The following is a 72,089-nucleotide window of genomic DNA, read 5'->3' as shown; positions in this document are numbered from 1 at the left end:
TGAAGCATAATATCATACCCTTTTAACCGAATTACTGACTTTTGGCTCTTTGTTGCAGAAATCAACAGCACTTGATGTACCAGAAGCAAGTCTGAAGGTATAACATATTATTCTTTTGAAGTAAATTCATTTGAATTTATTAATTTAATATCTTTATATTTTATTTTGTAGGCTACACTTGATGTAAATGTTGTGGGGCCGATTTCTCTTACACGATTACTACTCCCTCACATGCTGAAGAAAGGAAAAGGACACTTTGTTGTGGTATGTTGAGAAAAATTATTTATATATTTCTTGTAATTCATCTTACATTTTCTTTTTTCCACTTTATATAATTTACAATTCCATTATATTTTTATGTAGATGAGTAGTGCTGCAGGTAAGGCTCCTGCACCAGGTCAAGCAGTATATTCTGCTTCAAAATTTGCTTTAAATGGCTACTTTCATTCCTTGCGATCTGAGGTACACCAACTTTATATTAACTTTTTTTTTAAATAAAAAATCAAAAAGTTTATAATTATGATAATCACACTTTTCTTGTTATTTCAGTTTTACCAAAAGGGAATCATGGTAACAGTTGTTTGCCCTGGCCCAATAGAGACATCAAATGCACCTGCTACAAGCACATCATCCAAGGAGGTTAGTTTCATATCTTGTAATAGTATCCAAATTTAGATATAATTGCAGGAAATAGCAACATACTTTACTCTTTAGACCAATATAGGCAATGTACTTTATAGGTAAAAATTAAAGTATATTGCTAAAGAAATGAAAAACATTGTTTAATGTTTAGTGTGTGTTTGTTAACAGAAACGAGTATCATCAGAGAGGTGTGCAGAGCTTGTATTAGTTGCTACAAGCCATGGTTTGAAAGAAGCTTGGATTTCATATCAGGTATATCGGTATTATTTTTAGTTTTTGTTTATTTGTTTATTAGGTAAAAATGCATGATTTCAGTTATTTTTTTATTGAATGATTATTTATGATTTTTGGTTTACTTTTGCTTTTGCAGCCTGTGCTTGCTGTTATGTACCTAGTGCAGTACATGCCGTCTGTTGGATTTTGGCTAATGGATAAGGTACTTTTTCATATTATTTTTGGTTGATTCCGTGGGATTTGGCTGGAATGGAATTCAATTCCATTCCGATCCTATGGTTAGTGCGGAATTGAATTCCATATTGTGAACAAAATCTTTTGACGGATGAATTTCAACATTCCATCATTAAAACTCATGGAATTCAATTCCCAGCACTTCCTCGTTGAAATTACTCAAATACCCTGTTAACCCCTAACGGAATCTTCATTGATGTGAAATGACTTCAGATTGGGGCAAAACGGGTGGAAACAGCTGCAAAAAAGGGCAATACATACTCAATGAACCTACTCTTTGGTCGAAAGAAGGAATAACTGATATTGGATTAGTAGTTTGGGCCTATGGTATTTGTATATTTTCATTTAAATAAAATCTTTTGAGGCTTTGTTATAAATGAAATGTGTTCTGATTATTTTTTTTAAACAGGCAAGATGAATAAAGCCTTAATACAAAAAAAGACAAACCGAATCCTCTAGTTGTTTAGAGTCCCGTTTATCGAAAAATTGGAATCTCAATTTTCTTTTTTTGTGATGTGTTTTGTTGCCCGATCAAATGAATTGAGTTGGAAAATTCATGTATGAGTGATATTATCATGTGGATGGTAAAAATTAAATCCATTTATCATTTAAAAACCATATTGTACTTAGAAACCCATTAAAACACAAACACATTCTTCCTTCCATCATTTATCATAGCAAAGTAATGTATTTGAGTTCAACTGGTTACATTTTTTTTTTGGATTCTAATTCCTTTCAATTAACTTTATTTTTGATATATTGTATTCTTTTGGGTGGAAGGAGTCCATTCCTCTAAACCCACTTGCCACGTCACTTGTTTTTTCTTTTTCTTACTTTAAACTTTTTCATTCCACCACAAAATTGCAAAATTGGTCCCTATGGTATGCATTTTTTTTGGGTTTTAGTCCAAACCCCGATTTTTTGGATTAGTGGTTATTTTAAGCTAGTTTTGTTGCGGATTTGGTCATTCGGTAAAATGAAATGACTTTAATGCCCCTCATGTATTTATTTTTGATTTTTCATTCATTTTTTAATTTAATATATATATTTATCTATTTTGATAATTAATAAATAAAGAGAGGTCTCTCTCTCTCTTGTTGAACCACCACCGGAGGTGGAAATCGGTTGCTGGAAAAGTGCAACAGCCCTCCACAACCCTCCTCCACCTCTTTCTCTTGTCAAGTGATAACCCCAACACCCTCTTCAACACAGATACTTTCTCCTTAGCTCCGAAAGCTGCCAAAGACGAAGAACAAGCCACGAAGGGCTCGTCGGAGACGCCAACTGCCACCCCTACCCCGTCTCTTCCTTTCATCGAGCAAGCACCTTCGACACCTCACTGGAATCGTCTGTCATTACAACCCTTCCCCCCCCCCCCCCCTATATGTTGCCGGCAACGAGGACTCGACTCCTCCTCCTTCTTGTCGATCGGAACAACCCAAGCACCACCTGAGAATCGCCGCTCCTTTTGCCATTTCCGTTCGTGATTTTCGCCGAATTAGAAAAACAGCCAAGGGAAGTCGCCGGAGCAGCCTCCCTCACCACCACAACAGACAATTGACGCCGCCTCCGCCTCTTTTTCTTCACGAATCGTTGCCGGAGATCGACGTTCGCCCCTCCTCATGATTTCATCAACCACTCTGATACCATCATTGTTGCTGATTCGTTTCCTCTTCCCCTATCAGATGAAGATACACCCCTATTGATTGTTCGTGTATGTGTCAGTATGTGTTAAAGTGAAAAGTGAAAACCTGTGAATTGATTTCCAAAAACAAAAAATAGATCCTACCCAAAATATGAACCTATGTGCATCATTTTCCAAATTTTATGTATGTATGTGTTGAAGAACTTGTGTATTTTCAAGAATAAGAAATATAATTATGTGTGTGTGTGTGTGTGTGTGTGAGAGAGAGAGAGAGAGAGAGAGAGAGAGAGAGAGAAAAGGGGTGTGAGCCCTATTTTATTATCAATAATACATTAATTAAATAGACAAAAAATATAAAAAATATATTAAGAGGGCAGTTTAGTCATTTCAATTTTCGGAGGGGCCATTTTCACATACAAACTAGTCCAAAAGGACCACGAAGCCAAAAAAGTCGTGGTTTGAACTAAAACCCCCAGAAAATGCATACCACAAGGACCATTTTTGCAATTTTGTCTCATTCTGAAAATCTATTTGTCTTATCTTTCTCAACCCAATTGATTTATTTATTTTATTTTATTTTCTAAATTAAACATTTAACGATTTGAAATTAAAAAAATAGAATTTAAAAATAAAATAACAGTTCATTAAATAAAACATTGAAATACTACAAACGTTAAATAAAAGGACAAAACAACATACAAATTCTTAAAAAATTAGACTGGTTATTTAAAATATCCCATATCGCCTCGTGTCAAAAATCTTTCATGTTATGACGTTCGGGATACTCAACTTTTGTTGCATTTAAAACATCAACACCAGAAATTCCGGAAATAAACGTATTTATCTTTTAGGTGAAAATCTAATTGAACTCAATAACTTTCATCAGCATATCCTTCCATTTGTAGCTAATTTGATGTGTTGACGACGATCTGTATAGTTTAGTTGTTTAAAACGATCAATAAATCTTCCTAAAAAGCAGACAATCTTTGTTGATTTCCCTGGTTATTATATTCCAAAGTGTCAATGTAAGCTTTTGCCAACACCACTGCTTCATGTTAATACCATTGTTTGCATTTCAGTATTGGCTAGGAGTAGAATCCATTTTAAAATGAAAATGGATTAGAATTGGAGAAAATGAGAATGGAATGGAGGAAATATGTGGTTTTTGAAGTGGTAGTGTAACGCCCCGATTCTCAGGTATTGCTTAAATAAGATTTATTGGGTTAAGCTCTACTCGACGAGTTGGTTAACCTACTCGTCGAGTACCAGCGGGATGGGATCGCATGTTGAGTGACCTACTCGACGAGTCCATATTGGGACTCGGCGAGTAGGAGCTGGCATAGGAAACCCTAAATCCCGGGGTTTGCACCCCTATTTAAAGGGACCTCAGCCTCCCTTGGGTCTCTTTACAGATATAGAGAGTCCTGAGAGTCCATATACGTGTGTGAGTGCCTTTGTGTGGTGTTTTGAAGCTTAGAAAGAGAATCTTGGAGGAAGAAAGCTAGGAGTGCAAAGGAATTGAAGCAAGGAAGGCATGGGAAGCAGGATTTACCTTAGCTAGCATCCTTTGGAGGTATTAAATTGCCATCCTTACTTCCCTTTTTCCCTTTTGATTGAGTTTCTAGGGTTTTTATGGATTTTCAAGTTGGTATGATGAGCTATGGGCTAGATCTGAAGTTGTAACTTCAGATCTGGACCCTCCTTGGATTCTAGAAGCATAAAGTTACAGTTTTGCTCGTGATTGAGGTCCCTCTTGGGCATGAAGCCCCATTAAGAGCTTAGATTTGGCATTTAGAGCCTTTAAAGCCATGCATGCTCATAAAGTTTGCAACTTTACGTGATAAGCATGCCCTAGAAGCTTGGATCTGTGATTTGGAGCCGCTGCATGGCTCAAAACAAGTCTGTATGGAAAGATGACTGAATGGACTCAGCGAGTCACAAGGTTGACTCAGCGAGTCACATGAAGATGGCTGTGAACTCAACGAGTTGGATGAACAACTCGGCGAGTCCGATGAAGATTACCATAAGACTCGACGAGTTGAAGAACAACTCGGCGAGTCGGATGAGTTTTCTCTAGAATATGTATGCGTGTGTATCCGTCGAGTTGCAAGGAAGGAACTCGACGGGTGGCCTTAAAGTTTGAATGAGAATCGAAGGAACTTGACGAGTCACCCTGATGACTCGGCGAGTTGGATTGTGCTTCAAGGAACTCGACGAGTAGCGAAGGGTACTCGGTGAGTAGGGGTCAACATGGACTGTTGATCTTGATTGAGGATTTTGACTTTGACCAGGGGTTGACTGGTGGGTTATGGAGTACCTTATAAGGCTAAGGACTTATGAGTATATTGTACTATGATCATAGGTGGTGGAGCCTGTGTAGGGTGATCCGAGCGTTGGAGTGTATCTTCCGAGTCGACATTTGCAAGGTGAGTTATCCTCACTATATCGATAGGGTCTACGAAACCAAGGTTGGCCCTTTAGTTGTTGATTTTATGATATGCTACATGTGGTTATGATCTGTTAGATCGGAATTAGGGTAGACAGTATGTTGTGCTCTATGATCCGCAAGGATTAGTATGTTAGTGACCTGCTAGGTCGGCACTCTAGTTACGAGAGAATTATATGATTGTTGATCAGTGTGATAGATATGTTTGATGTTTGTATATGCCAGTATATAATAGTTATGCGCACATGGTTATTTGCTTGTTGGTTGGGTTGAGGCGGTCCTGCTTTGTGCTGAAGGCCAACATACCCTATGAGCGGTCCGGGGAGACTGCAGGCCCACGAGGCGGACCAGTCATGTTGTGAGTCCCTAATTTGCCTGTGTATCAATCAGATCCGTTTGATGGTGCAGAATCCCAATCAAACGGGTGATGTCAGATAAAATAGAAGAGAAAGAGAAGAATAATAATATGAATCTCTGTATGAATTGATTATAATTAAAGTTCTAGATAACAAAAATTCACACACACAAAACTTCTCTCTGGCCGTAAACTCTTTTCTGTTCATCAATCTCTACTCCTCACCCTAACACCTGTATTTATACTTGGAGAATATGGGCTTGGTGAGCATGGGCCGTAAATGGGTTTACGACCGTAAGGTGTTTACGGTCGTAAACTCAACCGTAAACATGACCGTAAACTCCAAAAATATTACAGAAAAATATAATTGCCCACAAAAGCAAAGTATAAACCATATTTTGACCCAACAATCTACCCCTTGGTTTATAGCTTTCTTTTCTTAATTGATCCAACAAGCTCCCCTTAAAAAGTAGCTAGCCTTTCTTGTTAATCTTCAATGGGAGCTTTGGCTTCAGCTTTAATCTTTGATGACTTCACGACTTCAAGATGAACTTGATGAATCTTCAATAAATGACTTCATCTTGAGCAGTTGGGAATTTCTTCAGAATTTGACATTGAACGCACGTTGGATGAGGAGGCTTCTTGTACTGATTCTTGAAAGATGGCGCTTTCAGCTTGAGAATCTTCAGAGAGAACATCAGAGAGAACAAATCTTCCAGATCACTTCAGCAGGTTTAAGATAGCAACAGACTGATTGAGGAGGCTTCAATGCAATCCGACACATAATCTTCAATTTCAGCTTCACCTTGCTTCTGGGGTTGAAAGATTGAATGTCGAAAGAATAATCTTCATTTCTTGCTCCTTCGAATGTGAATTCTTCGATGCTCACGGACGAGGCTTTGACTCATAAATCTTCAACACAAACTCCATGAGTCTTATCTATACCTAAAATCACTTTTCAAGACAAAACAAAACTAAAAGAAAAATTTAGCACACAATATTTTTGGATTTTTCATATTTTCTGAAAAAGAAATAAAACAGAAATTACACTATTTTTGGATTTTTGTTTGTTTTTTTTTTTTTTTTAATTTTTAATTCTCCCCTAATATTTAAATTAGAAGAAACTATGAACAAATTTAACAAAAACTAAAATAATAGCTAACTTTAAGAGTGATTTGGGATCAAAGTTGTTTGACAGCCTTATTCCACTTGTCGGTACCCTTATCTTCACATATACGTCTGAACGATCGCTAGTATTGTGGTCCACTTAAACACGAAAAATTTGTGACAGTTTTGGACAGTTTACCAATGACATGACATATGCATATACCTAATTGTAATTTTATCATCATGATTGACCCTAATTCTTAAATAAATTTTTCTTAAGACCATTTAACTGACTACAACCAGGGATATTGTTATCCACCTAAATCAAGCAGAAAGATCTACAAACAATCTGTATGTGTTCAATTTATAGTGTACTAGAACGTGTTTCTCGCTTCCTGATATGCCCCAGCCATCAAGAACTTCCAGAGTACTCCTTACACCGGGTGAGCAGACAACCATTAAGAGAGAGGATAGATTCAGAATTCTACTACTTATTGTTTCAGAGGAGTTGAGAAGTAGAAGGTTGCATATGCTGTGTACCAGGTCGGATTAGAAGTCACGCAAAGGAGACAACATATGGCTAACAGATGAGAGGAATCTCATATATATAGCCTGCAGAGAAATAAAGTTGCATATGTTGTGTACCAGGTCGGATTGGAAGTCACGCAAAGGAGACAACATATGACTAACAGACGGAAAGAAAGAAAATGATATTCTATAGACCTAATTTATCGGAATTTACCAGTCGCCCCACCCAACTGGAATTAAGGACAGAATCCGCACATCAAGGAAAAGTGAATCCACAGTTCTAGATATGGGTTATTTAATGTGACCGGTAGATTCCCATGTATATCTCCCTGCTCAACCTATCCGAGCGTCGTGAAATCAGGTTAAACGGATCTAACTAGGTCAAAGTTTGTCAAGTCCTTAAATACATTAGGTTCAACTTTCCCTAATCAAGTCCATTTAAAATCTTTCGTGCCTACCAGTGCATCGAACACAGAGCATAGACGATTCAACTTAGGTACGTTACGCCGATTCAGATTGCCCGTTATCACTTGCTAATTTCATTTCCCAAAACATCTCTTACAAGCACATTTCATTTACACCATATTTTTTTGGATTTTCTGATTTTGTAATGTTTTTGGATTTTTTTTTTTTAAATTTTCTAATTTTTGTTTTGTTTTTATTTCTCCCCCTAAATTTGTGCATAGGAGAGAAACGAAAATAAATGCGCAAATTTAAACTATCCTAAAACAAAAATTAGTCTTTAAAGCAAATCGGTTTAAGAAAAACTCAGGAGTATAGAGAAGAAAACGCAAACCGTAATTCACCGATTGAATTTGCATTCAGAAGATCTGAGAAAAACAAGCATAATCTCAGAACAGATCCGAAAATTCTTCATATCATTAAGCACTAACCCCATTTGTGATCTCTTCCTTTCTTCCTTTCCCGCAAAAGGACACATACTCTCAACAAAGGTCTGAATGTTGTACAGTTGAGAGATGTCCCCAATCATATGCCAGGAACAGCCACCATCAACAAACCGAAGTCTGATGATATGCCTCCATAGCTGCTCCGACACATGGCGGGATCAGTTGGTCTTTGGAACCCAATCCATTTTGAAACTGGGTCGACCTTTGTCATCCTTGCACGGTACTTTCTCCCATGACATATCCTGCTTATTACAAACAGAAGACGATGAAATATTAGAGTTATTAGAAGATTTGGGAGTTTTCACCTTTGGTACCCATCTATATTTGGGTTTAACCCATTTCTTGTTCGATCCGATGGGTGCCTCGTCACTTGCTTTAGAACTTGAAGTCGGCTGCTGAGATGACTTTGACCTAACAGGTCTTGGCTTCACAGGAGCATCTCTTGAGCTAGACTTCTGGGCCAACATTCCCTTCTTGTTCTTGGGAGTTGGATGCTTGACCTTGGGAGTTGGATACTTGGCCTTGGGATTCAGATTTTTTGCCTTGTGGGCTTGATTCTTGGCCTTATGTGTGTTCCATTCACCATTATCTGAACATGACCTGGAAGGGTTTCTTTTGAAGTATCTCCCACTTGACGCGTTTTGCCATCCTTGTGCGTTGTAGGGAACATATGCGTGATTTGGACAATTTCGAGTAATATGACCAGGTGTTCCACAGTGAAAACAAGTCTTTTTCTTCACTGGGAAATTGTTTCTTCCTGCCCCTAGTGGCGTATCCTTGCCTTGTCTCTTGTTTTTCCCACATGCACAATTGCAACAGGCACTCTGTTGCGCTGGAATTGGAGGCCTGTATTTCTCAACGACAGGTTTGTTAGGAGTAACAGAATTCGAAGCAACAGATTCTGAGTTCAAGGAGTCATTGGTTTGTTCAATAGTGTTCTCCTTGTTCTCATCTTCTGCTACTTTACCTGCACATGTAACAGAAACATCAGTATTTTCAACCTGAATACCTCTTGACACAAATCCAGCTGGTTTTCCATATTTAAGATGTGCCTCCCTGTCAATTTCTTCCTGTGTTATAGGGATGGATGTGTAGTTATGATTGAAAGGTGGAGGAACACTATCATACCCTAAACCCTTGTTTTGATTATCTTTGAATTTTAATTGGGTTTCAAACAAGGACTCGACTGGCTGACTTGACGCAGTATAATTTTTAAAACTAAAATATGTTTTTCCACACTTAATTTTCAAAGTGTCAAGTTCTTCAGTTACAGCAGCAAGTTGTCTCTTAATATAGTCATAATTTTCACACTTATTGCTATACTCTTCCTGAAGCTTCCTAAAGTCCTTGGTTTTTGCTTCTAATTCAGCCTTCAGGGGTTTCTGTCATTTCCTGAGTTGATATCCTTCATATCTCAGGTCCTCAACTTCTCTTTTTAATAAATCAAATTGTTCCCGAAGAAATTTAATCGTAGCTTCACAAGCTGGAGTACATGTAAATTCAGTGATCAGAATGTTTTCAGAACTCATTGTTTCTCTACACTTCAAAGCATCAAGTTCTTGAATTACATCAGCAAGACTAAGATGATTGAGATCTTTTGTCTTCTTGATGATAGCCACGTTCATATCCCACGATTTTGGAAGTGAATTCAGTAGCTTTTTGTTTATCTCAAACTTAGACAAGAAGATCACAGCTATATTCATCTCAGTAGTAAGTGTAGTAAATCGCTGCAACTGAATTTCGAGGGTTTTTTCAGGGATATATTCGAAAATGTTGAAAATTTGTCTCAACATATCCTGACGACTCTCTTTCATGTTTTCAACTCCCTCGTAGACCTTAAAATCAATTAAAAAGCACAACTAAAACCCAAAATAATACTTAAAAGTAAAACCCTTTGATTATAAACCTCAAAAGTCAACCTTAAAAGTCAAATTTAAAAAGTTAAACTCAAAAGTCAAACTTAAAAGTCAAACTGAAAAACTAAATTTGAAAATTTAAAAGTTAAACGAAAAAGTCAAAGTTTAAAATCAAAGGTCAAACTTGGAAGTCAAAGTCAAAATTTAAGGTCAAAAGTTAAAAAAATAAAAGTAAAAAAATTAAAATATAATTTTATTTATTAATTTTAATTTAATTTAATAATTTTATTTATTTATTTATTATTTATTATTATTATTATTATTATTATTATTATTTATATACTTTTTTTGGATGAAAAAAGGAATTTAAAAATAAAAGAAATTGAGTTTATGGGTTAAAAGTGTCAAAATTCGAAAGTTGGAAGCGAGAAGGAGTCTATTTGAATTAAAATCAGAAGGAGTTTTTGGGTGGTGGCCTAGCTGAGTTGGTAAGGCGCAGAGGTAATGAACCGGAGGTCCCGAGTTCGAACCCCAGCTCCTCCAAATCCGTCTGCCCCTTTCCTTTTGTTAATAGATGCTGCGAAGACTGCTTCTTGCGAGGCTGCTGCTTGCGAGGCCGAGGTGCGAGCCCGTAAACCGAAGACCGCAAGCTCGGACCAGCCGTAAACTCTAAGGCCGCAAACTTCGGACCGTGAACTTCGGCCCGTGAACTCCGAAACCCTAGCTGCTGGCCGCCACCCCCTCGCAGTTTACGACCAAAAATAGTGATTTTTGCCCTTTTTTGCTCCAAAACTCGATCAAAAACCCTTTTTTATGAAAAACACGAAGAACAAACCCCCCTTATTTTTCAGAGATCTATCTAAAAACGCAAGAACATTTCGAAAATAAGATCAAATAATGCTCCAAATCTGACAAAATTGACTGATACAACCAAGCTCTGATACCAATTGTGAGTCCCTAATTTGCTTGTGTATCAATCAGATCCGTTTGATGGTGCGGAATCCCAATCAAACGGGTGATGTCAAATAAAATAGAAGAGAATGAGAAGAAGAATAATATGAATCTCTGTATGAATTGATTAGAATTAGAGTTCCAGATACAAAAGATTCACACACACAAAACTTTTCTCTGGTCTGTTCATCAATCTCTACTCCTCACCCTAACACCTATATTTATACTTGGAAAATATGGGCTTGGTGAACATGGGTCGTAAATGGGTTTACGGCCGTAAACTCAACCGTACACATGACCGTAAACTCCAAAAAGATTACAGAAAAATATAATTGCCCAGAAAAACAAAGTATAAACCATATTTTGACCCAACACATGCCGAAGGCTCGGGATAGATTCAGATAGACTGTAGGCCCAGTAGGGCGGTCCAGTCTGGCCGATGGCTAGTATGCATGTTGATTGATTGTTAGATTGTTACTGATATGGCTTTGTCAGTGTGGTATTGGTATTTTGGGGGTAGCTCACTAAGATCTCGGGCTTACAGTTTCAGTTTATTGTTTCAGGTACTTCAGGAGATCATGGCAAGGCGAAGGCGTGACCGTATCGCTCCTCATCCTTACGTTATGATTTTGGGACACTCTGATGGATAGTGATTTGAAAACACTTTGTAAGCAATACTATTTAATTTTTATTATGATCGAAAAAGTTTAAATTTGGTGTAAAAATTATGGATGTTACAGGAAGAATGTAACATTCCAAATCCCGAGGTACCAATCTATTTATTTTATTAATTCAAGTATTAAGGATTTTCGGCTTACGTAGGGCGTACTAGCCATGTACACAGGGCATAAACTTAGTGAGGACCAGGGTGGAGGCGACATGCGCTAAGCGTACGAGTAGGTATGTCGAGCTTACACGTACATGTGTTAAACCCTAATTTTGAGTTGTGACCCATATTTAAACACCTTATACCTCCTTTGGATAACCACCATTCCCTCTAAACCCTAAATATCGAACCCTAGCATTGTGAGTGTGATTTTGAAGCTTGTTGGTGACTCTTGAGCATTTTTGGTAGAGAAGGAAGCTCCTGAAGAAGAAGGTGGTGCATTCTAGTCTTTAGATCCAACTTCTACTTCACCTTGTGCATCTTTTGAAGGTATAAAGTTCATACCTTGCTGATGTTCTTTCTAGATCTCTTCAGATGGGTATTTATGATCTTTTTGTCCCATATCTTGGACCTTTGTGAGTATGGGGGTACTCTAGAGCATATTGTTTGTCCTTTTAGATGTTTTAGAGTGTCTAGATTCATAAAAATGTTTGCTTGATCGTTTTCTTTGGCCCATGCATGAGTGAAGTGGCTTTGAGTGTTGTGAAAGTTAGGGCTTTGAGGTTTGAGCTCTATTTAGCCATGCAAAGGCTTAAAGTCAATGACTTTACAAATTAAGACATCCTTAGGAGGTCAGATCTGTGTTTGGGTTTCATGTCTTAACGTTTAAGACGTTAGAGGGTGAGTTTTGGGATCAGTCAGAGTACGCTGAGCGTACTCCAGGCTACGTCCCGCATCCTGTTGACTTTTGCTGACTTTTGACTATTGGTCAAACTTGGTGAGTTTTAGGCCATGGAGGGGCGAAACAGTATTTTCTCCTCTTAGGGACTTAATTGAGGATTTTGGACTTGTGAGTCGGGTTGATGACCCTAATTATTAATCATGGTTAATTATTGTAATTATTAGGCGGAATCTAGTTTCGGTAGTTCGGGTGTGAGATTTATCAGTCATTAGTGCCAGATGAGTCTACTTATTCTTACCTGTATGGTAGAATAACTGTTTATATACACATGCGGTGAACAGATGGGTCTAAGTGTTATTACGGTGTATGTGTTGTTTATATGTGTTGAGACTTCAGGTAGTCTCTAGGGATGCTAATAACCCAGGGGGTTGCTGTTTGCCTATTGAGACTTCAGGTAGTGTCCAGGGTTGCTGATAACCCATAGTTGCTTTATGTGTTGTGTTGTATGTGATATCTTGGGGAACTCACTAAGCTTTGTGATTACAATTGTTGATTAAATGTGTTTCAGGTACTTCTAAGGATCGCGGGAAAGCAAAGGCTTGATTGTACACATTCTTTTGGAGATTTTATTATTGGATATTTTGGGTTACTCTAATATTTGTAGTGATGATTTGTACTTGATACTTGTGATTTTATGATGGTTTGGTTTATGAACAATATTTTGGGTAAATTAAACATGAAAAATTTGGTTTAAAATTCGTGGTCGTTACAATTTGGTATCAGAGCCTTGGTTTGAGGGATTTGGTTGAACTCTAGGGGAATTCCAAACTCAAAATAAGGATCTGAAGATTTTCATAAAAACTTTTCAAAGAAACAAAAATTTTTACAGGAGAAAAACCTAGTGAAACAGTGTGTACAATCAGCCAGAGCTTGAGCGGTAGTTCCCAAAATATATCAAATTATTTTATGAGTAATGTAGAGATGATATCTTATGAACTGATAAAATTGCATGCTAGTGATAAGCTAAGGATCTTACAAGAAAGGTGTGATAGGGCTGTCTGATTTGTGATGCCTTTAGCTTAAGAGTTTGCTCTTATACGATTGAATATGTCATTGTTATTTGCATGGTGTATGTTGCATAATTGTACACAGTTAGGATTTTATAGCCTTAGAATGTATGATTTAGCCTTAGAATGTTTGATTTAGCCTTTCCTCATGTTTCTTGTTTGATTGTGGATTTGAGGTAGAATCTTGTATTCAACTGTCTATCGAGTCTTGTATTGTGTACAATTGGCACGCGTAAAGCAAATGACGAGGATATTGGAGATTTATCTAAGATTCGAATTTTCTTAAGTCTTGCAGGGCATTATCGGAGATTTATACAGGATTTCCCCAAGATTACAGTGCCTTTGACCTATTTGACTAAGAAGAATGTGACTTTTCGGCAGGGCCTGATCAACAGTTGGCTTTTGAGACTCTGAGGCATAAACTGTGTGAGTCCCCGATTTTCGCGCTCCCTAAGGGTTTGGATGATTTTGTGGTTTATTGTGAAACCTCTATTTTGGGTCTAGGAGCGGTTCTTATGCAGAGGGGTCACATGATTGTTTACACTTCGAGGCAACTTAAGTCTCATGAGGCGAACTACCGTACACATGACTTGGAGTCGGGGGGTCGTGGTTTTTGCCTTCAAGATTTGGAGACACTATTTGTATGGGGTTTGGTGTACTATCTATACCAACCATAAGATTTTGAGGCATTTGATGGACCAGTCGAATATGAATATGCGGCAACAGAGGATGGTTGGATATGGTATAAGATTATAATTGTGAGATCCTGTACCATCCTTTGAAGGCCAATATGGTGGTCGATGCCTTGAGCCGCAAGGCCATGGGTTCTTCTCTCATGGGTATCTACTTGAGGATGATTGTCACCTCGCCTTTAATGGATTTGATTAAGAAGGCTCAATGGAGGGATTGAAAAAGGAAAATTGGAAGGTTGAGTTGATTAGGGGATAGGTTCCCTTATTTTTCAGAGACAGCCGGGGGCTGTTGACTCAGTGTGGCAGAGTTTGGGTTTCGGGGTCAGGTAGAGTGAGACAGACGTTTTTAGAAGAGGCGCATAAGTTAAAGTTTTCTATCCATCCAGGGGCCACAAAGATGTATAAGGATCTGAGGTTGAGTTATTGGTGGCCCTATATGAAGAGGGATATAGCTTGGTTTGTGGAGCGGTGCTTGACTTGTAGGAAAGTCAAGTCCAAGCATCTGAGACCCCACGACAAGATGCAACCCCTACCCATTCCTATGTGGAAGTGGGAAGAGATTACCATGGATTTCATCACAAAATTGCCAAGGACGGCATGCGGTGTTGACTCTATATGTGTCATTGTCGATAGATTAACCAAGAGTGCACATTTCATACCGATTGCCTATAGCATATTTTTCAGAGAAGTTAGCTGACATCTATGTCAGGGAGGTGGTAGTTCGGCACGGGGTGCCAGTTTCGGTGGTTTTGGAACAGTATGTTCGTTTCACGTATAGATTTTGGAGGAAGTTTCATGAAGATTTGGGTCCTCAGTTGCATTTTAGTACAACATACCACCCTCAGACCGATGGACAGAACGAGCAGATGATTTAAACGTTTGAGGATATGCTCTGGGTCTGTGTGTTGGACTTTGGAGGGAGTTGGGATATTTACCTTCCATTGGCCGAGTTCTTCTACAACAACAATTATCATGCTAGTATTGACCGACCACCATTTGAGATGTTGTATGGAAGAAGGTGCAGGACCCTAATTTGCTGGGGGGAGGTCGGGCATTGAGTCATGGGAAGTACAAAGGTTGTACTCAAGACAACTGAGTTGATTCAGCAGGTGCGTGAAAGGTTGCGAGTCGCGAGCCGGCAGAAAAGTTATGTAGATCGGCGGCGTTTGAACCTTGAGTTTCATGTGGGAGAGTTGGTGCTTTTGAAGGTGTCACCTTGAAAAGGTGTCATCCGATTTCGGAAGTTGGGCAAGCTGGCCCCAGATTCATTGGACCATTCAGGATTTTGGCTAGGGTGGGTAAGGTTGCATACTGGCTGGATTTGCATGATGAGATCAGCCAAATTCATAATACATCTCAGCTTCGAAAGTGTGTGGCGATGAGCCCGCAGTTGTTCCTCTGGATGATATTTAGGTTGATGACTGCCTGAATTATGTGGAGAGACCGGTGACGATCCTAGATCGAAAGAAATTTTTTTTACTGTTTTTGGGTCGTTAAATAGTGAGAGAACACATATAAAATGGATGGATGGGAGTTGGAATGGGATTAGATGGGATATGGGGTTGCTTACCCATTTTCTTTTAATGAAAAACTAGTTGTGAGACCCATGTATTATGTGAGTTTATTTTAAAAAAAAAGTTAAATATGAAGGTCTAGATATTTAAGAACTTTAAATTTATAAGAAAAATGAAAAAAATATTAAATTATTAGAACTAAAGTGTTTTTTTTTTTTTTTTTTTTTTTCTCTTTTAAATTTAGACAAATAATGAAATTAATGGGGCTTTAATTTAGAAACTTAGAAAATTAGAAGGTAAGTTCATTAATGAAATTGATATTAATTCAGTATTATTTATTTGCAATTATTATATTTAAATATTATGTGAAATTTAATAAAATAAAAAAAACCATAAAATGACATGTGGATAAAAAAATTAAAAATAACCACAAAATAACATGTGGTAAGATGAATGAGAATATGACATGTGACAAAAGAACTTTATTTATTAGAGTAGATAAAAATAAATGATAAATAAATTAAAAAGACAAACCGGTAAGCGTAATATAGTAATTTCATGTCTAATAGGGACCATAGACGCAACAAAATCAAAACATAGGGACTGTCCATGTTAAAAAAAGTTTTGAGGGACCAAACGTGCAAATTACCCCGTTTAGCTGTGTTTGCATGACAACAAGTTATGCCATAACTAGAAGCGAGGACGGTGTTCCTCCCGTATTAATGGCGTTATGAAGGTGCCACATAGGCTCCTCCACGTCGTTTTTGACCCACACCGTATAGTCTTATAACACCTTTCTAGTATTTTGTCTTAGTGATATAATTCCTGCTTTCTTAATAGAAAATCAATTTATGGCATGAAACCATTAAAAAAATGGTCACAAATTGGTAGATTGATATAAAGAATTCTACATTTTTCTAAGATTATGCCTAAAAAGGCATAAAAATGTATTGTAAGGGTCGGCAACAGCAAAAACGATGGTATTAAGGGCTTATAAAGCATTTGAGTTTTTGTACACACATGGCAACCAACTACCAACGCAATAAAGGCAAGAGTAGTTTGCTAAAATGGTGCATGTGCTTTCTGCTTTTTACCATTTTTTTTTTCAATTTTTGTCCTTATTTTGTTTCATATCACTTTTGATCCTTTGGACTTTCTAGTTCAGGGACTGAAATTGATACAAAACCTTGAAACAAAGACCAAAACTGAAAAGTGTCTTAGTTTTAGACTATCCATTGTAAAAATCAAAAAGCACAAGGACTATTTTTGTAAGTTACTCTCTAAAAAACAAAAAAAAACCAACATTTCTAAAAACATTCAAACCCACACCCCTCGAAAACAACTTAAACAAAAAAAATGTTATCATGCGGCTGACAAATACTCTTTAAGCAACTTCAAAACAGACTTTGACGCGAGTCTTTCGGCCATTTTCTTGTCTGCAGCCATGCAAGAATCTTTAAGGACAATATTGTCTTTTACTATCTCTATAGTGAAAGAGATGGTACCATCATCAGTAGTACCACGCTTGGCTGACTTTTTCATTTCAAAGTGATTCTTCTGACAAATATCATGCAACTCTTTCACTGGATGCAGTTTCAGTGTCTCGGGTGTGACTAAGGGATCAAGAAGAGGCCTAATACTCTGAAATACTTTATCTTTATCGTATCCAGAATCTACAAGAATCGCCCCGGCTATAGACTCTATCACATCTCCAAGTACCTATTTACAATAATACCCCAAACAAACAGTAAATTATATGACTAAAACGTCAGATTGGTTAACAGCAACGTACTTTACTATCACTAATTAACAATATGGACAATGTACTTTATTTTAACCATAATAGCTGTATTCTTATATTTATTACTCATAATACAAACATATATACATACTTTTCTTACAAATTATAGCAACATTACTTTATTTTTTACCAATGATATTAACTTACTTACATTTCGCTAATGTACTTTATCTGCTGGTAATTGCTATTATCATTATAGAATTATATATATATATATATATATATATATATATATATATATATATATATATATATATATATATATATATATATATATATATATATATATATATATATATTTAAGTACATTACTAGTGTGGGTTGCATAATGCTACTATCAGTAAAAAAATGTAAGTATGCTGAAATTATAATTTAAGAAATGCAAGCACATTGCCCATATTGGTAAAATGAGTGCTATTTCACACAATTTGCCCAATGTTTTAAACACGTTAACTACAAAAGATCACTGACCTTAGGAAATGAGGTCTCAGACTCCCACCCGAAAGTACTTTTCATGGACAACTGATCAAATTCATGAACAGTAGTGACAATAGCTCGGTGAAGATCTTGAGATCCATGGAGAATATGTTTGTGTAATTCGTATTTTACTGCAGATTGTGCATAACAATCATTATTCACAGAAGCTGACCTCAAATCAGTCAACATTCCAGGAGACATTCCTGGATATTTATTATACAAATGCACTGTGATCATATAATCCAACACTGCATCCCCAAGAAATTCTAATCTCTGCAAAAATTGTTTAAAAAAATTTGTAAGTAGAGTGCTAAAAGCCTAAATAATAAGAAATGAAAGTGGGATGTTATTTTGGGAAGCAAACCTGGTAACATTTTGGAATTTCGGGTAGCATGTAGGACCCATGAGTTATTGCTTCAACAAGTAAAGATACGTCTCTAAATGAGTAATTTAGCAACGACTCAAAGTACTGAATGTTTACATATTTTTCTGGATGCAAAGTCAAAGCTCGTGTATATGGCGTGTTGACAAAGTCAACCGATATACCGATCCATCTCATAAAAGATAACGCTGCCAGCTCACCTCCTTCGCTTAGAAAAACACCAATTAATGCTTCCACAACATCCGCCACTACTTTCTTTTTTATTACCCTTTTGCCCCTGATATACATTTTTCTTTCATCCAATAGAACCTCTTCTTCCAATTTAAAGCTGCTAGAACGATCTCCGGGGACAATCCATGTTTTTGGCTCGAATGGCTCGTTACGGATAAACCCCTGAATACAGTAACTAATTACCAAAATACCCTTATCTTAGATGAGTTGAATAAGATATAAAAAGAGACATTACCGGAAGATTACAGTTACATCCCAATCTGCATAACGAGTCATTGGATATAATTTTCTCCCTTTTTGGACTCAAAATTCCCTCGTGTTGATCTTGAAGTGTTTTGAATAACTGTTGAGTAGCAGCATACTTAAGAAAAGAATCGCCTAGAGTCTCAAAGGATTCCAGATGAAACTTTTCTACACATTTCTTTGTTGTGATAGCTTCCAAAACCTATAAAGAGCCAACAACAGAATGACATAAGGAGAAGGATAGTGAAATGAATAAAAGAAGGGTAATGAAATGAATACCTTAATGACAGGAACATCTGCATTTGGCATACTATGACATAAATGCATCTTTTTCAAATTCAAAGCAATCATCCACGACTCGATCCTGTGCATGATTGATGGAACAAAGGAGAAAGAATAAATTGTGCTTATAGAAACAGGAGACATGATGATGTCACATAGTTCAGATGGCAGCTCAACTCCTGCATTACTTGTTTCTGCAAATAAACAAAACAATAATAAGCATAACAACAAATAAAAATAAGTATATAAATTCCGAAGTAAATACATTTTTGGTCCTAGAGTTTAGTTTTTTTTTTTTTTGTGCATTTTCAGTCTCCAAAAGTTCTCTTGCAGTTTTGGTCCTTAAAATGTTAACTCCAGCTTCAAGCTGTTAATTTAAATAAGGACCAAAAGTGTAAGAAATAACTTTTTGAGCCAAAATCAGCTAAACTCAGGGACCAAGAATGTAATTTACTCTAAATTTCGTTTATAATAATAAATAAATCTATTCTAATAAATAAAGATTTTTTTTGACACATGTCACATTCTCATTCATTTTGCCATATGTCATTTTGTGGTTATTTAAATTAGTTTTTTTTTCATGTCATTTTATGGTTTTTCCGTTTTATTAAATTCCACATAATATTTAAATGCAATAATTATTGCAATAAATGTAATAATTAATGCATATCAGTTTCATTAATTAACTTTTTTTTTAATTTCAAAGTTTCTAAATTAGCCTCGTTAGTTTCATTTATTTATTTATCTAAATTATTTTTTTTAATTTAAAAGAGAAAAAAAACATTTTAATTTTAAAAATTTAATATTTTTCTTATTTTTCTTATAAATTCAAACTTTTCAAATGTTTAGAATTTCATATTAATTTTTCTTTTAAATAAACTCATGTAAGTCTTACCCTTGCTAATAATTAAACATAACAAGAAAAAAAAACAAACCTTTTTCCTTTTGTTGTCTCCCTTTTTGAAGAAAATTTTGAACCGTAAAAAGTTGTCTAGCAGCAAAAAGCGGTTCTTTTTCGAACATCAAGTCAACTCCATGTCTGCATTTTTTTTAACAAACTAATTTTACACTTATCCAGAATAATAAATAAAAGAAAATTAATAAGTGTGAATCAATATTCAAAAATCAAATACCGTCTTTTGTAGTGATTTTTATAGGTAACAACTTCCCCTTCTTTTATTTCCAAGGTCGAATTGCCATTCAAACCAAGTAATCTTTCAGTAGTGCAATATATGCGCCCATTATGAGGGGTATACACTAAAGAATTATCCACTAAACAACTACATACTAATCCACTTTTTGTGTGCACTTTTTCATGATTATTTCCCTTTAAACAACACATACGTTCGTCTACACCTCTTTCATATGAGAACATAGCAGCCTTAACAGCCTTCCACTCCACAATCATTGGAGCTTTATGTGGGCCCGCTGACGGGAGTAACAGATAGTCGTACGCCATGTCAGCATCATTTTTTAATTTAAACGAATCAACACACGTTTTCAACTTGGAAATTGACCGGTGAATAAGTAGTGTCAACACCACCATTTGGAACTGATTCGTTAACGTTATCTGGAAGAAACAAAAAAAGAAAAACAATATTGTAACGATAATGGCAAGAAAATTTATAAAAAAAACTCGAAAATTGTGTATTACCTGTTCAGAAGTAAGCTTACACGTTCCAATATAAGTCAAAGAAACAGAAATGTCTCCTCTATCCGCTTCAAGATCAAAGGTCAACCCTTCATTGTCAAACTCTAACTTTGTGCTTACTGCAAGAACAATATCTTGTAGTGGAATGTTGTAATCAAAGTGTTTTTCTAAATTGATCGTGTAAAAATGATATAACTTAGATGAATTATCTCCAAATCCAACAAGCTCTGGTGGTATGTATTGAACTTGTTCTTCGACATACTTGATTCCTGTTAAAAAAAATAGTGAATTGAAAAATGAATCAAGTAAATAGAGATTGTGAAGTAAATTAAATGTTAGTATTTTACCGGTTTCTTGTTCATCATCAGCTGATTTTTTCAATGTATCAGGGATAAGATTGTCCGTTAGTGCGCCCATTGCATGCAACTGCTTACATGCTTCAAAACATGCAAGTTGCTTCAGCATTTTTGTGGGGCCCGAAACATGCACGCTTGGAAGTGGGCAGCTTTTAGGAAAATAGATAGTGCAAGTTTTTAATTCTTTGTCAATCACGAATCTTGGGTAAGGTTTAAAATACCTACAAGTGATAGAATAGTCGAAGATAAGCATAAAGTCATTAAAAATGAAGACAAAATGATGGGTGTAAATTATACTTCCCACATCACATGAAACCTGTAACAAATCAGCAACATTCGTCTATATTGTCTTTTCGTATTTTATTTTCGACGTATACTCAAAGAAAGATCTTAAAGTCAAACATTGTATTTTTCATGGGATAGAGTAACATGTTGTTTATTTTTTACTTAATGGACTTTACTATGGTAAATTATATATAGACGTTTCTTTTTCATTCTATACAAAAGAACAACTTAATAAATAAAATCATGAAAATGATGGTTTCCCCATTATTAACTAACCTTTAAAAAAATTGACCTCGATTATTATTTGGGATAGTCGCAAAAATGACCAAAATTATTGGTCTCATTTAACAAATTGACTACTTTTTTCCCTACAATTCCGAAATTAGATTTTACTAACAGAAGGCTGCAAAAAGACTTGATCTTTTTTTTTTTTGCGAAATGGCATCACCATTTCACAAAATACGAACAATTTCTCAATACTTGCGTTATTTGATTTTTTTTTTCAAATTTTCTAAAATGCTGCAAAATTTGTTAAATAAGACCCCGCCCATTTTGGTCCTTTTTTATATTATCTTATATCTTTTTCCTTCCATTTTGTTAAAAGGTAAAAAATAATAATGATAGAAGCATCCAAAAGTTAAGAGCAAACCCATCAGAAGGTAGCCTGGAACAATAGAAATAAACCATGGAAATACTCGAACTCAATCTTAAAGTCGCTCCTGTGGATTCAACATGATACACCACTTCATCATACAAGTCTTTTTCAAGGGGCCCACATGGTTCAGAAGCATGGCTCAAAGACTCATCCCGCATGATCTTTCCACTCAGAAGGTAATTATTCACCTTATTCAGCGTATCATCATCCCCACTAAAAATCATCAAAAAATAAATAAATAACATATTTCACAAACACCACATCAAAATGTGAAACAACTCTATTATTAAAACTTGTACCTTTTAACCAGTAAAAGAAAATCAGAGTTCTGCATTCGAGCACGACCTCGAGACTGAATAAAACTGCAAACAGTAGATGCAGGATCAAATCTTATTACAAGATTGCATTTTTGTACATCCAAGCCTTCTTCAAGAATTGATGTTGCCACAATGATATTTACCTGTATATATATCACAAATTATGTTTAATTTTAACACATGCACTTTGACTATAATATTAAATATAGACATACATACGATTCCTTTATGGAACTCATCCACTATTTTGTTTTGTACACCCCGACTTTGTGACTGCATAAGAGCATTATTCCCAGCTACATATTCTGTTTTCCAGTCAAAAAGTTTAGAGTGCAATTCACTCAGTAAGCTTTTTAGTACCCTTGCTGTTACTACCCTCTCAACAAAGATTAAACATCTCATTTCCTTCACATCCCTACAATAAATTTATATAAAAACAAATTACAGATTGGTAGATATATAGAAATAGAGTACAATGCCCACAACATTAGCGAGAGCAAAGTACATTCTTATTTTCCTCAATTTTCCCTACGTAATATGGCATATATATACCTATATTCAGCAAGAGATTCGATTAAACAGGCGACTTTTGTTGAGAGCAACCCAATGCTCACAGTTGCTTCGTTGACTTGAGTGATTGACCACTCTGGAAATCGCCAAAAAAGATAGTTTGAAGAAAAAAGAAAAAGTTTTTCTAAAAAAACAAGCACCATTTAAAAAGAATGTAATATTAAGTACCATTAGGTATGTATGAGCAAAAAACTTTGTTGGCATCTTTGCAAAATTCCCTGGATATATTTTCTCCACGTAAATCCAGTTGCCCCCATAAAAACATGTCATTTTTGTCGCATGAATATGCTTCCGCTGCCTGTTACAAGGGGTAAAAAGGTCATTTTCCATTTCTATGTTTGCAAGAAAAGATTAGTAGTTTGAAAACACACCTTTGAAGCCAAGAAAATGCCCAATTCGTCTAAGCAAAATTCAAAAGTTGAATACAAAATGGACAATCTTTTAATGGCATTTTGCCTTGAAGATTCTGAGAGGGTTGAACTTATACTGACTTTTGATTCATGCTGTGGAGTAACATTTGTATTTGACTATTTGTTAATTATAATACAACTTTGATAAATATTTAAAAGTCAAAACCAGTAAAGATTACCTTTTGTCTTAAAATTGAAAGAGTGTTTTTTAACTCCTCAAGAACATGGTAAGGAGGTGCCATGTTTTTGTAAAACTTAATCTTAACAGTAGAAACGGGAATGTAGTCAGATAACACAGATTCACTTGAGCACGTATACACCTTCATTAAAAAAAATATACTACTTAATTATGCCATTATAATCAAATAACTAGTTTAAATGCTTGAAGAAAAATGTGAAATTTTCTTTAAAAACCTTTGAATTCAACATAGTCTCAAGTTTGTTCATCTGTTCCCAATAATCCTTGGGTGAGCTTGACACTACAATACAAAAAACAAGCTAATTAGGATCACACTAATTACAAACTAATTAAGAAAACAAAACAATAAAAATAAATTTTAATTTTAATACCTTTAGCTTCCACAGGTGAAGCTGTCATCCCAAGTATCCTAGGAAGCTGAGAACCACCATCACATAACCGGGGGTGATAAAACTCCTATATAAATGATTTTCACATTTAGAAAATTAATATTAATACAATATGATCATCCTAAAACATAAGATGTAATAAAAACATAACACACCTTCATAATAAGAGCATACTCATATTTTTTCTTTGCACGATGACATTCATCAAATATCAGAAGCTTGATGTTATCCAAGCTTAAAAAACTACGGTTCAAAGCATTAAGTAAAATTTGAGGTGTCATCACCAGTAGCTGCAACATGATCATTCGTCAAAAACTTATACTGGTCAATGTGTCCGGTCAAATGTTGACTTTTTATACCTGGTTTTCATCTTGTTGCTTCTTCCAATAAGCAGCAATATTCAAAAGATCAACAACTTTTTCCCCCCAGTATTCTTCCACTTTCAGATCAACATGTTTTCTAACACTATCAGCTTGCTATACAGCAATAAGGCATACAAACTCTCATAAATGTAGTTAACAAAAAGCATATGGAGTGCAAAAAGTTACGAAACATGGTAAGGGTCTAACCTGTTTGACTAATACAACAGTGGGTACCAAAAAAACTGCAATGAAAGGTGATGGTTTTTGCAACAGGTAAGCATAGTGGCGTAGAAGCATAATAGCAATTAATGTTTTGCCTGATCCAGTCTCCAAGAACACTATTGTGTTCTGTTTTATTGCTTGCTCCAGAGCTTCTATCTGATAACTGATCAAAATACACAAAATATTGCATCAAGAAAAGTGCACTTACAACTAATCAAAAGTTTGAGTAAACTATCCCTTAAAACTTAAATTCGTTATAAAAGACATCCAAGAACTTCAATAATGCAATCACATCTATGATATCATCGCTAGGTGTTACAAAATTATAACTCATCGACTCCTATCAAACAACTTTTCTTTTTTCTGTTTATGCCAATCACATGTGTCTAACAACACCCACTGTCCATGTTCTACATGTCCTGAGCAAAATTTAGGACCCCCAAGACCAACTCCAACCCTTAACACTATCTTTTACACTCAAATTGATAAAAGTGGTGTAAATTTAGGACCCCTAAGACCAACTCCAACCCTTAAAAGATAGCATAAACGATAAATCTTATCTGAACCATTATGTAAACATATGTGGACCCAAGATTCTCTCTCTCCAAAAGAGCCTTTGAGGAGAGAGGGAGACTCCAACATATATATAGAAACATAAGGGACCGTATCACACCAATGTGGGATACACTAACACTCCCCCTCAGAGAAGGAGGTTCAATGAGTAAGACAAGGATATGTTAAGCCACTGGGATGAAGACGCCGACTATGATACCAAATAAACAATATGTGGAGCCCCAGATTGTCTCTCCAAAAGAGCCGTTGTGGAGAGAGAGAGAGTCCAACATTTATAAAGACAAAAAAAACTGTGTCGCACCAGTGCGGGTACACTAACACATTGCACTATATTTAACATAAAAAAATTAATATTTTAAGTATATTCCTCTTTCAGTAACTTTCATAGTTGTTGAAAACAACCTTTGTATTTATTAGTCTTTTATAAAATTAGCATACATATTTCTTTACAATAGCTTTATAAATTATATTATTATGTACATTTATAATTAAAATAAATATTCTTATATAATTAGTTATTGTATTATTGAAGCAACTTTATTAAGAAAAAAAAGTAACAATATTAAATAGAGAAAAAAACAAATATGTCTAATCCCATCAACCACTTTTCAAAAAATAGACAAAAATTGTTGGTATTAAAAAACTCTCATATTTAATACAAGAAAATAATTACAATAAGAGCAACTTTTACATTCAATTATTACAAAATAAAAACAAACCTCTTTCTAACACTCTCAATCTAGTGTTATGATCTAACTATGTTTGTTTGGGATGTATTTACAAACTATGGTTAGAACCTCTATTTATAGCCATGGTAGCCACCGTTTTAGCCTCTCCATTTCTTGTGTTCATCATGTCAAAAGAAGAAGTTGCCATTTTCTTTTGTCAACAAAGGAGGGTATCTAGAATGGAGGCTGGAACTCAACAAATCTCCCCCTCCGGTCTCCATTTAACAATCCTCAATCCATCTATGTCGACACATAGTTTGTGTTTCTCTTGTGTCGCCACCTTGTTCAACTTTTCTGCAAGATTGTCATTTGTGTTGACCTTTGATAAATTTAATTTTCTTCCCTCGATTGCTTCTCTGAGCTAGTGATAATGTATATCAATGTGTTTTGTGAAAGAGTGGTACATAAAGTTCTTGATCAAGTCCATAACACTCTGACTATCACAATAAACGATGTCCTCTTGATGTGGAAACCCTAATACTCGAAGATACCGTTTTAGCCATATAATCTCCTTCCAAGCTTCAATTGCGGCCATGTACTTGGCTTCCGTTGTTGATAATTACAAACACTTATATAACTTGGATTGATATACGTATATACTTTCCCAGAATTCCTAGATATCTACTGACAACACTAATGACATGAGTGGTATCAGGTCGTGTATACATTATCACATACATAAGGCTTCCTACAACTCGTGTATACATTATCACATACATAAGGCTTCCTAGCTACAACTGGGGAATAAGGGATTATTTTCATCTTGTTTGTTCTTTATCAAAAGGACAATTTTTCTTACTCAACTTAAAGTGATTTTTCAATGGTGTATCAACGTGCGTGACATTTTTCATGTTGAACCTTTTGATCACAATTTCAATATACTCCTCCTATGATAAAAACAATTTTCTCGATTTTCAATCACATATAATTTTCATGCCCAATGTTAATTTATGATTTATTTTTATCTCATGTGTAGTGTCGGGTCCTTATTGTAAATAATGTATACATGTTTGTACTATTTATAGAGATGGAATACACTAAAACCCTAATGGGTATTTTCACTATCAAACATGCTATCAAGCCTCATACGTATCCTTCCTTCTTCATACGTACACTCTTTTTCCCAATGTCTCCTTCTTTGTTCCAGCAATTGATCATCCCCAACCAATCGTACATGATGTTTTGCTTGTGTTCCAAGTATCTTGGGTTCATATCCAATTGTTATTGGCTCTATCACAGTCTGTTACATCAAGTTTTTCTCGTGACTGCTTCCACCGAACAACAATCACCAGTGTTACTCCATCATCGACCTTCACTCGACGTTGTTGCTTACTGTTTCTATGTTCTCGAAATCTCTCATCGTCACGACGTCTAGGATTGGTGCTCCATACGCCTACAATCCCTCTTCCTGCCCATAGTAAGCTTCATCTTGTTATTTTGTCGTTTTTTATTTCACGAGTTTTTATATTTTCGGAATTATGTCCATCTCGGGCTCATCCTCTACCAATTTCCCAACCGCTCAAACGCTTGTCTATGCGGTGACTAAGGTATATAATCAATTCAGTTTTAAACTAACTAACTGTGGACGGGTCAAAATACAAACTTTGGCGAAGAATCCTTATTGATATTTGTAGAGGTGCCAAAGTTGTTGGTCATATTACTGGAAATCAAAACCAACGGGCGATGATGATGAAGATTGGGATTCCATTGATGCACGTGTTAAGTCTTGGCTTTTACTCTACAGTTGATCCAAATCTGCTTCAAATTATATCACTAGATAATTGTACTACCAAAGATCTTTGGGATGAGCTGGACAAATTTTCCTCAACAACAAAATGTCATGCATGTTCTAACTGCAAGATCAATTCAAAAATACAAAAAAGGGTGCATTCTCAATCACCGAATTCTGCCACACCTTGAAGAATCTAGTTGATGCATTGTCTAATTTCGACTATGAGATTATAGAAATTGAGCTTGTTATGCAAATCTTACGCCAATTGTTGCGTTCATATAACAACATTGTGGAACAAAACCGGAATAACAATCGGGTTGCCTCTAGAGGGATAATTCTAGTTTGTATGTTAGTACTAATCAAGTTACGGGAAATATTCCGGGTCAACGATCTCATTATGCAGGCATACTCCAACAAATCAAGATTTTTTTCAAGCTTCTCAACAGGTTATGGGAATCAGCACTCCATGGTACTCGCCTTATGCTCCTTTCAGCTCAAATTCTCTCAGTCCATCAAGCTTTGGAGCACCATCGGCCCACCAGCTGATTTGTTCATCATCTCCAGCCGGACTAGTTTCTACAGTCGACCCATTCTCCTTTTTCGATCTAGCAACAGCCTCACGGACACCCCATTTCACACAAAACAATCATGCTGGCCTCAGTCATAATCCATAGCAGTTAACAATTTTTTTGGCAGCCAAGGTCCAGACCTCCGACTCCATCTTCAAAAATGACTGATATCAGCTCCATTTTTCAAGCAATGTGTGTACAACCACCTCTGGATAATATTTTCTACATCGACACCGGTACAATCTCTCATAGGTCATTTACTCAAGGTAACATGATTTCCCTTACTCTGTGTAATTCTAATTCCATAATAGTTGGTAATGGTGCTTTGCTTCCGGTCAGTCACACAGGTCACTCTTTCTCTCCTCTCTCAAAATAAATTTATGCTAAAACATATTCTTTTGTCTAACAAAATTGTCAAAGATCTTGTGTGGTTCATAAATTTACCACTGACAACTCTATTTCTGTTACGTTTGACCGTTTAGTTTTTTCGTTAAGGATGTTGATTCATGTGTCCTCCTCCAGCGTTGTGGTAATACTGGAGATCTCCATCCCATTACTCAGTCTTCTTCACATTCCTCTGCTACTGGTCTCGTTATTGTGTCTCTCCCTACCTGTCATCGTCGCTTAGGGCATCCCGACCCTTTAATTTTGAAGTTTTTACGGTCTCGCAATTTTATAACGTCTTCTTCAAATAAGTTCTCTCTATCATGCATGTCAACTAGGAAAGCATTGTCGTCTTCTTTCCCAGTCTTCATCAGCAAAGACATCTAAGTTGTTTAAATTAAGACATTCCGATTTGTGGACTTCTCCGGTTTAGGATTAGTGGTTTCGAATACTATATACTTTTTTAGATGATTATTCTCCTTTTTGTGGGTCTTTCCCATTCGTGCTAAATTTGATGTTTACTCTGTGTTTTGCAATTTCCAAGCTTATATTAAAACACAATTTAATTTCGAAATTCAATGTGTTCAATGTGATAATGGTTGTGAATATAGAAATCAATCTCTTCTAAATCAATTTCATTCTCACGACATACGTGTTTGTTTCTCATGCCCCTATACATCCCAACAGAATGATATGGTGGAACTTGTCATATGTACAATTAACAATATTCTCCGTACGTATCTCTTTTAAGCATCATCGCCTACTAAATTCTAGGCCGAAGCTCTCCTTACTACCGTCTACACCCTTAACATCCTTTCCATGGCCACTCTATCTTTTAAAACACACTTTGAGGTCTTCTTCAATATGTTTCCCTCCTATGATCATCTTCGCGTATTTGGATGTCTCTGCTATCCCAATCTCGCATCCACCTCTCCTCACAAACTCTCACCACACTCAACATCTTGCATCTATCTTGGACACTCTCCGGATCACAAAGGACATCGATGCCTTGAATTTACAACCCAATGTCTCATTATTTATTGCCATGTTATTTTGATGAGGATAACTTTCCTTACAAATACTTTAACTCAACACCCACTACCTCTGAATATGACTACTTGATTCCAGAAAATGTCTCATTTGTCCTTCCTACACATGCTACTTCATCTAGTATATTGAATCCCTTCATCTCTTATCCTTTGGACGCCACGTCTTCTCCTCTCCTTCTTCCCTACCCTAGTCTTTGGATGATTCTACTTCCTCCTCTCCTCCTCCTATGTCGAATCATATTCCTTGTGACTCTATGACAGCCCATTCTCAAACTGGATCTTTAAAGCCTCGTCAAATCCTCAATATTTCTTCTACTTATGACATCTCTCCAATTCCTCGCTCTACCCTTCAATCCATGTGTGATCCTAATTAGAAATCTGCCATGGATATTGAAATGGATGCTCTTCATTGTAATCAAACTCGGGATCTTGTCTCTTGTAACACCTATTCCATGTATTACTTAATTAAGTTTTATGGTTTTGTGTGTGGACTCTGCGAGTTGGGAGTCCAACTCATCGAGTAGAGACATTTTGGTGGACGCAGGATTTCGACCTTACTCGACGAGTCGGAAGGCCCGACTCGACGAGTAGGTGTTGTAGAGGAAAACCTTAAATTTTAGGGGCTGGTACCCTATTTAAAGGACTTATGGTTCATTGTAGCCTCCCTCATCATCCTTACAGTCCAAAAAGAAACCCTAACCGCATATTTGAGCTTCTTTGAGTGTGTGTGGACCTTAGAGAGTGGAATTTGTGCCTCTAAAGAAGGAAACTTGAAGATAGAAGAGCTTGAAGGAGGGAGAAAGCTTGGGATCCAACATCTATGGGTTGTGAGAATTCATTTAGAGGTAAAGTTACCACCTTGATCTCTAATTACTTATATCTCATTTCATGGTAGAATGTAGTCACTTTTGGGTGCAAAATGGGGTCAAACTCAGATATGGACTTATCACAGGGAAATGGCTCCAGATCTAGACCTCTCTAGGTCCCCAAGGACATAAAGTCACTCACTTTATCCATATTAGCCCCTTTCCATGCATGAGAACCTTGTAGGAAGCCTAGTTTTGAAGTTATAGCCTTGGAGGACCTTGCATGCACGTAAAGTTTGCAACTTTACTTGGTATCTGCACTAGGAGAGTTTGAATCTAGAGTTTGGGACTTTAGATCCCACTGGAAGAGGCTGAACTTAAAGGAGACTGAAGGAACTCGTCGAGTGCCTTAGCTGACTCGACGAGTCAAATAGGGTTTACCCGTTTTCGGGTCTTTTGAGTGAGTTTTCGGTTTCTTGAGTTTTCGTTTGTCATGATTTTTCGGTTGTATGAGTTTTTGGTTCAGTATTCATGAGTTTTCGGAGGGATTCGGCGAGTTACACAGGTAACTCGACGAGTGGAGGAATTACTCAGAAAACTCGATGAGTTGCTGGACCCACTCGACGAGTAGAGGTCAACATGGATTGTTGACCTTGACTGTTGACCAGGGTTAACTTTAAGGGTGTCTACGAGATTTTGATGAGTTAATCACATGATTATTATAGGTGGTTGATTTGGAGCAGCACGTGGGGGATTAGCTAATCTTAGCTTGTCAGTTCTACATTCATAAGAGGTGAGTCTTCTCACCATAACAATGGGTCTAAGGCACCAAGGCCGGCCCATTTCATGATAGATGGTATACTTGTTGTGTAGAGATATGTGGTCTGCTTGTTGTAGAGACATGTGGTATGATAGTTAGATATGTTTGGTAATATGTTATCTATATATGTGATACTTGCAAGGAAAGACCATGGGGGCAGCCCATGACACTTGGATGTAAGACTATGTTGGGAAGCCCATGGCTTTTCAAGCAAAGACTATGGGAGGATCCCATAGCACTTCGTTGTAAGACCATGTTGAGGAGCCCATGGTTTTCCAGCTGAAGACCATGGGGGGAGCCCATGACACTTAGGTGTAAGACCATGTGGGGGAGCCCATGGCACCTTGGAGTAAGACCTTGGGAGGAGCCCACGACATCCTTATATGTTTGTATGCATGGCTTATGTGGTAGAGATAGCTCTTATAGCTAATATGATATGTGTTATGTGAATTGTGGGTGGGGTATGCTCTGCGGAACTCACTAAGAATTATATTACCGTTTGTGGATATGTTTAAGGTACATCTGAGCCCAAGGGCAAGGTTTGATGGATAGACATGCACTCTCTCTCGGGCATCTTATGGGACACTCTGATGATTTGAAATAAATTTGTAATGGTTATGAATTTTGGAAACAATTGTATTTGGAAACCTCATGGTTGTGGAAATATTTTGGTTAATTAAAAATGAAAATTTTCTTTTGAAAATTGGGTCGTTACATCTCTCCTCTCAGTACCAACATTGTCGGCTGTCGATGGCTACAAGGATCGCTTAGTTGCTGAAGGCTTCTCCTAACCGCCTGACTTAGATTTCGACGACACGTTCAACCATGTTGTTAAACCCGCTACCATTCATACTTCTAAGCATTTCCATCTCTCGACGTTGGCCTATTCATTAACTTGACATTAAGAATGTGTTTCTTCATGGCGAACTCACTAAGGAAGTTTATATAAAACAAACTCCAGGTTATGTAGAACCTTAACACCCTGCTTATGTATGTCGATTTCGCAAAGCCTTATACATGCTTAAGCAAGCTCCTTACTCCTGGTACCGGTGTTTTTGTTGGATTAATGTCTAAGTCCATAACTATATTTAGTATGTACTTGACCCGAATCGGCATGGTCCATTTGGGTTGCACTTCACCGACATAATTTATATGGTTAGTCTTTTGAGAATAATATATTTATGATTTATATTAATATATTATAAGTTCTAATATATTAATATCGAATCATATTATTTAATTAGTATTGATCAAGAATTAATTTAGAATTAATTAAGTGATCAAAAGGAACTAATTAAGCTATCATGGATAGTCCATGGAACTTTAACCCATGGATCCTAGGAAATGAAAGGTCATGGGTATTAGGGTTTAACCCTAATCCTTCACACTATATAAAGGGTCTTATAGTTCATGAAATGGTGCTAGTGGCTAGTGTGGATACACTAAAGAGGGCAATAACCAATTTCATAAGTGTGAGCCAAGTAGCCATATTCTCAAAAGGTTTTCCAAAGTGTTTTGGTGATTTGTGATTCAACTTGAGGCTTCCACACTATTGGGGCTAAGCTCTTAAAGTTTGAAGACATCAAGCTGCATCAAAAGGTATGTCATCTAACTAGAAATTTGTAGTATAGGTGCTTCATAATATGCTAGTTAGGAATATTTAATATTTGCATGTATAATAGAGAAAACATAGATCCAAGGTTTATAGGGTTGCATGTACACCATATGAGTGTTAGAATGCTCAAAACCTATCAGTGGTATCAGAGTCATGGGTTGTTCTCTATTATATTGATGCAAATGTTTTATTTTCAAAGTTGAAAAAAAGGAAAAAAAAACATGACGTTTGTCAAATTTTAAGATAATTACTTGTTTTTGTGAAAAACTAATTATTTGTAAAATTTGAATCATTTGCTATATGAGTTGAATTAGGTCAAATTTAATAAAAGATAAAATGATATGATTATTTTATTAGTTTTAAAAGTTTGATCTAAAGAGTTTTTTTTTAAAACTCCATAAGTTATGGATATGAAAAGGTTTTAAAAAAAATTGATTCAAAGTTTTTATGGACTTACATATTTTGGTGTTAATGTTTTAAAAGAATTCCATAACTTATTCTTAAGTTATGGAACATGAAAAGTTTCATCATAAAACAACATTTAACTCCATAAGTTATGGATTACCAAAAGTTTTATGTTTCCTTGATTTATGAGTTAGTTTAGATTAATGAAAAAATTGTGTTTTAGTTGTTTTCAATCCTAATTAATCTAGAGGTAGTTCATAAAATGTGTTTTTGTAACTTGTCCTCAAGTTACATAAAAGGTCACATTTATGAATCTTAAAACTCATAAAAGTGTCATAGGTTAAATAAAAAATGAAGAGTCTTTTTCATTAAATAGTATTATGACTCCATAACTTGAGCTTGTCCTCAAGTTATGGATGTTTAAAAGTCACTTCTTTAAAAGTGTTATTAAAGAGTAAGAGGTTACATAAAAAATGAAGAGTCTTCATTTTAATGAACCATTAAAATCATAAGTTATGAAATGAAAAGTTTTGAATAGTTTCAAAAACTTGCCCTCAAGTTTTGGAATTTGTAAAGTTTTCCCATGAATACTTTAATTCCAAGTTAAGCCCTTAGAATTTTAAAAGTTAAAATTCAACCCTTATACTTTATAATATTATAAGTTAATAATATTTATATATATATATGTATAAGAGCAAGTCGTCTTACCATTAGTAGGCCTAATTCACGAAGCCGGTCTATAAGGGGGTATAAGGTTACTGCCTATAAAATGGCAGTTTAATGGTGTCCACTCCCACCCACCGCTTCCTTGACCGGTGGAGGGTCGTTAGCCGAACGGGTAGGACAATGACTATAATTCTCCCTTCATTAAAAGTATTAATGATAAATACTAAGTAACTAAACATTTATAAATTATCAATCTTAGTTACTTAGGAAAATATGAATAAGGTGCTAATCCATGAAATTACACTTTGCACTTTGTTTAAGTCGTTAGTGGAGTGTGTGTTGTTAACCGGCACACTAACCTGGACTTAACAAGGTAGGCAAAGGGTAACTTAATGTTTATCATAGTATCGGTGGAGCGTGTGTGGTTAACCGACACATCGATTGAGGGGTAAATATTAAGGGTACCAAATATATTTGCATGGTTACTTCACACCTTGTTTTGTGATCCTCGGCATCCCAGTCACAAAACCTGAAGGGCACACTCGAGATTGAAACATGCCATTGAAAAGTTCAATGAATCTCAAAAGAATCTAGGAGTTTCAAAACCAATTAAAACCTAATAATACATTTCGTTTATCTTGGTGGAAATTGGTGAATCGTCATTCACCTACCTTCAAATATTTTATAGCTTGGATTACGACATCTCTCTTCCAAGTTATACAATAGTTTGTTGGGTCCTAGCCTTAATATTTCATATTGGGTGTTATATTAGTGGCTTTAGATTAACTATCTTGAATATCTCTCAAAAGATGTCTAGTTCAAACATCTATGATCCTCCTAAATCTCTTGGAACTTCACTTCCTCCACCTCCTCCAATTATTCTCCCTAACCCACAAGTTCAAGGTCACTTAAGCCCTATTGGAAAGGCAAGGTCTAGGTGTGATCACATATTGGAGATGAAGTCACGTATTGACAAGCTGGGAGAGTTGGGTGTCAAAGTCTTGAGAAAGTTGGTGGTTCAATCACTTTCTAAGTCACATAGTGAGTTCCTTTGGGACTCCTATGAAACAGTCTATGACAAGACCCATAATGATCTTATCTATTTGCTTGGTGCTGCTGAATCAGCAATGAAGACTAGTAAAGCAAATTTGATTAGAAGATCGACTTCCCAAAACTTTATGGACATTGACAATGGTGACACTGGAAATCCAGAAAAAGCATTATCTTCCCAATGGAAAGGGATCGGCCATAGTCAACTCGGTTGACTAAATGGTAAAGAGAAAAAAATAAGTTTGTGATAGTCCCATGTACCATTACCAAAGGGTCCATATGTTAAATTGCCAAAAGAAGGGGCATTGATTGCAAAACTGCCAAATTTACCTAAGGATGTTAAAGTCAATAAGTTTGACTCTACATCAGGTAAAATCCGTTGTCTAACTCTGTTAAGCTCCTATTTGGAGATTCTTATTACATAATGTGAGTGAGTCACACGGTGATGTTATAAGAATCAAAGAAAAGAGAGAAAGCTTAAAGGAAGTATATGCTGATTCTGATCACGAAGATGGATTTCGATCACATCAAAATTTTTGAGCTGTTACTTAGGAGTTATGACACATTGCTTAGGAAAAGATAACAACAAGGTTTTCATATGGATTGTAAGGATGAGTTTTTCCGCAAAGTTTTTTAAAATAAAAGGAAATTTTTGATTTTATTTATTTTAAGTATCCTTACAATGGTATTTGTGAAAAATTGTTGTTTATATGATTCCATTGCTAGTAATATAGGAAAATGGTTTTGATTCTTTCATTTGTGGTAGTGTCTAAATTTACCAAATAAGAAAAGTTTCTCATCACCCAAGTTTAAATTGGACCGAAACTTGGAATCATGCAAGTTGTATAGTATGATGAATGAGAATTTTCAAGCATTGGAAAATTAAGACTAATTACTTGTTCACATGGATGTGTGAGTCATGTAAATGACTAAGGGATCGGGTACACATTCTTGTGCACTGGTCAAAGTTCACCACAAAAGATGGATAAGACTATTCGTCATGATTACTAAGGTTTAGTAAATATGATTATACTTACAAGCTTAAGTATAATTCTGAGACATTGGAAAAGTTTCAATGTATGACATAACGAATAAGAAGAATCAAATTAGGTAGAAGGATAAAAGTTTCTCAAATCTGAAAACATGGGAGAGTACTTTAGTATCATGTTTTAAGATCATCTTAATGATTTGGAGACCTTATCGCAATTCATCCTCTAAGTGCATTCTGATAGTTAAGAAGAGGAGTTATGAATTGTTGAAGTGGTTAAATCAAGAAGATGATTCATATATCGTTCCAAAAACAATTCTTAGAGTTATAATCTAAGATTGTAACTTGAGTGACATGTCTTAAAGAAGGTTTAAAACACTTGTCAAATGTAAGAGTAAAAGTTTTCTACTCTTGTACATTTGAAATTGGTAATTTGTGATGTTTTGGATAAAACAAAGACCAACTAAGGCCAATTGTGTTAAGTGTCTGTCTTGATTAAATCCACACTATCTCTTGAATATTTGTCAAGAAAGTCTTATAGTTCAAGGAGACAGTGGGAGTCTAAAAAAGGGTTTCAAGAAGTAATCAAGAATAAAACATGTATTTCCTCACTAGCACACAACTAGAGGTTTATAACCTACCGTGTTGACATTTTTGTGCCCATTCCAGTTAAGTTGGCTATACATTTGAGTTCTACATGTTCTCAATTGTTTGCATAGCTACTTGGAAGCAATGACAGGCCCTTGAGCTGCCAAGTGGCAAGAAGTTAAGATTGCACAAGTTCAATCCATATGAGTTAGGATTTGTCACTAACCTAGTCTTGTGATTATGGTTTGACAAATTCACATGGATAAGAACACATACATCATAAAATCTAAGTGTCATAAGGTTTCTCTCCGATTCATGAAAATGATGGTGAGGAAATTCTTTCACTAAGTAGATAGCAATTGTGATATTTGCAGTTCTCAAAGTCATTAGTGGAGCGTGCGTGGTTAACCGGTACACTAACATTGACTTATGAGAACTGGCAAAAGGTCTAAACAATTGAGACTATGATTACGACATCCCTTTTCATAGTTCTGAAATTGTTCAGACACACTTGTGAGCTATCTAAAATAAGGTGTATAATTTTGAAAAAGCCTTATCAAAGCAATCTAGTATCAGAAATCTGAACTTTGGTAAGAATGTCAATAAAGTATTGACTTCTAGAGGTCCAGCTGTTTTCTGGATACATGTCAAAGTTAGTGGGAGCATAAGTGTTATGCTAATAATCATCATGTTAGTGGGAGCATGATAATTATGATAAGAATTGCAAGTTAGCAATGTTAAATATATAAAACAAAAGTTTCAATTCATGAGGTTGTAGGGGTTGAAAAGGTTGTTTTGCTATAATTAAGGGAGAGAAAATTATAATTCATTTCAATTCTAAAAAGCTTAGATTGAGTTTATAATCATTCTAAAGAGCTTATATTGATATTTTAATTACCTTTAGTCAAGAATATATATATATATATATATATATATATATATATATATATATATATATATACACATATATATATATATATATATATATATATATATATATATATATATATATATATGAATTTCATGTTGGATTGGTTCAACTTAAGAAAATTCTATATATTGCGTTCTCAAAATTCGATTATGATTACGGCGTCCCTTTTCATAGTCAAATTTTGATAATATGGCAAACAATAAAATTATTATGGCAAAAGACTGGTCTAGAACCATGTCTTTATGTGAAACATCATGAATCGTGTCCCATTTACTTTGGGTACAAGATCGATTACATGTGCTATAATATTTATCCTTTTTGAATTTTCCAAATGCCTTGGGGCATTAAGGGGAATAATGTCTAGAATTGGATATGACTAAAGTGATTAAGCAAATGTCGAGGACAATCTAAGGTTTACCAAAGATTGGTTGCTCAAGGACAGTTGGAAGTATACTGTTAATATTGGAAGGACCATATCGACATAGTCTGAAAAGAGGCAACTCTTGTTCAGAAGTGATAGTCAAAATGGGAATACAGAGTTGTCTTCATAGGTGGAAGCAATCTGTGTAAGGTTAAAGAAACTTAATGCAAGAAGCATGTTCAAAGCAATGCGCTTTGAATCTGAGACATCGTTTCCATGGAATTGCTCTCCATTGGGATACTCTGTAATGATTATTGCCAAGCCTTTGTGGCTTTGTGCATAATCATTACAAGAGGAACAGTGCATGTAAGTTTAAAATCTAAACATATTTCGATAAATGATACGAATTTGGAATTCTTATATTTAAGACAAAGATTTGGGAGTGTGAAAAGAGAATCATTGAAATTATGTTCAATTGATCTAAGTTCACAAAGAAAAGGATCATAGTCAAACATAGAGTTCATACTTGATGTATGACAAAGTTATTGTTTAGAAAACATAGTGTACATGCTTGGAGCATGGGACACCTAGTTTTAATTCAAGTATAAAGTTGATAAAACCGAAACAATGAATAATAAGTAATCAGTATGGTGATAAATAGAAAGTGTTTTATTTATATTCATAGGTTTTGATACCATTTTAGATTCATTTATTCTTGTGTTTCACTTTGCATGTTTTGACTTCCATAATAACTAGGTTATTCTTCCGGAATGACTAAGTTATTCAAACCATCCATAGTCGGTCATATGTTGGAAGTAGATATGAATCAAGACTGTCATGGGTTGGCTTGTAGAGGTCCAAGTTGGTGGACAAAGTTGTGCTACAACACTCATGAGTGCTCATAACTTCTGAGTATTGGATTCAGCCCGCGCTCATTTGAATCACTTCATGGATTTTATCACGAGTGATCATGAGACGATAATATCTTATATTCTTCAAACCTAGAGATATGAGTTGTTACTATGAGTTGGTTGTACATTGATTGCACGAAAACACATTCGGTAACTCGATGTTATAAAATGTGTTTTTGTGTATGATTCAACAAGTAGTAGAACAAGTCATATGAGTCGAAGTTTATCCATTCCTTTTACCTTCGGGATAAAAGCGATATCTGTGGGCCCCTCGATGATTTAATGATGACACATGTGAGTGCTTGGCCAATCCAGGACTGATTTGATTTGTTCAATCAATCAGTCATCATAAATCGGAAATCGGAAAACAACAAATGGATAGAGAGAATGATTGATAATCCATGTATCAGTCCATATAATATCTAGAATAGAGGAATATGTGATCTCTTATCTAATGGACAAGTCATTGCCAAAAGTCAGAGTTCGTTGACAAGGTCAGAGTTCGACAACGGCTTTAAGAGCTATGATTTCCAGTTAGGTTTTGAAGTTATACTCAATAATAGTTTTAGACTTATCCAAGTGGGAGATTGTTGGATTAATGTCTAAGTCCATAACTATATTTGGTATGTACTTAACCAGACTCGGCATGGTCCATTTGGGTTGCACTTCACCGACACAATTTATATGGTTAGTCTTTTGAGAATAGTATATTTATGATTTATATTAATATATTATAAGTTCTAATATATTAATATGGAATCATAGTATTTAATTAGTATTGATCAAGAATTAATTTAGAATTAATTAAGTGATCAAAAGGAACTAATTAAATATGGACTCTTATATATATATATATATATATATATATATATATATATATATATATATATATATATATATATATATATATATATATATATGGAATGGGCCAAGTTCATTTAGGTTGGGCTAAGCTATCATGGATAGTCCATGGAGCTTTAACCCATGGATCCTAGGAAATGAAAGGTCTTGGGTATTAGGGTTTAACCCTAATCCTCCACACTATATAAAGGGTCTTATAGTTCATGAAATGGTGCTAGTGGCTAGTGTAGATACACTAAAGAGGGCAATAACCGATTTCATAAGTGTGAGCCAAGTATCCATATTCTCAAAAGGTTTTCCAGGGTGTTTTGGTGATTTGTGATTCCACTTGAGGCTTCCACACTATTGGGGCTAAGCTCTTAAAGTTTGAAGACATCAAGCTACATCAAAAGGTATGTCATCTAACTAGAACTTTGTAGTATAGGTGCTTCATAATATGCTAGTTAGGATGAAACCTTGAAATATTTAATATTTGCATGTATAATAGAGAAAACATAGATCCAAGGTTTATAGGGTTGCATGTACACCATATGAGTGTTAGAATGCTCAAACCCTATCATGTTTTACGGTCTATCCTTCTCCATTGGATTTCATAGTAGTCGTTCTGACACTTTTTTTTTCATCGTAGCTCTGAAGCTATCTACCTTCTTCTGTATGTCGATGACATCATTCTTACCACGTCAGATATGTCCTTAATATCTCTTGCTATATCTCGGATGTCCTCTAAACTTTCCATGACAGATCTTGGTCATATCTTTCTTCCTCAACATTACTACTACTAGGACTATGCAAGGTCTGTTCCTCTCACAAGTTGCGTTTGTAAAAGAAATTCTTGATCGTGCGTATATGTCTTCCTGTAATCTATGTAGCACTCCCACGGACACTAAACCCAATCTTTCCGGTGTTGGAAAGTCGGTTACTGACCCCACTCCGAAGCCTGGTACTCTTCAATATATGACTTTCACTCATCGAAATATTGACTATGCAGTTTAGCAAATATGTCTTTATATCTATGACCCTCATCAACCTCATTTCTTTTCACTCAAGCGCATTATTTGATATCTTCAGAGTCCTATGTCTCACAGTCTTCAAATTTGTCTGTCTCATGTTAATCATTTAGTTGCTTATTTCGATGTTGATTTGACTGGTTGCCTTCAAACTCGTCACTCTACTTCTATGTTGTGTGTCTATCTTGGGGATAACCTTATATCTTGGTCCTCTAAGCGTCAACACATTGTGTCTCGATCTAGTGTTGAAGTAGAATAGAGGGGGTAGCTAATGCTTCAAAATCTCCTTCTTGATTTGTCATGTCCGTTATCTCATACTACTGTCTTTTGTGACAATGTTAGTGTCATGTACTTGGCTTCTAACCTAGTTAAGCACCAACGAACCAAACATGTGGAAATAGATTTACATTGTGTTAGGTAACACATTGCCATTGGTCAAGTGTGTGTGTATGGTACGTTTTCCATATGCTCATCAATTTGTTGATATATTTACAAAAAGACTTCCTACATAGTTATTTTTATATTTTTGAAACAAGTTACGAAATAGTGAACCCCCTGCTCAAATTGATTGGGGGGGGGGGGGGGGGAGGGGGGGTTTAGTTTATGATTTATTTGTATCTCATGTATAGTGTAGGGTCCTTATTGTAAAGACTGTATACATATTTGTACTGTTTATAGAGATGGAATACACTAAAACCCTAATGGAATACACTTAAGCCTAAGTCTTTCATATCAAAGAACTTGGAAAAATCTTTCTTAAAGTTGTTGATCATGGTTTCATCTTGGCCCACTACTAGCATATCATCTACATATAGAAAAAGGTTGACAAATTTATCATATGGAAGACTTGTTTAGGTATACACAGTGGTCTGCGACAATTCTTTTGTACATGTGACTTACCATTAACAAGTCAAACTTCTCGTATCACTGCCTTGGCGCTTACTTAAGACCATAAAGTCTTTTCTTTAATCTGTAGACGAGATGTTTTTTCTTTGGCACCTTAAAACCATCTGGATGCTCCTTATATATTTCTTCATCCAAATCACCTTGGAGAAAGGTTGTTTTCACATCCATTTGCTCAAGTTCAAGATCTAAACTGGAAACCATTCAGAGTACGACTTAAATAGACATCGTCTTCACAATCGGCGAAATTTTTTTTATCAAAGTTAACAGAAGTTAACCCAATCAACAAATTCCAAGATGTTGTAATTTTCAGGTCGTCAGAAAATTCCAAGAAATTGTAATTTTCTTTTGTCAAAGGAGGACACCTAGAATGGAGGTTGGAACTCAACAAAAGTTAGCCAAAATAGCCATCACTTATCCATATGGCATTTGCAAAATGATGATGTCATCTGAGAAACGGTGATGTAGCAACCAAAACGACGTCGTTTTGAATAGGCTCGATCCTTAAGGAGTTCACTTGATGAAATGGAACATAGCCAAATTTTGAAAGGGTAACTTGAATGGTCGACTCATGTGATTAGCCTACTCATGTGATTAGCCTGAATGGTCGACTCATGTGATTAGCCGATTACCATGGTTATGAATAAATTAGCAACAATGTCATTCTCAAGCCTTCATGAGTTCGCAAAAATCAGAAATAAATATGCCTTATTTAACCATATTTCACTCTCAAATTTCGTACTTTCAATCTTTCCTTCATGTAATTCTTTTTCTCCACTATACCACCAAGAATATATATATATATATATATATATATATATATATATATATATATATATATATATATATATATATATATATATATATATATATATACGATTTCATTTTCTGATTCTTAGTTTCATCTTTGCAACGTTAGGGTTTGAAAATGTAAGATTTTTTATTCTATTAATAAGATTTCTGCACTTTTGCAATGTTTCAATCAGGGTTTGAAAATTTCATACTTTGCAATTTTCTTCAATCTTTCTGGCAGGGGCGTAGCTAAGCTTCAATAAGGTAGGTTTTAAATACAACAAATATATATAGAAAATATGAATGACCTATCTCATTTTTGCTTAAAGACCCACCTATTTTTGCTAAAAGACCTAACTATTTTAATTTTATTTACATAAGAAACCATATAGTTTTTTGTTCTAGATTCACCCCTGTTTTCTCGGTGTTTGAAAATTATGAGTTGTTATTGCAGATTTCCAATTTCACATTAACTTTTAGGGCCTAAATTTACTAAATCGTAAAGAGCCTCTAAAATGACAAAGTCACACAATCATTTTAAGAAAAAATTATATATAGATAAATCCTATGTAAAAAACAGACGGCATCTGCGTTTTTTTTCTTTCACCATTTTTCATATTGCTGTCATTATTTTGGCAATGCAAATTGATGGCCATTTTTTTGGTTGAGCTACTTTTTTATTATTTCTTGAAAAAATATATGATGGGAGTAGAGACATATTTGTCCTTTTTTTTCTTTCTATTTAATATAGACTATTAATATTATTATACGAACAATAAAATGGCAAGTGTGGGGTTGGTGATGCTCACCATTGATATGATGAAAGCAGTGATTAAAAGTGATAGAGCATCTCAATTGAATGAACCATAAACCAAGTGAAGGTCGTATACTAACCTTCTTGCGAACGGAAGTTGATCGGCAGATGTTTCACTTTCACCATTAATCACAACCATTCTCTTTCTCGCTGTTAATCTTCAACAAAAACAGGGGGAATGATGAAAATTAGTATGGGAGTTGAATTAGAATAATATGAATATGATAGATGATTAGGAAGTTGATCGTGGGTTTCTCAACTTGGAATCAATCGCATTAAAAAGGAAAATGCTACAAAATGGTACTAGTTTTTTTTTTTTTTTTTTTTTCTTGGAGGCTAAGAAATAAAGCTATTTATGTAGTTTCTTTGAAGCTTCCTACTTGTCCCACACTAAAAGCAGAGATTCCCTTTTTATATGAGTATAGTATTTCTAAAAAATATTTACCGATTTAGTTTGGAAATTAATTACTAAAAGATAGTAAATCTTATTTTGTTTTTTAATTTTATTACTTTATAATGTTTAGTTTCCTTTTCAACTTTATAACCACCGTCATCATAGCCACCGGCCACCTCACTTTTTCATGACACCGCCATTTCTTCCAAGCGACACAAGTAAAACCAAACAAACTTAAGAATACTTATAATTCATTTCTAAATTTATCTCCAAACAATGATACCACTGGTAATCACGTGAATAGCTAATTGTTTTCCTATTAGCCTCTGATCGTTGACATTCTTATCTTCCATGGCACAGGTGAAGGTAAAAAATTTTAAGATAAAATTTCGAAATAAAATACACACTATGAAACACCTATGTATTGTAATAGAAAATTTATCTCAATTTCTCATTTCTCACTCAAAGTTCATGCATCACGACAAAAGGAGATATGGCTCCACAAGAAAGTTTGAAAACGAAAAGTGGAAAAATAAGTCTAATGGTGGTGGGTACCTATCTTTTCTAATCCATGTGGAGCAAGACATTCTTCATGGAGACCACTAAAATCATAATATTTCATATTCTTTTTAAATTGTTAAAACACATCCTTGTCATCAATTATTGAACCCATATCAAGTTTTGAGTGTGTGCGGACAAGTGAACGTTAACTTGATTAACGATCAAACTACCTTAAAAACATCAATTTCTAACTCTCAAAAGGCTATTTTGGTCAAATAATCCACTCTTACATAAATTTATAGTTTAAAGTTTATAAACATAAATTTACAGTTTAAAGTTTATTATAAGCATGTGACATAGCTTCACACCCAGGCAAGAATACCTTGACAAAATTAACCTTAGTTTATATATTTGAGGGCCAGACCAATAATAAGCTCTCTTCAAACCAGGGGAGAATTCCTTTTGACAAAACTGCCCTTAGATGCTTTATTTTGAGAGCAACCATCATTTCATTATTATTTCTTCAAATAATGTCCTCCATTAGTGTAATTTCTTGGAGTAATGTCATCCATTAGTTTGATTTATTGAAATAATGTCCTCCATTAGGTTAGCTAGCCTTTTGCTGGTGGAAAGTGGCTCTCTAGGCATCAAAGTGATAGTAGCTTCCTACTTTCCAAGTGCTTCACGGTATTTTACACCTTCAATATTAGAAATAAGAACAAATTAAGAAAATATACAACATAAAGAGGAAGTGAAGATCCAAAGGCAAAACCATAAATGATTAACTGGACATCAGCAGCATAGTTCCAGCAACAATAGTTATTCGATTCAGAAGTTGTTCGGATTACCGCTATTCGATCTATAGAATTTAGGTCTATTACAAATTTCTAATTTCTCCAAGAAGAAAAACACATTGCAAAACAAAATAAAGAAATGAAAGAAGGATTAGGGAAACTACAAGAATATCATTAAGGTGTGTTTTGTAACTCCAATTCCATGTCTTGAATTTGAAATTTGGAGAAAAAATTAGTCTGGAATTTGAACAAACAGTTCCTTAATTCCAAACCCCCGAACAAAAATAGCAGCATAAATATGAGCTTTTTCCTTCATGCCAGCAGAACATCACACACTTGCAAGGTGTTTGAATCTATATATATATATATATATATATATATATATATATATATATATATATATATATATATATATATATATATATATATATATATATATATATATATATATATATATATCATGGTTGCAGAAATCGGGATTAATCGGCGATTAATCATGGATTAATCGCTTGGCGTTCTCCAACCGCCGAGGATTAGGGCAATTAATCAAAAATTTAGGATTAATCGGGTTTGGCGGGATTAATCAGCCTTGGTGGGATTAATCGGTCAACAAAAGTCAAAAAAGTCGAAAAAAGTCAAAAAAAAAAAAAAAGTCGAGAAAAAGTCAAAAAAAAAAAAATCAAAAAAAGGTCAAAAAAAATTTTAAAAATTCAAAAAACCAACTTTTTTTTTTAATCCAAAATTTTCAAATTTTCAAATATTATACCAAAATGTTCATATTTTCGTATTTTCAAATTTCCAAATTACAATTTTTCTTATTTTCTAATTTTGAAGTACTTGTTTTTCTTAAGATATATTAATATTTAATTAATTTTAATATTTTATTAATAATCTATGGTCCCCGATTAATCCTCGATTAATCACCGCCAAGACCGATTAATCCCTTAACACCAGTCGACTGTCGAGATACCATCAAACGATTTTTACAACCTTGATATATATATATATATATATATATATATATATATATATATATATATATATATATATATATATATATATATATATATATATATATATATATCATGTTTTAAAACGTTTACCTTTAAAATATTGATTTTAGCCTACAAATCTTTTGGCAGACTTGTTAAGCTTCATGACTTCATCTATCAAGTGAGTCAAACAACTTTATTTTCAACACCAAGATGCACTCACCAAAATCCAAAGATTGCATGTGTAAAAAGACTTGCGACATTTTGCAAGAACAGACTAATCATGTATTCATCATTAGAGGCACAAGTTCCAACCAAGTTAATGATAGAGTAAAAGAAAAATGATTCAATTCAATCAAACAAAAGTAAGAAAAAACTTATAGTGTTGCCAAAACTATATGTATTTGCATCATAGATGCCTAGTTAATATCATTTTGAAGCTTCACTGCAACAATAAGAAAGAAGGTCATGGGCGAAGAACCATATGTAATCGGACTCCATCATGTCAATTTCAAAAATAGTTGCATTGGTGAAGCTAAATCAAATAAAATCCCTAGATATGGGTAGATATATGGGATGTAGCTTAAATACAGGGGAAGCATTAGAAACAGTAGGAAAGTAACGAATCCGGAAGGTTTATTTATACATTTAATAGAATTTGATAGGATGAATACATTACCTACATAATAGAGGTAAAAGTATTGAGGAAATGACAATTAGAAAAAAAATAATTTTGATTTATTAGGATTAGAAGTTCATATTGAAACATTAACTTTAATTACAGTTAAAATACCTTAACTCGATTAACCAGCGTTTTTTTTTTCGTTGGGTTTTTTAGATGACTGATGTCTTAATTAAGTATGGTTAAGAAAATCTATAATATAATACATTCATTGTTTTTAGATTCTTAATCATTTTGATCAATTGGTGAGTTTTGTTGATGAGTTTAGTGTAATCAATATATTTTAGTTTAGTTAGTATTATCATCTTAGACAGTCTTAATTCAATTTTCCAAGATTGGAGGTGTATGGTGCACATTCCACTATACAAAAATGACCTACGATCACACTTTCTAAAAAACGTTCTATCACACTTTTTATTAAAAGTGTGGCCAAAGGTCATTAAAAAAATTTACAAAGTGTTTTTGGATACATTTAAATTAGTTTGTGTGGTCATTGTATAGATAATCAAAACTTTAACCACACTTAATTATACCAAATGTGACAAATATTAGTTACACTCGAACATTGAGGTCATAGGTCACACTCAGCCACATGTATCGATTAAGATTGTCATACTTTTTTTTTATAAGAGACAATAGATAAACGTATTCTGACATGAGGCAGTTGTATGTGTGTCTATAACCTGGTGCCTTTTTAGACACATAACATTCAAAGTAGCTAAAATGTGATACATATGGTCACACTAAATATTTGTGTGTCCATAGGGCGGTTATGTACTAGTTGTACTTAGTTAACGCAAGAAAAGAAAACAAGTTAGTATTGGTTGTTTATGGTCATGTGCCTTTTATTATTAATTTATTATGTGTGTCAAAATATGATGAATTGGCTTTGAGAAGAAACAAATATTGTGAGTGTAGGTAGCGTTTAGTTATGATGACAGCTATTATATGTATCTATATGTAAAGATAGTTATAAAAGAACAATAATGTCTTATCGATATAATTAGGGGTCGTTTATTGAATATGTTACTATAATTATGTAATGTTCATTCTTGTTGTATTATTGTATTTGTAAGTTTAAAGAATAGTCTTCATAAAATGAAATTTTGTTGTTGTAAAACCGAAATTGTTTCCTGCTTAAGTTATTATTCCAAAAAATGACAATTTTAGACATTTTGGACGAATGGTAAAATTGACCATTTTTTTCTTTGATATCATTTGGTAGAATTAAAAATGAACAAAAAGGCCAATCATGCCATTTTACAAAAGTACATTGCTTTATTTGCATTTAAAGGGATGTATAAATAAATGAAAGAAATTGAATGGTAGTTTTGTAAAGTTACCTTAACAGAAACAATTTGTGAAAAAAAAAACAAAAAAAAAATAAAATGAATATAAAAACAAAAAAAAATAACAATATAGTTGTATTGAATGGTGGAGTTTTGGTAACAGCCATAATAAATGTCCAAATTGCCCTTTTTGTCATTGCACCAGATCATACACCATTAAAAATGAAAAAAAATACAACTTTCTTTAACAAAAAAGTATGATAATAAATGAAAAGAATACAACTTTGTCTAACATTTCATAATGGAAGTACATTGCTATAATATGCAGTTTATGTTATAACATGTCATCCACCATTACAGTAAAAAACTGAAAAAATTAGTTTTGTGTTATAACAATATTACAACAGAAAATTTTGATGGTATAATATGGTAAAAAGAGGTTAACGAAAGTACATCGTCATTTTTTGTCATTTAAGTAAAAATTAAGTGTGTTATAACAGTATCAAACATGAATTGGCAGCAATGTGTGCTTGAAATAGTACAATTAAAAGAATAGAAACATTTATTAATTGTTATAAGTACATATATCTAATAAACTCCAACTTGGCTAAGATCTCATTTGTAATAACAATAACTGGAAGCTTTGCAACCACCTCTTTACTTGCTGGTGGTGCTCTCGCTGTTGAATCCCCTTCTGGAAACTGTATATAAACATCAATAAAAATTACTATTATGCCCCTCCCCTGGACCAGATACAACATGAGAGTCGTATACTCTATTTGTCATGCATTGGACTAGGACCAAGACTGCTATCAACCGGACAAAATTTGTAACTTTTTGTCCCACTGAAAAAGATGGAACAAGGTGAGATAGGGACTCGCTCCCGATATCTCATCTATTGGGAATAAGCTCTTGAAGTCTATCCATGAGCTCTCGTGGGAGATTGGTTGGCCCATCTGACGTGTTGTTTTCAGATGTTTCAGCTTGAGACATTGTAGCAGCAAGGGTAGTCATTAGATTTGATTGAACCAACCACTGAGGCTGTGGAGGCTCTTGGTCCATAGTTAAATGTTCTTCAAACAAATACCCTGCAATAAATGACAGTTTTACCCTTTATTAGAAGTGACCAATCTAAATACAATTTATCAAGAACCAGTTAACTATACAAGTCTTCAGATGTTGCTTTTCAAAAGATTTAGACACCATTTGTTCAGCTTCTAAAAAGAGCCCTAATCTAGCATTCTAAAATCTGTGTGAGGTGTATCTTGTCTTTAATATGGTTGCAACATGAGATATGACTGTGAAAAACTGTGGCACCCATAACTTTTTTATAATTAATAGATCAAAAGTTATCAAAGATGCATTTTTTCAATCCATTGATTATATTCGATTAAAGGCCTAAAGTTGTTAAACCTTTGCCTAAGGGTAACTTGATCATCAACCCTTGATTACAACTAAAGCGAATTGAAAGTTCATGTAGTGATCATTAGTTCATAGTTCATACTCATGTCATGGAACTAAATCATGATCGAACATCATAATATTGTTTCATCATTGATTTGTGTAGATTTCAAACGCAAAGTCGTTACTTCGTTAAAAACATATTACAACAAACAAAAAGGAAAACGATAAAGAGGAAGCTTGATCATTATTTGTATATCATGTAAGCTAAAATCCATGTAATTTCAAAATAAACAGACAAAAATAAAATCATGATAATAGATACTGATCTGCAAGAGAAATGTTTAATGTTTAACTTACCGATTTACGAAGAGAAGGGGAAGCGAAAGGGTAAAATTAATGGAGCAGATATCACTTCTTTCGTTGTGAGTCGACCTCCACATTAGTGCCGGTGGGCACTGCCTCCTCCCCTCACCGATCTTGTTCTTTCTCCTTTTAAATCTATCTCTTTATCTCTTGATTTCTTTTGTTTCCTCACCCTCTCTTCTCTTAATCCCATATCTCCTATCTTTTTCCTACTAAATTTAGCGAACACACACGACCAATTGGTGGCGGTGTATGTTGTCGATTATAGCGGGAAAATGAATTTGGGGGTAGCTGATGCCTTATGCTTAAATTTTTGTTTGAATGGCTTTTAAATTAACCACCTAAAAAGGGTTAAATAAGGTTTTATTATTACTATTATTATTATTATTATTATTATTATTATTATTATTATTATTATTATTATATATATATATATATATATATATATATATATATGTGTGTGTGTGTGTGTGTGTGTGATACGGCTTATGGCTTAAGGATTATAGGTTATGGCTTATGTATTATGACTTATGATTTAGGTTAGCCTAGAGCATGAGTTATGACTTATGACTTAAGGCTTAAGGCTCATATCTTAGGTATTACGGCTTGTGGCTTATGTATTAGGGCTTAGGGCTTAGGCCTTATGGCATATAGCTTATGGATTAAGGTTTATGATGTATATATACTGTAGGGCATACGGCTTGGATATTATGGCTTATGGATTGGATATTAGAAATTATGGCTTAAGGATTAAAGGCTTATGGCATGAGGATTATGATTAGGTCATATGACTTAAGATTTATGCCTTATGGCTTAGCACTTAGGGATTAGGTCATAAGGATTATATAGTATGACTTAGGGCTTAGGGATTATGGGGTTTAACTTATGGTTTATAACTTATGACTTATGGTTTATCGCTTATAGCTTATGCCTCATGGTTTATGTCTTGTGGCTTAAGCCTTAAGGCTTAAGTGTCAAATCTTAGGTCTTAGGGAATATGGCTTATGACATAAGGCATAAGGCATACTTACGGCATCGACTTATAAGCAAAGGCTCACTTCCACCTCAACCACCTCCACACCCCACACTCCATACCCACCCAACCATCTACCATACTCTATCCCCACCCACACCTACACCCATACCACCCACCTCACCCCACGTCCATAACCACACTCCCACACCTACGACCCCATTTAAAATTCTAATTATTATTATAATTAACTATATATATATATATATATATATATATATATATATATATATATATATATATATGTGTGTGTGTGTATGTGTGAGTGTGTGTGTATGTGTGTATATGTGTGTAAATAAAAGCCTTAATTCCTAATCCATAAAACCTAAGCCCTAATAAGCCTTAAGTTGTAAAGCTTATGGTTAATGCCTTATGACTTATGTCTTAAGGCTTATAGCTCAAGGCTCATGACATAAGGCATATGGCCTAGGGCTTGGGGTTTATTTATTAGGGTTTAGGGCTTAGACTTAGGTTTTATGGCTTATGGGTTATAGTTTAGATACTATGGGTTAAGGATTGAGGCATTGGGCCTATGATTTAAAGATTAGGGTTTACATGTTACAGTTTAGGGCTTAAGGCTTAGGGCTTATTGCTAACGACTTAGAGCTTAAGTCATACATATTATGGTTTAAGGCTTAACACTTAGGGTATATGACTTATAACTTATGGCTTAATGTTTAATGCTTAAAGCCCATTCCAACAAACCTATGTTGATACTTATCCTACCCCACACCCTATACCCACCAAGACTTATACCACCCCCTCGCCCCACATCTACAATTATACTCTTATGCCCACCCACTCTCACTCCATATAACCTACACGACCTACACATAGACACACCTACCCCACACCAACATGATCACCCTACCCTACCCTATATTTACCCAACCCCATACCTACACCTATCCGCCCATTACCATAATCCCACACCGACACTTACCCTACCCTCAAACAACCATCCTCATACCTACATCCACACCCTGTACCCCGATATATCCACTTAACTATACTCCCACACCCACCCATATGCTTAACCTAAACCCACCCGACATATACCTTTCCCTGACCCACCCACGTCCACATCCACCTCCACACCACACACCCTACTCGCACTCCACATTCGACCTTAGCCATCCACCTACACACCAACTCCAGACCACTCTAACATCCATGTCCACATATAATCGTGACCCATCCACATATGATATGACTTCTTTAATAACACCAAATATATAAGTTTTATTTTATATATTATTAAAAATTGAATATTGTATTTAAAAAAAATGAATATTGTTACGGATCTATATGTAAATTATTATCATATAAATAAGGTAATTTTGATAGACAACAATGCATTTTTATTTTAAAAAATTTAAAATTATTAAATAATTTTCTTTTATGAAACTAACATCCATATAATAATAATATCTATAAATTTTAATTAAAACATTTTATACTAAAAACTAAAAAAAAACTTTTTCCAACCTAATTTACATATTTAATTCCATCACATTCCAATTTTGAGACATTTGATTTCCCCCCAAATCCGATACGACCGATTTAATCCCAAAATTTAAAAACCTTTATCCCTAATCTATTCTTTTTATCTCCATCGCATGCACAGAAGATGACGTTTTCCCCCTTCTCACGACGATGACATCGTTGAGCCTTCTACTGAAGGTCAGATTCTAGATTTTGACTGGTGGTGGTGGACGACACTAACATTCAACCATCATGGTTTCTGAGTAAGAACCGTTATAGATCAATTATCTCTCAATCCCATAATGGAGACGTCGACATTAAGGTGTGGACTCTGCGAATACTCTATTAGACCGAGAATCATATAACAATACTAGGCCAAGGGAAATCAATATGATGCATAAATTGATAATTTCCAATCGATGTCATCAGGTTCCTTCACCACTTCTGGATGTTGATCGTGTCGTTATTGCCCTATGTCGTCGTTGTTATTATCGAGCATCTTTGTGCCACCAAGTATGCCTCTGTATGGTATCGAGGTTTTTATTTTCTTATTTGATTCCCATTTCGACTAATTCTTTATCGATATCGTTCTACATCACACCCACCACAAGAAACCTCTTATCCCCTTTCCACAGTGACGACATCGTCGAGCCTTCAACGCCCGATCAGATTCAAGATTGTGACTTCTGGATCAAGACTTACGTTGTCGGCTTCCATCTTTCCCTGTAAGTAAGCTAATAACTGAAATACATATCTTATTCTTATCTTGTTGGTTATTCTGTTTGTAGATTATGGAAGCGGACTGATGTCTACTCGTTTTGTGAAGGATTGAATGGTATTTTGGATTATTGATTGTAGTTTAATAATTTTCCTATGATGGTGACAGCTTTTATGAGAGCTTTGTGCAATTTGTCCTTTTTACCCCTGTTAGGTATCTTGTTCGGTGGCAGCCCTTGATGCTATCAACTTCTTTCCATGCTGCTATTTGGTGTTTGCGGTCATATGATAGTTTTGACTGCTTTCCCCTGTCAAATTGATTGTTTTGCTCTTGATTGCCTTATTTGTGCTAGCTTTGATGGTTATAGGCATGGTGGTGCTTATTTCTGCTGTAAGCTTAGTTGTGCTCACTGCTGGACAAATGGTGTTTGGGTATATTTACTTTTAAACTTCTTACTTTTTACTCCTAAAGTTGTGGTTGGTTTAAATTGTAACTATAGATTTGATTCTACAGCTTTTACTTACGGAACAAATCAGAATTGTGGGTGTCTTAAGTCTTGTTGATGATAAAATTTATGAGCCAGGTAATTGTCATTCACTTTTGGTAAACTTTATTCAATGAAAAAGTCTAATGTTGGGTTGCTTGCTTTTAACTTGTATTTTTGTATCACATGAAATGTTGCATGCTTGTGAATTTAACATAATGGAGAAAGTTGATTAACTTTAGTCTTCTTGATTAACAACATCTAATTTTTGTTAACTTGCATCTTATGTTTATGCAAGTAAGGTGTTTGATTAATCAGCTCAAAGAATCTGACTTACATGTATATGGGTTTATGTTGATATATCTTGCTGTTAGGTACCTTGAGTTCTATAAAATTTATTTCTTTGGCTGAACTGGAGGATTACCGTAAATTTTGTTGTGTAGCTTGATTTTGGTCACATCTTTCTTACCCTAACTTTGTTTATATTTGTTAGGCCCTAAAGAACCTTAGCTACAACAGGTTCAACCATCCAAGAACTAGTAAAGCCATCATTAGTGATGTGAATTGCATGTATTGTTTGTGTGATGATTTAAGAATTTTTTATCAACAAAATTAGTAGATTTTAATCTCAGAACAATATAAATGGATGGATCATGATTCATTATGGGTTTTAACACCTCGTTTTATTGTTACAGGGACCACAAGTAACTTGAGATTAAGACAACCAAGTCTAAGAAGGGAAAAAAAAGTTTCAACAACACTACATAGGATAATAAAGAAAACAAGGACCAATGTTATTAGGAAAACAACGTAGAAGTTCTCATTCTCGGTTTAATATTTTCTTAAAATTTTTCCTTTTTGATGTTATTTGGATTTTATCTTTGTTATTATTTTTTGGTCAACTATTAACAGTAAAATTTATGTACGAATTTTATATTTTTATTAATAAAATTTTCTTTTATTACATTTATTGTATATTTCTATTTTCTGAATTTGATAATAATTGGTGGTTATTATATGTATTTATATTTGTGCCAAAATATATAAAAAAAACTTGCAGTTGTAATTAATGGGCCTAAAATCAAACAAATGTCATGGCCAAAATAAATAAATGTGACGAAAGGCAAAACAATAGCCACATTTTATATTAATTGGCGTGCTTCAATAATAGTCGCTATAAAAAAAACAATTGTGTCTAGAAAATAATATGACAATATGGAAGATAATAGTCATGTTCATTTAAATTATGTGTGTTGATAGGACATTAATGACTATGGTTTAATTACTTGTCTATAATTGTAGTACAAACAATAGTCACACTGCATAATGTTTGCATGTCTAAATGATAAAATAGGTTATACTAATAATCAATTTTTGTCGTAATAAATTGAATATTGGTCACAATTAAAAATGCTATTGTATCTATAAATTAATTACAATTATTTTTAATTGATTTTGTATGTCGAAATGATATAAAATAGTCATAGGTACAACTTTTTATATGTCTTAATGATAGCATTGGACATGATTAGTAATATAAATAGGGCTATAAGCTAATACTAAACCCATAATTTTAATAAAATATGTCTTTATAATACCTATGATCAAGGTTGCAGAACTCGCTACTTGGTACATGTTCGGCTGACTGGGGAGTAGCAAGTACTCGGGAGTACTCGGAGAGTACTCAGATTCGGTAATTCATGTAGAAATATTTTTTGGAAAATTATATATATGTCAAAATCATAAGTTAAAATCATAATTTGATTGAAATATATAACCAAAACTAGATACATGTTAATACATAAAAACTAAAATACACATAATTGTCTCACTACGTGGATAATTACTGAAAATTTAAGATATATATGTAGTAATAATCACATGTTTGTGTTAAATAATAAATCATTAAGTGCATTATACATATTAATCTTGAAATTCTTGATTTTTTCTCTTTTTATGACAATTTTGACCCTTTGACCGAGTTTGACCGATTTTGACCGAGTTGGCCGAGTTTGACCGAGTAGGCCCGAGTTTGACCGATTTTGTCCGATTTTTGACCAAGTTTGACCGATTTTAACTAAATCCGAGTTTTTTGGCCGAGTTGACATTACTCGCCTCGGTGGATGGCCGATTTCGAGTAATCGGCCGAGTAGGCCGAGTTTTGCAACACTGCCTATGATCATGTTTCACTTAATTGTGTGTCTCTATACGATAGACAATAGTCACCAAAACTGATTGTTTTTGTAACTAATTATTAGCAAATTGCCACTTATGAAATTAATTACATGTGACGATTTAGCGAACATGGTCATGTTCACCATAATTAAATGTCTTCAAAAGATATCCAATAGTCTTAATAAACTTTACACTGTGTGACAATTTATTAGTAAAACGCCACACTGAAACAACATGCATGTCGCAAGTTGGTGATATACAGTCACTACAATTACTAATAAATGTGTCTACTGACGGTTTAAAGTCACAATATTAGATAAAAGGATTCATTTTAGGAACAAAATTCGCTACCCAATAGCCACACTTTTATAATACAACCACATATTTTCATATCATACGGATACTACATTTTAAAGTGACCATAAGACCCATACAATGGCGTCACCTTCCGTCACACTTTCAGTGAAAAAATAAAATGTCACTATACGCATATGGTCAAACTTTTATGGTGTGTTCGTAGGTCATTTTGTACTAGTGTTCGGATTGATAAATGTGGACTCTAGAATAACGGGGGTTTGAGCCTTTGAGGGAAACGCCCCTAGGGGACAGGGTTTCAAGGGGCAGCACCCATAACGGGGTCCAAGGGGCAGATCCCTAATATTCACGCCCATTAAAAAGAGCCAGTTTCTCCTTATCAATTGTCGTCTTCTTCATATATAAAGAAGACATGAACGTTTTAGAGGAAAAAACTGATATGAAATCGCTTCTTCTTGTGATGCTGGGTTTCAAGTATGAATTGCACCTTTTAATTTTGAAATTTGTGGTTGGCCACGACGTGGCATTCCTGCATGAAACGCGTGTTTTATTTAGAACACCACGACGTGGCATGATGCTTGTCACGGCATGGTAGCGGCAGATATGCAAAACCCTAATTTTTGGGCTTTAGGCCCTATTTAAAGGATGTGATGGCTAGGGTTTCCTACACCCTCAACCTCCATCACCTCCATAAGTGTTCTTGAGCAAAACCTAGCCCCTTTGCAAGCCTTGAGATCATTTTGGTGTTTTTGGTGCACTTTGAAGAAAGAAGAAGAAGTTTTTTGTGCAAGGATCAAGCAAGCAACTCCTCACCATCATTGGAATCACTCTCTGGACCATTTATATGACTTCAAGCTTCCACTTTTTCGGTTCTCTCTTCATAGATCTAGATTTTATAACAAGTTTTAGTTCATATTTGAGACTGGATTGGTTAGATGAGATAAAGTTTGCAACTTTATGGCTTACCTTGGCCCCTTGGTTACTATATCTTCTAGATCTAGAAGATAAATGAGTTTTGAGATCCATGCATGAGTTTTAGGTTGTTTTCCTCATCTTTTGACCTAGTTGGGTGAAGGACATGCATGGGTCATGCATGTCTATAAATTTTGGATTTTTTAAGGACGATTAGGGTCTCACGAAGCTTACTAGAAAGTAAGAACAAAGGGCTTAACGAATTAAGGACTAATTCCATTAAGTCGTCCAATTGCAGTAGCCATGACGTGGAAAGATGGGTGTCGCGGTGTGGCAATGGAGGACTTCACGACTGTTTTGCCTAGATGTTGCTATGGTGTGGTGGCATGCCTACCACGATGTGGGAGCGGATTCTAATCGCAACTGAGTTAGATACAATGGCATGGCCATGGTTTGGCCACGACATGGAGGTGAACTTGCATTGACTTTGACCGTTGACTTTGACTTAGTTGACTTTTGGTCAAATTGCTAGTTTTTTCAGTGTAGAATAAGGTTTGATCTTGGGTATTTCGATAGGTGGATTATAGCACCGGTTTCTCAACTTTTCGAGTTGTATTTGTTTGACTGCGAGTGTAAGGTGAGTCTTCTCAATGCACTATGTAAGATGCTAGTTGTCTTTGTGACTCTTGAATGGAAGACTAGGATTTGGCCCTTCGAAATTGTATGAAATACCTTGTTTTGGCCCCTAGAAATTGTATTCAAGACCAGGATTTGGCCCTTGGTAATTGTATGGAAGATCAGGATCTGGCTCCTGGCACTAGTACAAGTGAAGACCATGATTTGGCCCATGGAAAAAAGTGATTGTGTGACAACACAGAGAATACGTCACCAACCGTCGTTAATTTTTAATGATAGGACGTAAAAATGTAATAAGGACAACCTTGTAACCACCCGATATATTTTAATATACTCAAAATTTTCGTCCTTAATTACGTCAATCATTAGGCTCAAAGTTGTGTCACTTTGAGAGTAGGTTAGCATATTTTGACTCCCTATGCCACCACGATTCTATAAATATAAATTCTGCAAGAATCCGACACAATATGGGTGGGATATGACATTTATAGTAAATGAACATCTAGCGTAATTAAAAAGTTACAATGACGAAAACTACAAGGAGATTGGTTGACTTTTGGAAAAAGTCACCAACTAGGCAATCATAGTACTACTTAAAGTAGGAATTATTAGGCAATAAACGCCTAAAACGGAAGTTATATGAGAGAGTTATAATTTTTATATAATCATAATAGTAATAAAAACTCGTCGAAAAACGAAAGTCAAAACTAAACAATATAACCAAAAGGAAAGTTGTAGAGAATGACGAGACCTACATAGATATAAAAGAGTCGCTGAGAATGGAGTTTGTATGCGAGAGTTACGGAATTTCAAAGTTAAATTTTACTGTCACACACGCTCGTGCTCGGTGCGCCGCGCGCACCTAACACTCGATATGTTTGGATACAGGATGATGTGGCACGCTGAGGGGACAACACATAGCGGCATCATACGGTTCACACGCATTTGCGCGGCAAGCTATGCACGGCGCGCACTCCAAAACTTGCTATAAATAGCAAGTTTCGATAGCTTATTTTCCTCACCCCTCTCATCCGTTCTCTCTCTATATCTATCGAAGCGCTAACTTAAAGTTTCTACCCTACATCAACATTTTCATAACTCACAGGTGAGTTCACTGTAGTTAGATAATTATGCTCATAATAATAGGATGATATTATGCCCAATAGATACTCTACCCAAACTATTTAGCTAATATTATGCCTAGTTGTTATACTGAACTACAATGATAAATAAGATCATACCTAGTTGCCACGCTGGCTAGTTGCCAGGAAACGCAGAAACTCGTTATTATAGCCACCCTTTGGATAAACTTAGTATCTAGTGTTACTCTACCCAAATACTCGGCTACACAAAACACACTAGTTATATATATATATATATATATATATATATATATATATATATATATATATATATATGTATGTATCAGATAAATAATATATATAATAAGTAAACTTGTAACACCGTAAAAATTAAAACAATTTTTCACATTTTCAAAACACATTTTTCATTCACAATTATTAATAAAATCTCATTGTATCATATCTCTGTTCCACAAAACCTTTCCCAAGATCGAAATACATAAAACTCCATGTGTGTGTACGAATCATGTCGGTGCCTTCCCGCACTTCTCACTAGTACCTGAAACACATAGCACAAAACAATGTAAGCACGAAGCTTAATTAGTGAGTTCCCCAAAATACCACACATAACACAAACTAGTCACTCGAGGCTATAACTCTGTGGGCCCTAGGGCCCTAACTCTCTGGACCCGCTGGTCCTAACTCTGTGAACCTTCCGGTTCTAACTCTGTAAACTCTGGAACATACACAGCATAAATCACGTAGAAATAATGCAGTGCATCACAATCACATAAATAGCATACATGATACTCTGTCATATAACTCTGCATACAAGATACTCTATCATATAACTCTATTTACCACTCTAGGTAAAGTATAGTGAGAAGACTCACCTCGGATGTATCGGTAATATCTCGCTCGTGTAACACTGATCTAGCCTCTGCCTCAATATGAAGTCCCTAGGCTCTAAAATCCATAGAATAGCACTCTCTTCAGTTCCCTCTTGCCTTGGCCACCTTCTTCTTGCAAAAACACCCACACAAGGATCAAAAATGGCCTCTTCTTCCTCACAAACGCTCTAGATCTCTTAGGGTTTCGCTCAGGGGTCTGGTAGCCGCAAATGGTGGCTATAAGCCCCTTTAAATAGGTCCGAAACCCTGGGGATTAGGGTTTCATTAAACAGCGCGGACTCGCCGAGTCCACTAGTCGACTCGCTGAGTTCGGTCATTAAACCGGATAGAATTCGCGATCCTACTCGGCGAGTCTAAGCGTCAACTCGCCGAGTCCCTCCAAAATCTCCAAAATAAATGAATAAATAATGTACCTGGAAATCCGGATGTTACAAAACTCATATAAATATAATGAGAATAACAACATGACCGACCAAGGGAGGCCCCCACAACAAGAGTTAGATGAGACACGATTCATCAACATGCATATAGATTTTCAGCTAGCTCCCGACTTATAATCGTTAAATCTTAAGTGAGTGGGAGAGATATGTATAGATCTATATGGGATTGACACTCCCACCTGTGGTTGCTAGCTACAACCTGATGGCAAGACAAAGCAGACATAACTTTCTAAACACATTAGTGACGTCCGATGAAGTGTTGTGGTTTTTCGGGATCAACAGTCATAGCTTGATTATAGGAACTCATCGTAACTTTGCTAAAATAAAACTAATTATCTTAAACTACTACTAGGAACCAACCTAAGAAAGTAGTGATAGTACACATAAACTTGAGAAGCAAGTTTAGGATAAACAAGATAAACTAAAATACTCACTCAACACCTTAAAATCATAAACTTGTGGACTCACCAACATTATGTTGACCTATCAAACCACATGTATTATCAGAAGAATGAACTCGTCTGAAGGAGGAGATAAACTCGGTGATGCAGCCCAGAACTTATGTGCTTTAGTTTTGTACCCTGCTTTCGTACGCTACTTGTATCTCGAACAATTGTGTAACATATTTTATTTAATGAATAAATAGCTATGTTGTTTGTTACATCATGTGTATTAATCAATGTATATATTTGGCCTGAATCCCAACATCCTAACGTCGCACAGTCTGATGCTTCCGCCGCCGGCCAGGGGTGTGACAGATTAGTATCAGAGCTTCAGATTATAGCGAACTAGTAATTCCTTAGAAAATACAACTATAATATAGGGCTACACTCTTATTAGGTTTAACCCTTTAAGCCTAATAAATTAATAAGTATTAATATTAATTATCCTACTTCTTGACTACTTACGGGAGAGGTTACTAGTTTGAACTATCGCTTGGATTGCTGGGTTTCAAAATGGCTATATGCTAAAATGGTCCTACCCTCTGTTACTTCTCACCTGGCCAATCCTTACTTGATAGTACTGGGGTACAAAACCCTAAAAATTAATAAAATACACCCAACCCAACAAAGATTAAAAAATATAGGGTGACATAGATACTCTCATATAAGTATACATACTATCTACCAACACAACCTACGAAGTCGCAACTCAGGATTTTATGTCAAAAAACCATATTTAGAGTTGGTATAGTACAGCAGTTGTACCACAACTAGACCTAGAATGTGAAACTAAGTTTTATTATGGTTCGACCAACGTACGACTGAACTCGGATATGGTGGTTGGCAATCTAAACGCTTGAGGACTTCTGGATTGGATGCATAGGCAAGGATTCTATACTCAGAGGCTTCTCTTAAAGACTTCTACGTCTGGGGATTTCTGACTCAACAATCTAAACTTGAGGATTTTCTACCCTAGGAACCTCTAACTTACAACATAGTAGGGGGACTTAGGAGCTACGAGTTTGCCGAGAGCATGGCATGCAATGGATCATGGAGGGAAGCTTCCTCATCGAAGGAGGATCGTGCGGTACTTGAAGACTCGAGCCCTGTCAATACCTTGGAGACGGAGGACGGCGTCGACAAAGAGCCCGATTATACTCCAGCTGAGCATCCTTCAGAGCCAACCCTTTCACCAGACTACACACCGGTTGGGCTAGAGCTTCTCAGTTCCGAGTACGAGCCTGAAGAGGACGAGGAGGCCACTGCCACCCCACCATTGTGACATATACATTTCCTATTAACGTTTTGTACATATCTATACTCTTATATTTCAGTGCTAAAAGAAGTTTCATTACACCTAAATTTAGAAAACTTTTAAGCCATAAGTCTAGGAACTTATATGAGCCTTATATAGTAGAAATGGCCAATGGAGAACCCGGTAGTACTTAGGAAATAATAGAAAAATGTGTTCTAACTCTCAATAACCACTCCTTTCACGCCAATCTCATGCATATGACCATTGGAGCTTCGATGTCATAATCAACATGGATTAGTTGTCGTCGCTCCGAGCTGAGATCTTATGCTACGACAAGGCAGTGCGACTACCCTTACCCAATGGGGAATCCTTAGTAATAAACGGAGATAAGACCAGCAAAGGCCTTAAAATCATCTCTTTCATGAAGGCACATAAATACCTTCACAAGAAATATCACGCTTTCTTTGCCCACATTGTAGATAAAGAGCAACAAGAAGAAGGAAATCAAGGACATACCCCAAGTATGCGATTTTCCTGATGTATTTCCAAAGGACTTGCCCAGACTACAACCAATTCGCGAAGTCGAATTTCAAATTGTCCTAGTCCCAGGGGCAGATCTAGTGGAAAAATCTCCATACCGTTTACCCTTTCGGAAATGCAAGAGTTATCCGGTTAACTCTAGGGGCTTTTGGATAAGGGCTATATAAGACCAAGTTTCTCACCCTGGGGATTCTTGAAGTGTGAATTTTGGATCAGGGAAGTACACTTTCTAGGTCACGTGATCAGCGACAAAAGTATTCACGTATTTCTTTTCAAGATCAAAGCCACAAAGAATTGGGAAGCACCGACAACGCCAAAAGAGGTGCGTCAATTTCTAGGATTGACAGGCTATTAGAAGATATTCATAGAAAATTTCTCAAAGGTTGCAAAACCCCTCACGACACTTACACAAAAAGATACGAAGTTTGAATGGAAAGAACAACAAGAATCTGCGTTTCATAAGTTGAAGCACATGTTGTGTAGTGCTCCAATTATTTCACTTCCAGAAGGAACCAAGGACTTTACTATCTATTGCGACACATCACATCAAGGCATGGGAAGCGTACTTATGCAAAGAGACAAAGTGATCACTTATGCCTCGCGCCAACTCAAGACTCACGAGAATAATTACACCGCCCATGACTTGGAATTGGGAGTTGTAATTTATGCCTTAAAAATCTTGTGACACTACTTATATGACACAAAGTGTGTCATATAAACTGACCACAAAAGTATTCAGCACATCTTCAACCAAAAAGAACTCAACATGAGACAACGAAGATGGCTTGAGCTATTGAACGACTACAAGTGTGAGATTCGATACTACTCAGGAAAAGCTAACGTAGTAGTCGATGCCCTAAGTAGAAAGGAACGAGTCAAAACGAAACAAAGTGAAAGCACTCACTCTAAAAATCCAGTCAAACCTTCCTGCCCAAATATGAGAAGCTCAAGTAGAGACAATTAAGGAAGAAAACAAGGCAAAAGAATGCTTATGAGGTGTGTAGAAACAAGTGTTGGATTAGTGTCTAAGTCCATAACTATTTTGGTATGTACTTGACCCGATGGTGCATGGTCCTTTTGGGTTGCCTTCACCAACGCAACTTGATAGGATGAATTATGGAGAGAAAGGATTAAATATGATTTATTAATATATTATGAGAATAATATGTTAAAGGAGAAATCATATTGTTTAATTAACATTAGTCAATAATTAATTGGTAATTAGTTTTGTGACTAAAAGAGATTAATTAAACTTAAGGGACTGGAATTGTAATTATAAGATAATTGCAATTTGGGCCATGGATTGTCTTGTATTAAGGGGTGGACGAATTCTATGGGGAAGCCCATAAGGAAATCGTCCAAGGCCTTAATGAAAGGAGTCTATGGGTTGCTTAGGGCTTAAGCATCCAAATTAGGGTTTCCTTGTTAGATAACCCTAATAGCCTCACTATATATATAGACCCCTTAAGGACCAAAAACGTGGCTAAGCTTTGTTCTAGGGTTTCACACGTTTTTGGGCAGCATCCATCCTCTCTCCTTTTCATCCTCTTGCTTATGCTGTTTGTGAACCATTAAAGGAGTGACATTTGTGACTCTATGCTTTCTAAAGTCATTACAAGGAGATTTGGGATTGTTATTGCTACATAACAATCAAGGTAACATCTTAAACCTATTCTCATGTTAATATGATTACTTGAATGCTAGAATTAGGGTTTATAGTCTTGGATAACATGCATGTACAATAGAGAAACCTAGATCCAAGCATTAGGGTTTGTATGAGCACATAGGATGTTCTTAGGACCAAAACCCATCAGTGGTATCAGAGCCTTGATTGGTTTCTATTGTATTGATGCCTTGTGTGTTTATTCAAGTTGCAAAATTGATTTTTGGGCTCCCTGGCTGATGAACTCGGCGAGTACCACAGTGTACTCAGCGAGTAGGCCTCAACTCGGCGAGTACAGTGTGGTACTCGGCGAGTTCGAGCGTCAGATGGAGCTATTTTCGGGATTTCTTGTTGTTTATCTTTGAGATACTTGCCTTTATCATATTAGATCAATATAAATCCGATTTTATGATATATATATATATATATATATATATATATATATATATATATATATATATATATTCTTGATCTAATTAAAGATATTTATCAATTAATAAACTATTTGTTTCCTTATGTGATAATTGATTAATTATTTTGATTAAATTGGTAAATTGTTTTGCAAGAAATCATTAAATAAATCAAATATGGATAATTATGTGATTAAATGTTAATTTAGATTATTTGTTATTTGATCCTTGTGTTATGAAATGTTTCATATTTTCCCCTTTAGGTTTTATAGTTTAAATTTGACCTCAAAAGTTTTGTTGTTTTGAAATTTAAATAGTTGAAACCCTAATGTTTTGAAAAGGGTTTCAAAACTTGCCCTCAAGTTTTGGAATTTAAATTTTGATGTATATTTAAATTCTAAACCCTAATGTTTTGAAATGTTTCAAAACTTGCCCTCAAGTTTTGGAATTTAAAAGTTGATTAAAAGTTTAATTAGGAATGTTAAATTCTAAAACCCTAGTATTGTTTTGAAAAAGTTCAAATCACCCCCTTATGGTTTTATTAATTAATTAAGGTGTATAATTAAAAGAGATTTAGTAAATCCATAAAGTCTTGGTATACAATTTAATTAAATTAAAAGTATAATTATTAAATTAGACCACCTAGTATTTTAAAAGTGTAAAATACACCCTATACTATATATATAACATTAAAAGTCTAACATTATATATATATATATATATGTATGAGTAAAAGTCAGTCTTACCGTTAGTAGGCCTCATTCACGAAGCTGGTTTATAAGGGGTGTTTAAGGAAATTGCCTATAAAATGGCGATTGAATGGGTATCCACTCTTACCCACCGCACTCTTGACTAGTGGAGGGTCGTTAGCCGAACGGGTAGGATAGGACAAAACCTTCCATTATAAGTATAATGAATTACTAAAGTAACTAAATGTTTTTCAAATTCCCAATCTTAGTTACTTAGGCAAAGTGAATTGATGCAATTCCATGAAATTACACTTTGTGCCCTTGCGAAGACGTTAGTGGAGCGTGTGTGGTTTACCGGCACACTAAATGGTTCTAAGCAAAAGTAGCAAAGGGTGACTCAATGTTTTTCATAGTTCGGTGGAGCGTGTGTGGTTTACCGGCACATCGAATAGGTGACCGTAACATGTGAGGGCACCATGTAAGTTTGCATGGTTATTCACACCCGCTTTGTGATCCTCGGCATCCCAGTCATAAACAAGAGGGGCATATCGAAATTTAAACATGCCATTGAAATGTTCAATGAATCTCAAAGGATCTAGGAGTTTTCATAGATTTAAAACTTAAATTTCTTTTTCGTTTTTCATGGTGGAAATTAGTGAATCGTCATTCACTTACCTTCAAATGTTCTGCAATTTGGGTTACGGCATCCCTCTCCCGAGTTGTGGAATATTGTGTTGGGTCCTAGCCTTAGTATCTCATTTGGGTGATTTACTAAGGACTCAATCAGTCAACTAACTTGAATTCGTTTTCTCCCGTTTTGTAGATGTCAAAGTTCGACAACTATGGTCTTCCCATATCCCGTGGAACAAGCATTCCACATGAAGATGGTATTCAACGATTCGATCGAGGAACAAGAAATCATGCTTCATTTCCTCCACCTCCTCCAATTATTCTCCCGAACCCACAAGTTCGAAGGCTTGAAAAGTTCAAAGATCACTCAAGCCCTTTTGGCAAGTAAACATAAAGAAGGAAAGTCGGTGTGTGCACACGTCCTAGAGATGAAGTCACACATTGATAGGTTAAGAATGTTAGGATCCGTTGTCTGTGAGGAAATGGCTGTTGATTGGGTTCTTCAGTCACTTCCTAACTCATATAGTGAGTTCGTAAGAGAGTACTATATGATGAACCGCGACGTGACCCTTATAGATCTCACCTATATGTTTATTGTTGCTGAATCAGCAATGGTTTGGCGCAATAGAAAAGCAAAGTTGATTGGTGAATCTACCTTCAAGACCTCTATGGATATAGACGATGACAACGAAATACATGCTATGATCGAAAGGCAATGTCTAAAGTAGGTCCATGTCATGCTCCAAAAGAGTCAATTTGCTTTTATTGCCAAGAGAAAGGACATTGGAGACGAAGCTGCCCCACTTACCTAAGAGATCTAAGAGATGGGAGAGTCGAAACATATGGCTCTAATATAGGTAAAATCCATTAACTAACTCTTTTAAGCTTCTATTCTAGATTCTTAATACATAATGTGATAAGATTGCAATTGATGTTTTGTAGGATCGAAGAAAAGAAAGGAAGCTTAAGGGAAGAAGTGAGCAGAATCTAACCGTGAAGGAATGGATTTCGATCGCATTTCTCGAAGATTAGATTCTTGAGCTACTACTTAGAGTTAGAATTAGATTGCTAAGAAAGATGTATTAGCATAGTTTTCAATGAATTGCATTGTAAGGACAAATTTTTTCCCCAATAAAATAAATTTTGATTTTATATTATTTATTTATCCTTGCAATGGCGTATGTTTGAATATTAGCAATAATGGATTTGATTCTTAATTATGTTGTTTGTGGAAATGTCGAGAATTTACCAAATAGGGAGAGTTTCTCATCGCTCAAGTTTCAATTGGACAGAAACTTGGAATCATGCAACTTGGTTGCACGCTGAATGAGAAATTTCATATTTGGAAATTAGACTAATTCAAGTGTCAAGTGAAGAACTAGGAAATCAAGTACACAAAGTTGTGTGTTGATCAAGTAAACCACAAGAATAATAAAGATATTCGTCATGATTTACTAAAGGTTTAGTAAATGTGATTATACTTACAAGATTAAGTGTAATTCTGAATTGATTAAAGGGTTTAGATCAATAGCAGAACGAATAAGAAGAATCAAGTAGGCAGAAAGATAAAAGTTTCTCCATTCTAAGAAGAAGGGAGAGTACATTTTATGCTTTATGATAGGTCTTAATGATTAAGAACCATATCTCAATTAATCCTCTAAGTGAGTCTTAGTACAATTGTATGTCTAAGAAGAGGAATCAAGAATTGAAGAAATGGTTAAAATCAGAAAGTCAATCATACTTCGTTCCAAAGCAAGTCTTAGAGTTAAGATTGTGACATTGAGTGACAAGTATTAGAAAGGTTTATAACATTCATCAAATGTGGAAAGTTGTGATGTCTTGGATAAGACAAAGATCAACTAGGACCAATTTATGAAGTGTTTTGATAAAAACTACACTAACTATTGAATATTTGTTTGTCAAGAAATGTTTATTGACAAGAGAATCTTATATGTCAAGGAGCCAGTGGGAGTCTTAATGGACTTGAAAGGTTTCAAGAACAAATCAAATAAACCTTATCGATCATCACTAGCACACGAGTTGAGGTTTACAACCTATCGTGTTGACATTATTTTGTTTCTGTGCTGTTCCAATTGAGTTAATTATGCATGTGAGTCCTATGAGTTCTCATTTGAACGTATAAAAGGCATGTACCTTGATCAATGAAAAGTACATTAATAGGAAAAAGGTGATCTGTTTAACTACTTGGAAGACATGGTGGGCAGCTGTGCTACCATAAGGCAAGAAATCGAGATTAAGAAAGTTCGATCCATATGAGTTTGAATTTGTCGTAAACTTTGGTTTTGACAAATTCACATGGATAGGAACAAATACACCATTTAAATCTAAGTGTCATAAGATTTCCTCCTTCATGAAAATGATGGTGAGGAAATGCTTTCACTAAGAAAGATTTTAAGAAGATAGTGATTGTAAGATTGCATTCTCGAATTCAATTATGGGGGAATCCCTTTCCATAATTTGAATTGTGAGGTTTGGCAATTAGTCTTAATTGTTTAGACACACATAAGAGCTATCTAAGAGAAAAGTGTATAAACTTGATAAAAGATTATCAAAGCACTAAGTATTAGAAACATGAACTTAAGAAATTCAATAAGTGTTGATTTTCTAGAAGTTAAGCTGGTTTCTGAACACATGTCAAAGCTAGTGGGAGCATAAGTGTTATGATAATCATCATAATAGTGGGAGCATAAATGTTATGATTGTATGATTATTGAGGAAAGTATTGCAAGTTGGCAATATTAATTATAGAAAACAAGAGTCATTCTTTGCAAAGTTGTAAGGAAGAAATAGTTTTTTTGCTATAATTAAGGGAGAGAATATTATGCTTCATTTCAAATCTAAAGGCTTAGGTTATGGAATGTTAATAACTTAGTCAAAGAAACATAGTGTGTTCTTAAAATTTCGATTATGATTACGGTATTCCTCTTCACAATTCGAATTTTTGAGAACATAGCAAATAAAATATTATGACAGAAGATTGATGAAGTATCAAATCTTCATGTAAGACATTATGCATTGTGTCCCATACGCTTCGGGTATAGGATCGATTGCATAGGCTATAATATTTGACCATTCTAAAATTTTCCAAATGTCTAGCGCATTTAGAGGGAAAAAGGACAAGAATGGGTTTTGACTAAGATAATTAAACAACTATCAAAGGACAATCCAAAGTTCGTCGAGGATTGGTCGCTTGTGAGTAGTTGGAAGTATAGTATTGAAAAATATGGAAATGTTTCAATATTGGATGGACCATATCAACATTATTATGAATAGATATGATTCTATTAAGAATAAGTTGTCATATGGAAAATATGGAAACTTGTCCATATTGGGAATTGAATATTGAAAATCTATGACTAGATTAGAAACTTTTATGCAAAAAGGATGTTAAAAGGAATGTACTTTGAGTGAGAGACATCATATCTAAGGAATTGTCTTGTAACAATGTCCGATAGAGGACTTTGTAATATCATTGGCAATAGTCTTTGTGACTTTGGTGCAGTGACATTACGAAATGATCATTGCATAGAATTTTAGAATCTAGCATATTTTATAAGTAGCAAGAATTTGATATTCTTTCACTTATGAAAAAGGATTTGGGGTTGTGAAATGAGAATGATTGGAAATGTGTTCAATTTGATCTATTTCACAAAGTAAGAACCATAGGTAAACATTGTGTGCATGCTCGAAGCATGGGACAAGTGTAATAATTCAAATAAGAAGTTGATTACCCGAAACGAAAAATAATGAGTAATCAATATGGTGATAAATAAAAGAAGTTTTATTTATACTCAAAGGTTTGAGGCCATATGAGATTAGTATTATTCTTGTGTTTCACTTTGCATGTTTTGACTTCCTGAATAATTTAATTGGTTAAGAACAGTCAAATTATTCGAACGGGCCACAGTCGTTCATATGTTGGAAGTAGATATGAATGAAGACTGTCATGAATTGGTGTGTGGATTGTCTATAAGGTATTAGACATAAGCAAATGTTTGCTGCAACGTTCATGAGTGCTTATGAATATAAATTTGAGCATTGGATTAAACCCACGCTCACCTAGATCACTCCATGAATTGTATCGCGAGTGATTGGTGAGACGATAATATCTTATATTCTTGAAACCGAGATGTGTGAGTTGTATCTTGCGAATTGGTTGCACATTGATAATATGTAAACGGACTAGTAACTTGGTGTTATAAAACATATTATTGTGTGTAATTCGGTGAGTGAGTGCAAGCGAGCATTGAATCAAAGTTTATCCGTTCCTTTTATCCAAAGTAGGATAAAAGCGATATCTTTGGGCCCCTCGATGATTTAGTGATGACAAACGTAAATGCTCGGCCGGGCTAGGGCTAATTTGATTTGTTCAATTAGTCAGTTGTCATAAATCGGGAATCGAGATATAGTACAAAGAGAATGATTTAAAATCATATCTCATATGATATCTAGAATGGAGGAATATATGATCCCTTATCTAAGGACACGTGTATCTGATAGGATCAGAGTTGACAGCGGCTTTGGAAAGCTACAATTGCATATCAGGATCTGAAGTCATACGCATAATAGTTATTAGACTTATCCAAGTGGGAGACTGTTGGATTAGTGTCTAAGTCCATAACTATTTTGGTATGTACTTAACCCGATGGTGCATGGTCCTTTTGGGTTGCCTTCATCAAATCAACTTGATAAGATGAATTATGGAGAGAAAGGATTAAATATGATTTATTAATATATTATGAGAATAATATGTTAAAGGAGAAATCATATTGTTTAATTAACATTAGTCAATAATTAATTGGTAATTAGTTTTGTGACTAAAAGAGATTAATTAAACTTAAGGGACTGGAATTGTAATTATAAGATAATTGCAATTTGGGTCATGGATTGCCTTGTATTAAGGGGTGGACAAATTCTATGGGGAAGCCCATAAGGAAATCGTCCAAGGCCTTAATTAAAGGAGTCTATGGGTTGCTTAGGGCTTAAGCATCCAAATTAGGGTTTCCTTGTTAGATAACCCTAATAGCTTCACTATATATAGACCCCTTAAGGACCAAAAACGTGGCTAAGCTTTGTTCTAGGGTTTCACACGTTTTTAGGCAGCCTCCATCCTCTCTCCTCTTCATCCTCTTGCTTATGGTGTTTGTGAACCATTAGAGGAGTGACATTTGTGACTCTAAGCTTTCTAAAGTCATTACAAGGAGATTTGGGATTGTTATTGCTACATAACAATCAAGGTAACATCTTAAACCTATTCTCATGTTAATATGATTACTTGAATGCTAGAATTAGGGTTTATAGTCTTGGATAACATGCATGTACAATAGAGAAACCTAGATCCAAGCATTAGGGTTTGTATGAGCACATAGGATGTTCTTAGGACCAAAACCCATCAACAAGTAGAGTCCAAGGAAGGTGGAACCTTGTGTTTCATGGACCGAATTTGGGTACCAAAATTTGGCGACATCAGGGGCCTGGTACTGGACGAAGCTCACAAGACAAGATACTTAGTTCACCTAGGATCTAATAAGATGTATCTTGACTTAAAGAAAAGGTATTGGTGGCTGAACTTGAAGGAAGAAATCGCCACCTATGTGACAAGGTGCTTGACTTGCACTAAAGTCAAGGCAGAATACCAGAAACCATCAGTTTTATTGCAACAACCGAAATTACTGAATGGAAATAGGAACAATTTTTCATGGATTTCATCACAAAACTACCCAATACGCCTAGTGGTTACGACACGATTTGGGTAGTAATCGATTGCCTGACTAAGTCTGCCTATTTCCAACCCATTAAGGAAACAGACAAAATGGAGAAATTATCTAGGACTTATGTCAAGGAGGTAGTCCGGCTACACAACATACCGACATCGATCATCTCGGACAGAGACAACCGATTTAGGTCCAAATTTTGGCAAAAAAATGCAACGGGAATTAGGAACCCGACTCGATATAAGTACCGCTTATCATTCGTAGACAGATGGTCAAAGAGAAAGGACCATACAAACCTTGGAAGATATGCTCAGAGCATGTGTGATAGACTTTGGAGATGCATGGGATTCTCACCAACCGTTGGTTGAGTTTTCCTATAACAATAGTTATCACATGAGTATAAAGCTTGCAGCATTTGAAGCATTTTATGGTAGAAAGTGTCGTTCACCGTTGTGTTGGGCCGAAGTTGGCGATACTCAACTAGAAAAAAACACGTAGGGAACACTTTGCTAACCGGAACGGAGGTTATTTACAAAAAAAAAACCGAGAAGATCATGAAAATTAAGGAACAGTTTAGAACGGATATTGACCATCAAAATAAATAGGCCGACTTCCGACAAAAAACCACTCGAATTTTAGGTTGGAGATAGAGCCATGCTAATAGTATCTCCTTGGAAAGGAGTTATAAGATTTGGCAAGAGGGGAAAACTCAACCCAAGATACATAGGACCTTTTGAGATCCTTGCCAAAATAGGCCCATTAGCCTACCGAGTCGCTCTTCCCCAAGAACTTTCAAACCTTAAGAAATGTCTCTCTGAAGACACTCTAGTTGTACCTATCGACGAAATCCAGATCGACACAAAACTCAACTTCGTCGAGGAACCGGTCGTGATCATGGATCGCGAATTCAAGAGGCTTAAGCAAAGTGGCATTCCCATAGTCAAGGTACGATGGAACTCTAAGCGAGGACCAAAGTACATCTGGGAACGCAAAGATCAATTGAGGAGAAAGTATCCCCATTTATTTGACAACACACCAACTA

The 72,089-nt window shown here is 35.2% G+C and overlaps 2 protein-coding genes, 2 long non-coding RNA genes and 1 pseudogene across 7 annotated transcripts in view; 2 read left to right on the top strand and 3 right to left on the bottom strand.

Moving 5' to 3' along the window:
- The window catches only part of LOC145072261 (NAD(P)-binding Rossmann-fold superfamily protein), a 2,838-nt gene extending 1,214 nt beyond the window's left edge, over nucleotides 1-1,624 (top strand). For 2 of the 3 annotated variants that reach the window (XM_079018659.1, XM_079018657.1), the window contains exons 6-12: nucleotides 59-97; nucleotides 172-264; nucleotides 364-462; nucleotides 550-639; nucleotides 811-894; nucleotides 1,013-1,078; nucleotides 1,324-1,624. In XM_079018659.1, coding sequence (XP_078874785.1) covers nucleotides 59-97; nucleotides 172-264; nucleotides 364-462; nucleotides 550-639; nucleotides 811-894; nucleotides 1,013-1,078; nucleotides 1,324-1,407 — 555 coding nt within the window. In that variant the 3' untranslated portion in view covers nucleotides 1,408-1,624. The remainder of the gene's footprint in view (nucleotides 1-58; nucleotides 98-171; nucleotides 265-363; nucleotides 463-549; nucleotides 640-810; nucleotides 895-1,012; nucleotides 1,079-1,323) is intronic. The other variant, XM_079018658.1, reaches the window with a different exon arrangement.
- Nucleotides 1,625-16,655: 15,031 nt separating this feature from the next.
- LOC145077270 (endoribonuclease Dicer homolog 2-like) lies at nucleotides 16,656-43,423 on the bottom strand. Its single transcript, XM_079023006.1, has 22 exons — nucleotides 43,153-43,423; nucleotides 24,505-24,682; nucleotides 24,295-24,411; nucleotides 24,091-24,225; nucleotides 23,918-24,002; nucleotides 23,762-23,826; nucleotides 23,527-23,667; nucleotides 23,309-23,440; nucleotides 23,106-23,235; nucleotides 22,920-23,013; nucleotides 22,587-22,782; nucleotides 22,350-22,510; nucleotides 22,045-22,263; nucleotides 21,102-21,331; nucleotides 20,758-21,023; nucleotides 20,237-20,673; nucleotides 20,039-20,142; nucleotides 19,101-19,297; nucleotides 18,814-19,023; nucleotides 18,330-18,740; nucleotides 17,960-18,238; nucleotides 16,656-17,406 (listed from the first exon to the last, which is right to left on the bottom strand). The coding sequence occupies exons 1-22, from the start codon at nucleotides 43,209-43,211 to the stop codon at nucleotides 17,050-17,052; spliced, it is 4,203 nt and encodes a 1,400-aa protein (XP_078879132.1). The 5' UTR covers nucleotides 43,212-43,423; the 3' UTR covers nucleotides 16,656-17,049.
- A 927-nt stretch (nucleotides 43,424-44,350) lies between these two features.
- LOC145074499 (uncharacterized) lies at nucleotides 44,351-45,082 on the bottom strand. Its single transcript, XR_013691872.1, has 2 exons — nucleotides 44,754-45,082; nucleotides 44,351-44,665 (listed from the first exon to the last, which is right to left on the bottom strand). It is a non-coding gene; the product is annotated as an uncharacterized LOC145074499 (long non-coding RNA).
- A 3,214-nt stretch (nucleotides 45,083-48,296) lies between these two features.
- LOC145075758 (E3 ubiquitin-protein ligase AIP2-like) lies at nucleotides 48,297-49,684 on the bottom strand (annotated as a pseudogene).
- Nucleotides 49,685-52,077: 2,393 nt separating this feature from the next.
- On the top strand, nucleotides 52,078-54,132 carry LOC145072043 (uncharacterized). Of its 2 annotated transcripts, XR_013690903.1 has the most exons (5): nucleotides 52,078-52,331; nucleotides 52,439-52,844; nucleotides 52,941-53,158; nucleotides 53,241-53,310; nucleotides 53,907-54,132. It is a non-coding gene; the product is annotated as an uncharacterized LOC145072043 (long non-coding RNA). The 2 variants fall into 2 exon arrangements; XR_013690901.1 differs by having other exon boundaries at nucleotides 52,078-52,844.
- The last annotated feature ends 17,957 nt before the right edge of the window (nucleotides 54,133-72,089 follow it).

This window comes from Lactuca serriola, chromosome 9, assembly GCF_051521515.1.
Source record: "Lactuca serriola cultivar US96UC23 chromosome 9, Lser_US96UC23_V15, whole genome shotgun sequence".
NCBI lineage: Eukaryota > Viridiplantae > Streptophyta > Magnoliopsida > Asterales > Asteraceae > Lactuca > Lactuca serriola.
The sequence above is the reverse complement of the archived record's forward strand: the minus strand, read 5'-3'. Positions and strand labels throughout refer to the sequence as shown.

Coding starts and splice junctions, on each gene's coding strand:
- LOC145077270 (XM_079023006.1), bottom strand. CDS start 43,211: ATGGTTGTGATTAATGGTGAAAGTGAAACATCTGCCGATCAACTTCCG. Junction 22,511..22,586: donor ATGAGTTCCATAAAGGAATC/GTATGTATGTCT, acceptor ATATATATACAG/GTAAATATCATTGTGGCAAC. Junction 19,298..20,038: donor GAGACAACAAAAGGAAAAAG/GTTTGTTTTTTT, acceptor GTTTATTTGCAG/AAACAAGTAATGCAGGAGTT.